General features: G+C 43.8%; 1 protein-coding gene across 1 annotated transcript; it reads right to left on the bottom strand.

The window, feature by feature from the left end:
* Window positions 1–4,107: 4,107 nt before the first annotated feature.
* LOC139534274 (5-hydroxytryptamine receptor 2C-like) lies at window positions 4,108–35,406 on the bottom strand. The gene is made up of 6 exons (XM_071333302.1): window positions 34,021–35,406; window positions 33,616–33,811; window positions 10,558–10,758; window positions 7,756–7,919; window positions 7,080–7,436; window positions 4,108–6,863 (listed from the first exon to the last, which is right to left on the bottom strand). The coding sequence occupies exons 1-6, from the start codon at window positions 34,240–34,242 to the stop codon at window positions 6,294–6,296; spliced, it is 1,710 nt and encodes a 569-aa protein (XP_071189403.1). The 5' UTR covers window positions 34,243–35,406; the 3' UTR covers window positions 4,108–6,293.
* Between the last annotated feature and the right edge of the window lie 25,542 nt (window positions 35,407–60,948).

Raw genomic sequence — 60,948 nt, 5'->3', positions numbered from 1 at the left:
ATTATCAGTTTCATTTAAATAATATTGTTTTCGTTTCTCAAAATCATTGTCATAGTTAATCATGAAAATCTGAATTAAAATGATAAAATCTAAAAGTAAAAATTCAGCTGACACAAGAGCACCAGCCTCTGCCATATGGACAAATTGATACACTGGGATCCATTGGCGGCTAAATAAATGAGTGCATGGAATTCAGTGATAGCCTATAGGCCAATGCAGCAGTAGGCCTATAACTTCCGTTGTCAACTAAGTAAAATGCATAGGCCTAAACAGGCAAATAAAAACAGGAGGCCTAGAAAATATCCTGATGAAAATGTAGATTCTTTCAATGGCATTCATCTCTCTACTCTGCCGGTCTGCCTCCCTTTCTACAGTATCTGTCATGAATTGAGCCATCACTAATGAAGTGCAATACTGTATCAAATCAATTAACTGGGTCTCACCTGAAGCTGTTGCTAGCTAACTTGCAACATTGTGTCAATTAGCCTATTCCAGGCCCTAAGTTTCCAGGCCAGTGGGCTCTGGACAGACAGCTGTTTTTGTGCAAGGGAGAAACGGTCAGGTATTTCACAACGTCTCCACAGGACATATGGAACAATCAGATAATTATATTTTGCTCTTTCACACAGGCTTGGTGATTATCGAGGCTGGGAGAGTGTTGGAAAGATTTTTTCAAATATTGTGAGGAACTATTTTAATTTTGTAATGGATGTTTCAAAAATACTTTGTTGACTTACTGTGTGAGGTGAAGAAAAAATGACTGAAAAGCTCAGCTTATTAGTGATAGATGTAGTGAGCTAACACAATCAGAAATCAGACATCCCCAAATAGGCACTTTCCTACATTTGCATGCAGCAGGCCAGGTAGGTAGGCCTACTTCTATGCGTGCTCAGGCGTTCGTGCACCCTCAACATTATCAGGATAGAGAAACCAGACACATGCTCATTGCTCACAGGGAGCACTCCAAACAAAAGACCATGAAAGAATTGACACATTTCATAAATTATGGTTATGAAATATAACAAAACTTGTTTCTCACAAGTGTAGCAGGTTGTGAACTCTGCAAACATCACTCGAATATAATTGCTTTAAATCAGCCTGCACATGAGGGCTCTCTCACAGTCTTTCTCTCTTAATCAATTCCATTCAAATTGTGACCAAAATTGATAGGCCTACTCCTGTTCAAGTATTCAGTCACCTTGACTTTCTTTACATTTTGTTACGTTACAGCCTTATTCTAAAATGGATTTTAAAAATTCCCTTATCAATCTACACACAATACCCAATAATCAATAATAATGTCAATAATAATGACAAAGCAAAACAATTTTTTTTTTAAACTACAAACAAAATATAACATTTACTTAAGTACTCAGACCCTTTACTCAGTACTTTGTTGAAGCATATTTGGCAGCGATAACAGCCTTGATTCTTCTTGGGTATGACACTACGAGCTTGGCACGCCTGTATTTGGGGAGTTTCTCCCATTCTTCTCTGCAGATCCTCTCAAGCTCTGTCAGGTTGGATGGGGAAAGTTGCTGCACAGCTATTTTCAGATCTCTCCAGAGATGTTCAACCGGGTTCAAGTCCGGGCTCTGGCTGGGCCATTCAAGGACATTCAGAGACTTGTCCCGAGCCTACTCCTGCGTTGTCTTGGCTGTGTGCTTAGGGTGGTTGTCCTGTTGGAAGGTGAACTTTCACCCCAGTCAGAGGTCCTGAGCGCTCTGGAGCAGATTTTCATTAAGGATCTCTCTGTACTTTGCGCCGTTCATCTTTGCCTCGATCCTGACTAGTCTCCCTGCCGCTGAAAAACATCCCCACAGCATGATGCTGCTGCCACCTTGCTTCACCGTAGGGATGGTGCCAGGTTTCCTCCAGACGTGATGCTTGGCATTCAGGCCAAAGAGTTCAATCTTGGTTTCATCAGACCAAAGAATCTTGTTTCTCATGGTCTGAGAGTCTTTAGGTGCCTTTTGGCAAACTCCAAACGGACTGTAATGTGCCTTTTACTGAGGAGTGGCTTCCGTCTGGCCACTCTACCATAACGGCCTGATTGGTGGAGTGCTGCAGAGATGGTTGTCCTTGTTGGAAGGTTCTCCCATCTCCAGAGGAACTCTGGAGCTCTGCCAGAGTGACCATCGGGTTTTGGTCACCTCCCTGACCAAGGCCCTTCTCCCCCGATTGCTCAGTTTGGCCGGGCAGCCAGCTCTAGGAAGAGTCTTGGTGGTTACAAACTTCTTCCATTTAAAAGTGATGGAGGCCACTGTGTTCTTGGGGGATCTTCAATGCTGCAGACATTTGTTGGTGCCCTTCCCCAGATCTGTGCCTCAACACAATTCTCTCTCAGAGCTCTACACACAATTCCTTCGACCTCATGGCTTTGTTTTTGCTCTGACATGCACTATCAACTGTGGGAACTTATATAGACAGGTGTGTGCCTTTCCAAATCATGTCCAATTAATTGAATTTACCACAGGTGGACTCCAATCAAGTTGTAGATACATCTCAAGGATGATCAATGGAAACAGGATGCACCTAAGCTCAATTTCGGGTCTCATAGCAAAGGGTCTGAATACTTATATAAAGATATTTATGTTAAATGTTTTTTTTTTTAAATAAATTTGCTAATATTTCATAAAACCTATTTTCGCTGTGTCATTGTGGGGTAGATTGCTGAGGATTTTAAAAAATTATGTAATCCATTTTAGAATAAGGCTGTAACGTAACAAAATTAGGAAAAAGTCAAGGGGTCTGAATAATTTCTGAAGGCACTGTATATCATAGGCTATGTAGGCCTATTGGATAACAGCACCATCATTTGGGATTTTTGGGGTTTGGGATCATAAAATGTCTTCAATGTAGGGCTCATTAGGCTCATGTAGCATCAGACTTGATTCTTCACGCTGATCAAAGCTCTAATCAAATCCAGTCATATTTATATGCTTTATATGCTTCAGAATGACAATCTGATTTTGGCGGGAAATACAGGGTTACCTGGGAGAAAAGTGATTTATTCTGGGGATCGAAGGTTTCTAAAATACTGGGAAAATATTGAACCCTATTACTCACACTCCCTCCCCTTCTTCTTGTCTCATCTTGTTAAATTATACTCGAGACTTATTATCTTCACACATATTTTAGATGCTTTTCACTGACAGATGCAACTCAATAATCACTAGGCCTATTGCCACATGCACTCCCCAAATTGTGGGCTTCCCGAATAGGGATAGGCCTATGTGCTTGTGATTTGAAACAATGTACAGCAATTTTTTTTAAAGAAGCTAATGATCCTCTGTGGCTAAGGCATTCTCTCTGGTGAAGTATTTTGAACAATTTTCTTTAGACATGAGTAATTAGTATGACAATCCATACTCTTATTTTTTCAAACAGTATCAGATACATGGTCTAAACATACTGAGAAATAGGGTTTCGCTCGCTTCTTTCTGTCGGGGCGCTTCTATGTCAAGTAAATCAATATTTCAATATTTTATTTGGAGGGGCAAGGAGGTAACGTAGGCGGGCCAGGCCCCCCTAAGTCCCGCCCGTAAATGCCTGCCCTTGCTTTATTACGCCGTTGTTCCTTTACATCGCCACAGAGTGGAGCTAATGCCTCATATTTGGAACATAGGGCTGGACTGTAAAGGATTGGAATTGGAACAATGCTGCTCTCTTCGGGCTCTTCAAGCGAAGTGCAGAGGCCTCCTCTGTTCCTAGCCCATTGTCACGTCGATAATGAATCATTGCATGAACCATTTTCTCCTATATGAGAACACGCACTGCCTATATTGTGGGACCCACATACAATAAACATACTGTAACTAACTTTCAAAGGCACTAACAAGTTTAGTCTGGCGTCAATCAAACAAACAATAATTCAAAAGGGAGACTTCACTCAATGACACTACACATTTTATAATAGCATACACATGGTCTATAATTATCCTTTAACTAATGTTCAAAAGCCACAAACAGTTGTTTAAGCATAGATTTATCTGAAATCTGTCTGTTGCTGTCTTTGATGCTGACAACAGGAAAGCTTAACAGTAGGCTCCATCCATCCATCCTTCATCTATCCATCCATCCATCAAGCAGAAGGGAGACTTTGTGCACAGATTAGAATTACGTTTTAATAAGAAATAAATAGCAGCATCACACAGAAGAAAACAACACTGTCTTGTGGATGATTGAAATTGTCAAAACATGAGAAGTGTCATTGACAAACATTCACAAGTAAATGGTATGAAAACCGGTGATTGATTGATTGATTGTAATGGAATGGAATAATAACACAAAATATCTTTAGCTATGGACCAGGGCATTATGCTGCGTTTATGACAAGTGGGAAACTTGGAAAATACTACTTGTACTGTAAACTGGGAGCAACAGGTTGTGTGCATTTTCATGCTTTGAACTCATTGAGAATGCCGATTGGCGAATGGTAAACAAGCTGCGTCAACCATAAACTAAAAGTACAGCTGTCATGCTCGTAAACAAACTACAGTGTTCAAAAACCATATAAATAGAACACATTACGTTTCCTATTTGCATTTAACTGCTACAAATGCTGTTATCAAGGGGATTTCTTTAGCAGGTGACAACAGAGCTCAGCATGTGGGAGATGTCGTGGGCACAGGGATGATAGATGACTATCCTACTAGTAATTACGAGTTGGAGGGGGGTTCAACTGGATTTTTCCCAGTTGTATGCTCATAGTTAAGAGATGTCATAAACCCAGCATTAGCGTGGCTTGCTAACGCTGAGAAGGGAAAGCTCAGTGCTAGCCAGAAGCACTAATGCCCTGGACCAGAAACAGCTATATTCTACACACACACACAGTTATGGCTAACATATACAGCTTAAAATAAATTGTTTAGGATACCTCTTGGCTTCGCTCTTCAATCGGAACGCAAACTGATTTCGGATCAGGCGCCCGTCCTCTCTGCAGTACTTTTCATTATTTTAGTTTAATGTTTTTGTCAGACTTTATGTCAAACATGTCAATGGGCCTGTAGCAACCCACCTTTTCAACCCAAAATTCTTATTTTCAACGTCTTTTCAACGTTATAATTTTGTCTGATAAAAGATCCAACATTACTAGCGATCGCTTAGGCCTTCTGTTCGATCTTCCTTATGGAAGAGAGAACTTGACATAGTGAGTGAGTTGATATGTTTTTGACCTTTGAACTTTGACCTGTGTAGAGCGGTCAGAGGTTGTCATATATACATTCATTCAGGTGCTCTGGTGTTTTGGTTGTGGTTGTTGCAGCGTTTGATTATGGGTTGTAGGAATAATATGGGTTGTAGGTCAGAGTGGGATATACTGTATAGGCCTGAAGGATTACTGTACATTTGGTTTGTTCTATGATAGGGTTATAGACTATGGTTATGGTTGAGTTATGGTCATACCTATGGTTGTAAAGATGTAAAGGGGGATTATCTTCTTGTGAAGTTAGGTTGGCTGTGTGAGACAAAAGCATGCACACAGTGCAGCCCTTCGGGACCTGCATTGCTGTTCATCCTTAACTTGACATTTTTCTGATCTTCTCAAAGAATGCTGTGTGAATCTGAGTGAGGTAATACATTATGATGTGTGAGAGAGATCCACTGTACACAGTGTTTCCAACCCCTTCATTGACCGACCCTCTTGAAAATGATTTATTTCATGCATTCATACAGGCACCACAAGGTGGAGCTGTGACACTATCACTGGGGCTATATTGTGTTCAGTTACATTCCTCTCTCCATTCAACATTACTAGTCTACCTATTAACTATTATTGGCCTTTTTATACACGCCTGCAGAGCTCGATTCAGACCTGTTGTATTCTTATGTAGTGTCCTAACCAGTTTTAACATGGTGCTGAACTGTTACTAAAATCCATAATACAGTTGAGTTTGGGTATATTTTAAGTCTTGAGTCTCTCTCTGTTCAGCCTTGTTCATGGCTTCTTCTTCTGTGGGTTTCTAGATTGAAGCAGTACTTTTCTATTACATCCAGGTCAAGATGAGTCCTTCCCATAGAGTTGGATAGAAGGCTCTTGTGCCACAATGCCACCTTTAACATGGACAGTGTCACTGAGGGCTTCCCATTATACAGATAAGAGATGGGCTTTCTAGTATCTCTATGGTTCTTCCTTGGCCCTGTGCTCTGTGGATGTGTCCACTGTCTCTCTATAAGACAAACCCAGTATTGTCCCCCTCTCTTGCACGCATCACAAAAGATGTCCATTCTGTCCATCCATCGTCACCCAATGAGACGCAGCGCTGGCGTAATTCAATTAACCAATCAACCAATCAGACGCTGCTGGTGCGCTCCACCTGGGCGTGGCAGAAGCTGCCGACCGAAAGCTTCAGCTCCGACATTCCGGGTTTTAATTCCGACATTATCCCGGGACATTCCATCTCCATCCCCATCCTGCCATCTGTGGGGTCGTCAGGTTCCATCCCTCTGATCATCCCATTCCCATCTACCCGGCCCCCTCCACCACCATTCCGACAGTTACTATTCCGGTCCACACTTCCCATCTTCCCATTCCCACCATTATGTCCAAATATGGGCACGATGGCATGTGACGTACACGGCATCGCCGTAACTGCAAGCGACTTACTACTAACTCTGGCGTTTGGCCCTGTGTTATACTGACAACGTATATAGCTGGAAAACGCCCTTCTATATGTCTTATTAAACAAGGTATACACTAAAGGGTTAACTCCGGAGGATATATATCCCACCCATACGAAGACGTTGAGGAGCTCGGCTAATAGCGGCTCATTGCATGTACCCTGGCAGAGGACGTATGTGACATTGGTGATGAAGAAAGGACACCACATGATCAGGAAGAGGAAGAACACAATCCCCAGCACCTAGAGAATAGGACAGATAATATAGAACACATTAGAACAAATTAGATTAGAGAACACAATCCTCAGAACCTAGAACAGAGTAGAATAGACAACATAGAACAAGATTAGTGTGGAGTATAAACGGTTATGGAATGCAATAGAACAGAATGGAAAATAATGAAATGGAAGAGACGAGAACAGAAAAGAAGATCATAGTTGTGTAAAGTTGGTCCTCACCTTGGAGGCCCGCCTCTCATTCTTGATGGCCTGCATCATCCCCCGTCTCCCGATACTGTCCCGTGGATCATGCCCCGTCGGCGAGCTCAGCTGGGATGCCACCTCGGAACTTGGAATTATGCTAATGTACTCTGAGGGGGAGGTGTTTAGGAGGCTGGTCTGCCGGACATGCTCTGCCCCTTTCTGGCAGCTCAGACTCCCTTGTCTGCTAGGAGGAGGAGCCTCAATGTTTATGGGTGGGACTTGGAAGTTTAGGGCCGGGGATCGGTGGTTTGAGGGAGTGGGCGGCGGGTGTAGTGGCTGATGGGAGGGAGTCTTCCCCTCGTAGAGGAAGACGGTTGCCTGGCGCTGGAGGACCTGGAGAAAGACAGACAGGATGTGATATTACAGCGGCCTAATTTTGTCCTACTGTTCTTATGTCTTATGTCTGTGTTTGCTGTGTGTATGAGCCACATGCCTTTTAAGGCAAAGACACATCTCCGATCCTATCAAAAAGGGAGCAAATGAAAACATGCCAACGCCATCTTAGTGGTTGTAGCCGGCAAAGTTGGGCCTGTGTTATATTTCCTCTCTGACAGACCAATGAGATTCAATCAGAGGCGGGACAAATACATGGCTAGCCAATCAAAAGACAGAACATCAAATGGCTATCCAATTAAAACATTCTCTGACAGACCTGTACGGTTAGGTAGTAAGACACCACCATGATGACCAATGGGATGAAGAAGGCCACGAACGAGCCAATCAGCATGAAGTGCTCCTCGTTGAGGACACAGCTTCCGTCAACAAACACCTTGTCCTTGTTATGGAGGCCGATGACCGGGATAGGCATTGACACTCCTAGTAGAAGGAGAGAGAGAAAGAGCGAGTGGTTAGAGAAGAAGAGAGAGAGATTAGAGAGAGACCGTTAAAGACATTGTCCTTGTAAAGGCTGATGACCGGGATAGGCTTGGACACTCCTAAGATAGAGGGAGAGAAAGAAAGAGAGGGATGAGATAGTAGGGAAGGAGGGAGGGGAGAGAAAGAAGATAGGGATAAGAGAAAGAAAAGGAGAGACAGATGAAGACGTTGTCCTTGTTGTGGATGCTGATTACTGTTATAGGCATGGACACTCCTGAGAGAAGGAGAGAGATAAATAGAAGGATGTGGCGAGGAGAGACATGAAGAAATTGTCCTTGTTGTGGAGGCCGATGACTAGGAAAGGTATGGATGAAAAAATAGAAAGAGAGAGAGAAAATAGGGATGATAGAAGGAAATAAAGAGAGTGGGACGGAGGAGAGGGATCAAGACTGTTTTTGTTGTGCAGACCTAATAAGCCTAATTAAATGTAGAGAGAAGGATGAAAGAAGAATACAGAGGGTTGAGAGAGAGAAGTGAGAGAAAGAGAGATAGAAAAAGGATAGAGAGAGAGACAAAAAGGTAAAGAGAGAGCGAGAGAGACAGAGAGACACATAGACAAAGACAGATAAAAGAGTAATTCCACGCATCCCTCTAATCCAGGGGTGTTAAACTTATTTTTCCCCCAGGGGCTGTATTCAGTCTTCAATGAGGTCTGCCAATATGTGCATTTCAGCTTTCATTTCTGTGATTATTAATGAGCTTGACACAGTCAAGAAACTGCATGAATTTGGAAAGTACTCAGACCCCTTGACTTTTTCTGCATTTTGTTCCGTTACAAAAACCAACCCAGGAGGTTGAAGGAATTGTCTGTAGAGCTCCGAGACAGGATTGGGTCGAGGCTCAGATCTGGGGAAGTGTACCAAACATGTTCTGCAGCATTGAAGGTCCCCAAGAACACAGTGACCTCATTCTTCAATGGAATAAGTTTGGAACCACCAAGACTCTTCCTAGAGCTGGCCGCCCTGCCAAACTGAGCAATCGGGCCTTGGTCAGGGAGGTGACCAAGAACCTGATGGTCACTCTGACAGAGCTCATGAGTTCCTCAGTGGACATGGGAGAACCTTCCAGAAGGACAACCATCTCTGCAGCACTCCAATCACAAATCAGGCCATTATGGTAGAGTGGCCAGATGGAAGCAACTCCTCAACATAAGGCGCATGACAGCCCGCTTGGAATTAACCAAAAGGCACCTAATGGACTCTCATACCATGAGAAACAAGATTCTCAGGTCTGATGAAACCAAGATTGAACTCTTTGGCCTGAATTCCAAGTGACACGTCTGGAAGAAACCTGGCACCATCCCTACGGTAAGGCATGGTGGTGGCAGCATCATGCTGTGGGGATGTTTTTCAGTAGCAGGGTCTGGGAAACTAGGTGTTCAAGAGAAATATGAATAGAGCAAAGTACAGAGAGATCCTTGATGAAAACCTGCTCCAGTGCACTCAGGACCCCAGACTGCCGCAAAGGGTCACCTTCCAACAGGACAATGACCCTAAGCACACAGCCAAGACAACGTAGGAGTGGCTTCGGAACAAGTCTCTGAATGTCCTTGAGTAGCCCAGCCAGAACCCGGACTTGAACCCGATTGAACTTCTCTGGAGAGACCTGAAAATAGCTGTGCAGCGACGCTCCCTATCCAAACTGACAGAGATTGAGTGGATCTGCAGAGAAGAATGGGAGAACCTTCCCAAATACAGGTGTGCCAAGCTTGTAGTATCATATCGAAGGAGATTCAAGGCTGTAATCGCTGCCAACCACAGTTCACAATACCCTGGCAAGCTGTGAGAATACTTGATGGATGATGGAAGCAGCGTGTTGTTGTTATTTATTTTGTTTTAAGCCTTGCCCAAACCATAGCTCTAACCTTAACCACTCTGAATTAATGCCTGAACTGTTAACCTTTGAATTGTTTCTGTTTTAAGCCTGTAACCACGCGGAATTAACCCCGTAACCACGCGAAATTATAGCATCCAAAAATAGACGTTCATCCATCATACTTCGAATTTCGCGATTGGTCTACCTCGGACCATGTCATCTGTTTAACACACACACACACACACACACACACACACACACACACACACACACACACACACACACACACACACACACACACACACACACACACACACACACACACACACACACACACACACACACACACACACACACACACACACACACACACACACAGAGGGACAGAGACACTGAGGCACACACACAACCTGACCTTTCACCCTGTCATCTGGCTGTCTACCAGACCCATTGACTTTACTTATCTATCCCATCCTCAAAGAGAGAAAGAGAGAGAGACAGATAGAGAGAGAGAGAAGGAGAGAGAATCATGTCTGTGTCAGTCTCACACAGTTTTGGAATACCACCACGCTTTACAACGAGAGAGGGAGGGAGAGAGAAATGGAGGGATAAACAGCTAAATAGCCAAGAGGTCTAGATGAGTAGGCAGAAAAAGAGGAAATAACAAAGTCTCCTTCTGCCTCTATTCATCAACATTTCCTAAAGGAGTACTCTGTGCGTGTGTGTGGGTGTGACGCATGCACCCATATATCCCCTTACCTACCTATAGATATGGTCCACACAGCTGCTATCTTCAACATAGCTTTAGTTCTGGAGTTGAAACGGCTGTGCTCTATAGGATTTCTTATGGCCACGTATCGATCCAGAGATATAGCACACAAGTGCATTATACTGGCTGTAGAGAAGAGAACATCCAGGTAGATCCAGATAGGACACAATGCACTGGGCAGGGGCCACGCATAGTCTGGAAGAGGAGGGGGGGTGGGGGGGGCGAGAAAGTCAGGTTAGATACAGTGCCTTCGGAAAATATTCAGACCCTTTGACTTTTTCCAATTTTTTTTAACTTTACGGCCTTATTCTGAAATGGATTAAAACAAAAACGAATTACTCAGCAATCTAAACACAATACCCGTTAATGACAAAGCCGAAAACAGGTTTTTAGAAATGTTTTCAAATTTATTAAAAATAAAAAACAGAAATACCTTATTTACATAATTATTCAGACACTTTGCTATGAGACTCAAAATTGAGCTCAGGTCCATCCTGTTTCCATTGATCATACTTGAGATATTTCTACAACTTGATTGGAGTCCACCTGTGGTAAATTCAATTGATTGAACATGATTTGAAAATAAATACACCTGTCTATATAAGGACCAACAGTTGACAGTGCATGTCAGAGCAAAAACCAAGCCATGAGGTCGAAGGAATTGTCCATAGAGCTCCGAGACAGGATTGGTATGAGGCACAGATCTGGGGAATGGTACGAAAACATTTCTGCAGCATTGAAGGTCCCCAAGAACACAGTGGACTCCATCATTCTTAAATGGAAGAAGTTTGGAACCAACAAGAATCTTCCTAGAGCTGGCTGTCCGGCCAAACTGAGCAATCGGAGAGAAGAGCCTTGGTCAGGGAGGTGACCAAGAACCCGATGGTCACTCTGACAGAGCTCTAGAGTTCCTCTGCGGAGATGGGAGAACCTTCCAGAAGGACAACCATCTCTGTAGCACTCCACCATTCAGGCCTTTATGGTAAAGTGACCAGATGGAAGGCACTCCTTAGTAAAAGGTACATGACAGCCCACTTGGAGTTTGCCAAAAGGCACATAAAGACTCTCAGAACATGAGAAACAAGATTCTCTGGTTTGATGAAACTCGTTGGCCTGAATGCCAAGTGTCACGTCTGGAGGAAACCTGGCACGGTGAAGCACGGTGGTGGCAGCATCATGCTGTGGGGATGTTATAAAGCAGCAGGGACTGGGAGACTAGTCAGGATCGAGGCAAAGATGAACAGAGCAAAGTACAGAGAGATCCTTGATGAAAACCTGCTCCAGAGCACTCAGGACCTCAGACTGGCACAAAGGTTCACCTTCCAACAGGACAACGACCCTAAGCTCACATCCAAGACAATGCAGGAGTGGCTTCGGGACAAGTCTCTGAATGTCCTTGAGTGGCCTAGCCAGAGCTGATCGAACATCTCTGGAGAGATTTGAAAATAGCTGTGCAGCAACACTCCCAATCCAACCTGACAGAGCTTGAGAGGATCTGCAGAGAAGAATGAGAGAAACTCCCCAAATACAGGTGTGCCAAGCTTATATACCCAAGAAGACTCAAGGCTGTAATTGCTGCCAAAGGTGCTTCAACAAAGTACTGAGTAAAGGGTTTGAATACTTTATATTAATTAGCCCAAAATTCTGAACCTGTTTCTGCTTTGTCATTATAGGTTATTGTGTGTAGATTGATGAGGGAAAAAAACGATGTAATCAATTTTAGAATAAGGCTGTAACCTAAAAAAATGTGGAAAAAGGGGTCTGAATACTTTCCGAAGGCACTGTAGTTATGACATTTTCAGGGCTAATGTGGAACACAGAGATTATTCAAATTAAAGCAGTATGAAATGAATATGCAATATTATGCAAAGTATGCACTTAATATGCAAATGAGGCAGTGCTGAAAACATAGTAACTTAAACCCATAATTTAAGGTAAGGTGATGTTATTAACACATCTTCATGTTTTATGTAAAACAGAGTTTGTAAAAATTTGAAACAAGTTATGAAATTAGAAAACAAGTTGTATACTACTTTATGCTAATTAAATACATAATAATATGCTAATTATTCTGTACAGCATGTTAAACCAATATATTTAAAATCAGAGGGTCATATTGTTAACATAATTGATGTTTTATGCAGAACTGGGAGCCACACACACACACCAGGGGTGGTAAGAATAATTGGGATTACATGATAATGAACAAAAAGCAGGGTTACTATTCAATAACCCAACTGATTAGGCCTAGAGTGCCAAATAATATGCCAAAGCCTGTGCACACACACTCACACACACACACACACACACACACACACACACACACACACACACACACACACACACACACACACACACACACACACACACACACACACACACACACACACACACACACACACACACACACACACACACACACACACACACAGCACCCCCACCAACACACACACACACCACATGACACACATAGAATGAGTATACCAAACATTAGGAACACCTTCTTAATCTTGAGTTTCACCCCCCTCTTTTGCCCTCAGAACAGCCTCAATTCGTTAAGGCATGAACTCTACAAGGTGTCGAAAGCATTTCACAGGACTCCTGCTTTTAGTGTCTGTGTGTCCTTGTGTGGTTTTACTGTGTATTTATTGTGATGCATGTATTGGCTGGTGCATTTCCCTTTTGGGGAGTAAATGGGCTATCAGGTTTTACTGTTTTACTAGCTATATTTTACATTAAGTGGTCACTTTCTGCGGTTTCTCCCCAGGTAGTAGTTTAGTAGTGGTGGGATTACTGTTCTTGGTTCATCCCAGATTGCCCGTTACGTGATAAAACATGCATCCTTACAGTTATCTATGAATGAATTCTGTCATCTTTCATTCTCGCTGTAACAGATGTTAAGGTTAGGCAATATTTTAAGAGCATTCTATTGCATTCGGATAGTAGTAATCAAGTTAATGTGCGTTACAATGTCTACTTCTACATTGTGTGTTTGCAAAGCATCTCTGCTAGTCATTTTATCTGAGCGTGACTCATATCTACCATCATCGTGCTTGGCCCAAATTCTATGGACCGCTTCATGTGCTGTCCAGCAGCCCGATATCTTTTTCTAAGCGGATGGCATTTGTCGTCGGCTAAACATTACTGGGTCTGTCCATTACTAAGTGTATATTCACAGAAGTGGGCATCCTGAGTGGCGCAGTGGTCTAAGGCACTGGGGATGTTCTTGTCCCATCGCGCTCTAGCAACTCCTGTGGCGGGCCAGGTGCAGTGCACGCTGACACAGTCGCCAGGTGCACGGTATTTCCTCTGACACATTGGTGCGGCTGGCTTCCGGGTTAAGCGGGCATTGTGTCAAGAAGCAGTGCGGCTTGGCTGGGTTGTGTTTTGGAGGACGCACGGCTCTCGACCTTCACCTCTCCCGAGTCCGTACGGGAGTTGCCGCGATGAGACAAGATTGTAGTTACTAGTTGGATACCATGAAATTGGGGAGAAAATGGGGTAAAAAAATAAATAATAATAACTAATATATATATTGTCACGAATCCCGTTTCCTGAGTCTGTTTTTTGCCTGTGTTCTGTCCTGGAGTGTTTTTTCCGGCGTCCTGGAACGCACCCTGTCTGGTTGCCGGGCAATGTAGCCAGTTGGGAGAGTTCTGATTACCCGCACCTGTATCCCATCAGCTATCTGCACACCTGGTCCTGATCATCATCTCTCCTCTTCTTAAGCCCGGACCTGACATCCATTTCCTGCCGGATCGTTAGCCATGAACAGTATGTTGTGCCCACGAACCAGCCTCCAGTTGATAGAGTTTGTTTTGTTTTGTTTTGTTGTTTTGTACGTCTTGCTTGCCTTTAACTTACCTCCGTTTGTTCTGTCTACAGCCATTCACCCGGAATCCATATCCCATCCCTGTCTGCTCGTCGCCAGTTTTTGTTTATCCCTTGGATCTGCCTATCCACTCCCATCAACACACCTCCGCTGCCCGCTCCGCCACCTGGAACTATCTACCTCCACGTTCTCATTTATTAATAAATACTCACCATCTTCATACTCACCTTGTCCTGGTCTGCTTCTGGGTCCAATTTTGGTAAACCCTGACAGAACGATCCGGCCAGCGATGAACCCAGCGGACCTGGACTCCGTTTACCATGCAATTACCCAGCAGGAGAAGATGTTGGGACAACACAACACGGCGCTACACGAGATAGCGGGTTCAATCCGGAACTTATCGGCTAGCTTAACGAGTATCCAGGATCAGCGCAGTTTGCCGGCGGATCATCCACCACCTGTTTCACCCATATCACCTGCCGATTCGGGAGCGGGTTCCTTCCGTGAGCCCAAGGTTCCGACACCGGATAAGTACGAGGGAGATTTGGGAGGATGCCGTTCATTTCTTTTGCAGTGTGGGTTAGTTTTTGATCTGCAGCCCTACTCTTACGCCACAGATAAGGCTAGGATAGCTTTTGTTATTGAGCTTCTGCGTGGTAGAGCTCTGGAATGGGCTTCAGCCGTTTGGGAACGACGGGACACCTGCATGACGTCATACCAGGGTTTCACGGCAGAGATGAGAAAGCTTTTTGACCATCCAGTCCGAGGTAAGGACGCAGCTAAACGTTTGTTCTCTCTTCGCCAAGGAGCTCGCAGTGTGGCAGACTTTGTGATTGAATTCAGGACATTGGCTGTGGAGAGTGGTTGGAATGAGGAATCACTACAAGCGGCTTTTTACCAGGGGTTGTCGGAGCAACTCAAGGACGAGCTGATCTCCTATCCAGAGCCTAGTGACCTAGACAGTTTGGTCACCTTAGCTATTCGGGTAGATAATAGAGTCCGAGAGAGAAGGAGGGAGAAGCAGTGGGGTCCGTCTAATCAATCTGAGACTCGGTTACCATTCGAGTCAGGAAGTGGACCAGAACGTGTTGATCATTATTCCCCACACAGGATTAGTGGAGGGGTCTTGCCGTCAGATCCTGAACCCATGCTTATAGGGCGACACGGGTTAACTAAGGTGGAGCGCCAACGTAGACGTGAGACCAACAGCTGCCTCTACTATGGTAGCTCGGGACATTACATCTCCGCTTGTACTCAGCGCCCGTTAAACTGCCCGGCTCGCTAGTTTTGGGAGGTCTTTTAGCGAGCCAGTTTCAACCTCTCAAGAACCCTGTCAGACCCTGTTTTCCTGCGACCCTCATGAATAAGAATCAGAGTTTAGCGATGAACGCTTTTATTGATTCAGGTGCCGATGGCAGCTTTATTGATGCCGATTTGGTGGAACAGCTGGGGCTTTCCAAGGAGCAATTGCCGAAAGCCATTGAAGCTACCACTCTGAACGGCAGTAGTCTGGCACGGATCACTATGAAGACTGAACCGGTTAAGATGTTGTTGTCGGGGAATCATTCAGAGGTTATCTCCTTCTTCATTTTGTCCTCGCCCCATGTTCCCCTGGTTCTTGGTTACCCCTGGCTGAGAGAACACAATCCCTCGGTTGATTGGGTGACGGGTAGGGTAACTAGTTGGAGCATTGAGTGTCATGCTAACTGCCTTAGGACTGCCTGTTCTCATGCTATCCCCAGTCAGGGCAGTGAGTCTGCTCCCCCTGATTTGTCCCTGGTTCCAGAAATATATCACGATTTGGGTGAAGTATTCAGTAAGCAGAAGGCTCTGTCACTTCCTCCCCACCGACCTTATGACTGTGCGATTAAGCTGTTCCCTGGAGCTGCCTTTCCCAAGGGACGATTATACAGTATCTCTCGACCTGAGCGTGAGGCCTTGGAGACCTACATCAAGGAGTCTCTAGCTGCAGGTCTCATTCGCCCCTCGTCATCACCCCTGGGAGCAGTATTCTTTTTTGTGAGCAAGAAGGATGGCTCACTTCGACCGTGTATTGATTATCAGGGTTTGAATGATATTACGGTCAAAAACAAGTATCCCCTGCCCTTGATGAGCTCTGCGTTCGACTCATTACAGGGTGCTACGGTGTTTACGAAGCTTGACCTACGCAATGCTTATCATTTGGTTCGGATCAAAGAGGGGGACGAGTGGTTGACTGGGTTCAATACACCTATGGGACATTTCGAGTACCAGGTGATGCCGTTTGGACTGACCAACGCTCCTGCTGTGTTCCAAAGTATGGTGAATGACGTGCTGAGAGATATGATTGGTATTTTTGTGTTCGTTTACCTGGATGATATCCTCATCTTCTCGAGGGAGCTTTCTAGCCACGTCCAGCATGTCAAGCAGGTCCTGCAGCGGTTATTGGAAAACCGTCTGTTCGTGAAGGCTGAGAAGTGTGATTTTCACGCCCACACTACGTCCTTCCTCGGGTACATCATCTCCAGGGGAGAGATCAAGATGGACCAAGAGAAGGTTCGGGCGGTTCGGGATTGGGGCCAGCCCGGTACGAGATTGCAGCTCCAGAGATTCCTGGGATCTGCGAACTTCTATCGGAGGTTTATCCGGGATTACAGCCGGGTGGCCGCTCCTCTTACTGCCTTGACGTCTTGTACCAGGAATTTCTGTTGGACTCCTGAGGCAGACCGAGCATTTCTGGACTTGAAGAGCCGATTCACCAACGCCCCGATTCTCTCTCAACCTGACACTTCCCGTCAGTTTGTTGTTGAGGTGGACGCGTCTGATGTGGGGGTGGGCGCCATCCTGTCCCAGCGTAGCTCCACTGACGGTAAACTCCATCCCTGCGCCTTCTACTCTTGTCGTCTTTCACCAGCTGAGAGAAACTACGATGTGGGTAACCGGGAGCTTCTCGCTGTGAAGCTTGCCTTGGAGGAGTGGCGTCACTGGTTGGAGGGAGCGGAGCAACCGTTTGTGGTCTGGACGGACCACAAGAATCTGGCTTACGTGCAATCGGCTAAACGTCTCAACTCCCGTCAGGCCAGGTGGGCGTTGTTTTTTGGACGTTTCAATTTTTCCCCTGACGTTCCGACCTGGGTCGAAGAACGGCAAAGCGGACGTCTTGTCCCGGATGTTCTCCAAGACGGATGAGAGTGGGGCCAAGACTGAGACGATTCTTCCCCAGAACCTTGTCGTGGGAGCCATTACATGGAGGATTGAGGAGGATGTGATGGCGGCCCTTCGGACGCAGCCCGGCCCCGGTAACGGTCCACCCGGTCGGTTGTTTGTGCCTGAGTCGGTCCGTTCTGCTGTCCTTCAGTGGTCCCACGCCAGCAAGATAGCTTGTCACCCTGGCGTTGCTCGGACTATGGCGCTACTGCGCAGACGATTTTGGTGGCCTGCCATGGGAGAAGATACCCGGAGGTTTGTTGCCGCATGTCCTGTTTGTGCGCAGAATAAGAGTACCAATCGGCCCAGCTCTGGGCTTCTTCACCCCCTACCTATTCCTCGGCGACCTTGGTCGCATCTGGCCCTGGATTTTGTCACGGGATTGCCCTCTTCTGTTGGGAACACGGTCATTCTGACCATTGTGGACAGGTTCAGCAAGTTTGCTCATTTTGTGCCTCTCTCCAAGCTTCCATCTGCCACGGAGACGCCCGAGATCCTTGTTAGGGAGGTTTTCAGGGTCCACGGATTGCCCAGTGACATTGTTTCTGACCGTGGTCCTCAGTTTACCTCTGCTGTCTGGAGATCCTTCTGTTTGGCCATTGGAGCTACAGTCAGTCTCAGTTCTGGATTTCACCCACAATCTAATGGTCAGGCGGAGAGAGCCAACCAGAAGATGGAGTCCACGCTGCGTTGTCTTGTCTCCTCTGATCCCACCTCTTGGTCATCTCAATTACCCTGGGTCGAGTATGCCCATAATACCCTTCCTTCATCTGCCACTGGGATGTCCCCCTTCCAATGCCTGTACAGATACCAACCTCCCTTGTTTCCTTCTCAGGAGAGGGATCTCTCGGTTCCTTCTGTCCAGGCCCACATTCGTCGTTGCCACCGGACCTGGCATCGGGCCAGGAAGGTCCTCCTTAGAGTTTCTGACCGGTATCAGATCCAGGCGAATCGTCGCCGTATTCCTGCTCCCGCTTATACCATCGGAGATAAGGTTTGGTTGGCTACACGGGATCTTCCTCTACGGACTGAGTCGAGGAAACTGTCACAAGTTCATTGGTCCGTTTGTGGTGGAGAGAATCATTAACCCTGTTGTGGTCCGACTCAAATTGCCGGCAACGCTTAGAGTACACCCCACCTTTCATGTCTCCTGCCTCAAGCCGGTTCTCCTCAGTCCTCTGTTGCCCCCTCCTCCTCGTCCTCCTCCTCCTCGGATGATCGGAGGTGGTCCTGCCTACACGGTGCGCCGCATCATGGACTCCAGACGGCGGGGTCGAGGGTTCCAGTATTTAGTGGATTGGGAAGGATATGGTCCAGAGGAGAGGAGTTGTATTCCTCGGCGTCAGATCCTTGACGATGACCTGCTTCGTGACTTTTACCGCCTCCACCCTGGCGCTCCGGGTAGTCCGCCCGGTGGCGTTCGTCGGAGGGGGGGTACTGTCACGAATCCCGTTTCCTGAGTCTGTTTTTTGCCTGTGTTCTGTCCTGGAGTGTTTTTTCCGGCGTCCTGGAACGCACCCTGTCTGGTTGCCGGGCAATGTAGCCAGTTGGTAGAGTTCTGATTACCCGCACCTGTATCCCATCAGCTATCTGCACACCTGGTCCTGATCATCATCTCTCCTCTTCTTAAGCCCGGACCTGACATCCATTCCCTGCCGGATCGTTAGCCATGAACAGTATGTTGTGCCCACGAACCAGCCTCCAGTTGATAGAGTTTGTTTTGTTTTGTACGTCTTGCTTGCCTTTAACTTACCTCCGTTTGTTCTGTCTACAGCCATTCACCCGGAACCCATATCCCATCCCTGTCTGCTCGTCGCCAGTTTTTGTTTATCCCTTGGATCTGCCTATCCACTCCCATCAACACACCTCCGCTGCCCGCTCCGCCACCTGGAACTATCTACCTCCACGTTCTCATTTATTAATAAATACTCACCATCTTCATACTCACCTTGTCCTGGTCTGCTTCTGGGTCCAATTTTGGTAAACCCTGACATATATATTCAGATGCATAGCCTCATTTTAAGTTGACCTTAACCTTTATTCCTCAGATTTAAAGTTATCACCTTGGACCTTAATCAAATCAAATCAAATGTTATTGGTTGCATACAAATACTATTTAGCAGATGTTATTGTGCAGTAATATCTAACAGTACACAGCAATACACAACAATCTAAAAAGTTAAAGAATGTAATTAAGAAATATAGAAATATTCGGATGAGCAATGTCGGAGTCTGGAGTGTATATATATATGTATACATATATATATATATATATAGTATGTCATGGCTGAGCTGCGCCGCTCTGTAGCAGTCTACTGTCTGCTCAATGTCTTATGTTATACTGTATAACCATGTATGCCTTTTTCAATTGTAGGACCTTTCCTCTCTTAGCACAAGTTTGAGTTCACATTAAGGCAATCATGTTGGTTTTTCATTATGCTTTTCCAGAGGTGGTCCGTATGATGGCTTTAATGGGTTTTTCAGTCTGAAATACACTAAATGTTCCTTCCTTTTAATATCGCATTATCTCTTAAGTTCTGTTTACATTATGCACACTCACATGTTAACCATACTCTCATACAACCTTAGATGAAAGCATTAGCATGGAACATCAGTCGTCATCACTAGATCTAACACTGCTTTTTCCTCTCTTTAATGTTATACTACCTGCATGCTGAGCATGGGCGGCACCTGGCGAACCTCTGTTCAACATTAATGCTGGCGATAAATGACAAGATACTGGAACTCATCATGGCTCTGGTTCCTTGGTCAGCGCTGTGGGCTACCTCTGAACTATCGACCACCCAATTCTGCATCGGCGCCACTACTGCTTCTCAATTGGTCTCGGCTTCACTCTCTAGATCATGAGCCCATAATTCTCTGCTGCTACGATGTTGCATTTGATTGATTCTGAGATTGTGGAGCCTACATGAGTTCTCGCAGTATTGCTAAAAACTGTAAAATCTTATGTTTCACAGAGTCGTGGCTGAACGATGACATGAACAACATATAGCTGGCGGCTTTTACACTGTATCGGCAGGATAGACAGCAGCCTCCGGTAAGACAGGGTGTGGTGGTATATGCATATTTGTAAACAACAGCTGGTGCAAGATATCTAAGGAAGTCTCAAGGTTTTGTTCGCGTGAGGTAGAGTAGCTCATGATAGGCTGTAGACCACACTACATATTTACCTAGAGAGTTTTCATCTGTATTTTTCATAGCTGTCTACATACCACCACAGACCGATGCTGAAACTAAGACTGCACTCAATGAGCTTTATTCCACCATAAGCAAACAGGAAAACGCTCATCCAGAGGAGGTGCTCCTAGTGGCCAGGGATTTTAATGCAGGGAAACTTAAATCCGTTTTACCAAATTTCCACCAGCATGTTAAATGTGCAACCAAAGGGAAAAAAACTCTAGACACTCTTTACTCTACACACAGAGATACGTACAAAGCTCGCCCTCCATTTGGCAAATCTGACCATAATTCTATCCTCCTGATTCCTGCGTACAAGCAAAAATTAAAGCAGGAAGCACCAGTGACTTGGTCTATAAAAAAGTGGTCAGATGAAGCAGAACTACAGAACTGTTTTGCTAGCACAGACTGGAATATTTCCCGGGATTCCTCCGATGGCATTGAGGAGTACACGACATCAGTCACTGGCTTCATCAATAAGTGTATCGATGACGTCGTCTCCACAGTGAGCGTACTTACATACCCCAACCAGAAGCCATAGATTACAGGCAAAGTCCGCACTGAGCTAAAGGGAAGAGCTGCCGCTTTCAAGGAGTGGGACTCTAACCCCGGAAGCTTATAAGAAATCCCGCTATGCCCTCCGACAAACCATCAAACAGGCAAAGCTTCAATACAGGAGGACTAAGATTGAATCGTACTACACCGGCTCCCATGCTCGTCGGATATGGCAGGGCTTGCAAACTATTACAGACTAAAAAAGGGAAGCACAGCTGAGAGCTGCCCAGTGACACAAATCTGCCAGATGAGCTAAATTACTTCTATACTTGCTTCGAGGCAAGTAACACTGAAATATGCATGAGAGCATTAGCTCTTCCGGGGGACTGTGTTATCACACTCTCCGCAGCCGATGTGAGTAAGAACTTTAAACAGGTCAACATTCACAAGGCCGCAGGGCCAGACGGATTAGCATGACGTGTACTCCGAGTATGCGCTAATCAACTGGCAAGTGTCTTCACTGACATTTTTAACCTCTCCCTGTCTGAGTCTGTTATACCAACATGTTTCAAGCCGGCCACCATAGTTGATGTGCCCAAGAACACTAAAGTAACCTGCCTAAATGACTTCCGACCCGTAGCACTCATGTCTGTAGCCATGAAGTGCTTCGAAAGGCTGGTCATGGCTCACATCAACACCATTATCCCATAAACTCTAGACCCACTCCAATTTGCATACCACCCCAACAAATCCACAGATGATGCAATCTCTATTGCACTCCACACTGCCCTTTCCCGCCTGGACAAAAGGAACACCTATGTGAGAATGCTATTCATTGACTACAGCTCATTGTTCAACACCATAGTGCCCTCAAAGCTCATCACTAAGCTAAGGACCCTGGGACTAAACACCTCCCTCTGCAACTGGATCCTGGACTTCCTGACGGGCCACCCCAGGTGGTAAGGGTAGGTAACAACACATCCGCCACACTGATCCTCAACACAGGGGCCCCTCAGGGGTGTGTGCTCAGTCCCCTCCTGTACTGCCTGTTCACTCATGACTGCACGGCCAGGCACGACTCCAACACCATCATTCAGTTTGCCGATGACACAACAGTGGTAGGCCTGATCACCGACAACGATGAGACTGCCTATAGGGGGGAGGTCAGAGACCTGAACGTGTGGTGCCAGGACAACAACCTCTGCCTCAATTTGATCAAGACAAAGGAGATGATTGTGGACTACAGGAAAAGGAGGACCGAGCACACCCCCATTCTCATCGACGGGGCTTTAGTGGAGCAGGTTGAGCGCTTCAAGTTCCTTGGTGTCCACATCACCAACAAACTTTCATGGTCCAAGCACACCAAAACAGTCGTGAAGAGGGCACGACAAAACCTACTCCCCCTCAGGAGACTGAAAAGATTCGGCATGAGTCCTCAGATCCTCAAAAGGTTCTACAACTGCACCATCGAGAGCATCCTTACTGGTTGCATCACTGTCTGGTATGGTAAATGCTCGGCCTCCGACCGCAAGGCACTACAGAGGGTAGTGTGTACGGCCCAGTACATCACTGGGACCAAGCTTCCTGCCATCCAGGACCTCTATACCAGGAGGTGTCAGAGGATGGCCGTAAAAATTGTCAAAGACTCCAGCCACCCTAGTCATAGACTGTTCTCTATGCTACCGCATAGCAAGCTGTACAAGAGCGCCAAGTCTAGGTCCAAGAGGTTTCTAAACAGCTTTTACCCCCAAGCCATAATATTCCTGAACATCTACTCATGGATACCCAGACTATTTGCATTGGCCCCCCCCCCCCCATATTTTACACTGCTGCTACTCTCTGTTATTATCAATGCATAGTCACTTTAATAACTCTACCTACATGTACATACTATTACCTCAATTACCACGACTAACCGGTGTCACCGTACATTGACTCTGTACCGGTAACCCCTGTATATATCCTCGCTATTGTTATTTTACTGCTGCTGCTTAATTATTTGTTACTTTTATTTCTTAATTCCTTTTTTTTATTTTTACATATGCTTTATTTTATAATTTTTTGTTAAACTGCATTGTTGGTTAGGGCTTATAAGTAAGCATTTCACTGTAAGATCTACACCTGTTGTATTTGGCGCATATGACAAATAAAAATCTTTTTTTTTTTTAATCATGACTGTGTCAGTCCTGCTGTCCTGTAGCTATGTTGCATAGGTAGAATATCCTCATAGACCAAGATGACAGCTCATCCTGTGTCAGCAAGGCCACCTGGCTGTGCTAATTAGATATGTTGCATATTTCCCATGTACCAAGATGACAGCTCATCTTGCCTCATCGAATGTACTTAGCGGTGCGTCATATGAGAAATAGACATAGTGCTACATTAGATCATGCTACACATAGTTAGTATTCCCACATAGGCCTAGAAGACAATAATTGAATGGTAAAATGACCTTAGCTGGTCTATTGAGAGCTACTAAACGGCAATGAGTTTCACTGCCAGTACCATGCCTCATTAAGTTGGCTTTGATGGACTCAGGCGTGGTCAATAGCATAGATGTTGCCGTCTTTGCTGGATACTTCATATAAAGTACATTGCATATACAGTGGGGTACAAAATTATTGACATCCCTAGTCAAAAGTTTAGTATTTGGTCCCGTCTTCCATGCATGCAATGACTACATCAAGCTTGTGCAGTTTTGTCACACAACCGAATGTCACAGATGTCTCTTCAGAGGGAGACGTCGCAAGTTCAGGACCTTCACATCTGAGGAGTATTTCTACTAAAGCCCTTTTTTTTATGTGAAAAACATATTCTGATTGGCTGGGCCTGGCTCCCAGTGGGTGGGCCTATGCCCTCCCAGGCCCACCCATGGCTGCGCCCCTGCCCGGTCATGTGAAGTCCATAGATTAGAGCCTAATTAATTAATTTAAATTGACTGATTTCCTTATACGAACTGTAACTCAGTTAAATCGTTGAAATTATTCCAGGTTGCGTTTATATTTTTGTTCAGTATAGTATGATATGTTATGTTTAGGATGGTTACATAAGAGATGGTTAATTAAGGCAAAAACAAAAGTAAGGTGGTTGGTCGGAGGCTTAACTTAAACTTCTAGCAAACCAAATGTTGCGAGTTTGAATCTCATCACGGACAACTTTAGCTAATTAGCAACTTTTCAACTACTTACTACTTTTTAACTACTTAGCATGTTAGCTAACCCTTCCCCCTAACCTTAACCCTAACCCCTAGCATAGCTAATGTTAGCAAGCACGCTAGCATTAGCCAACTAGCTAGAATTTGTAACATATTGTACATTTTACAATTTCATAACATATAATACGAATTGTAATTCGTAACATATCATATGAAATGGGTGATAGACATCCACAAATAAATACATACCATACGAAATGAGGTGACTCGGATTAAAGTATAGAATAATACGAATTGCCCTGTGACCAGGTTGAGTAGAATGGTTTGGATTTCTCCCTGAACACAATGGCTGCCATTTTCAGACCATTCTGGAACTTTGAGGGTTCATGACATAGCCCCTCTTGTAATTTAATAGGATCTCTCTGCAGAAGAGTATCTACAGTGGTTCTTCCTTTAAAAGTTGTCATACCTGCAGCACAGCTTTGCCAGGTGCTACGGAATGGTATGGCATGTTGGAGTGTATGAAGTCATAGTATTTTACTGTCAGCCATTGTTGCCATTAATGCTAGTTCGACCACCAGAGGGCATCTCTGTAGGCTAACTATTCTAGATACACTCTCTCTCTAACATAAACAGAGACCACAGAACACAAACTAACAGTGGAGGCTCCTTAGAGGAGGAAGTTGATCAGCATCCTACTCATTGAAATGTCATAAAATAAAAACATTTTAAAAAGTTATCCTTTTTAGATAAAACTATACTAAATATATACATTGTCACCAAATAATTGATTAAAACACACTGTTTTGCAATGAAGGTCTATAGTAACTTCAACAGCATTCTCTGGGGTAGCACCATGGTGTAACTGTAGGACAGCTAGCTTCCATTTTCCTCTGGCTACATTGACTTCAAAATAAAAACTAGGAGGCTCGTAGGCCTCTATGGAAGGCTCACCACCTTCCATAGATCTACATGGTAATTATGACCACTTCCGGAGGACGACCTCCAACCAATCAAAGCTTTTGCAGTATGAACTGACATGTTGTCCATCCAATCATAGGATTAGGATCAGAGAATGAAACTAGTGTGTTGTATTGGGATTGTGCCACACAGCATTGTGGGGGGGGGGGGGGGGGGGGGGGGGTGTTCTAATGTGTTGAGAAGCTTGGTAAGTTGGTAACATTACTGGATAGAGATTGAGAGTGAAAGTGATATTTTAGCATTTTGGGGAAATTATTCAATTCAAATTAATTTCCTCAAATTACAGGAGACGGAGGAGGTAGATAATTAGTTTTCTTGATTTTAGAACTTTATTTTTGTGTCCAGTTAGTGCAATTTATTTCAATTTCCCTTGCTAACTTCAGTAGCAGTAGCTAACTAGCTACCAGTGCGAGCATGCAGTTTCAGCACCAGAAGTGCAGAATGGCCAATGCTACCAAAAATGTTCTGGCCTTTTTGTTGAAGAACACCTTTCTCTGGGGTACATGGAAAAGATGTGAATTTAAACAGAGGGTTGACTTCTGCTTGAAATCAGTTTCATGAAGAAGGATGAAACATGTATTGCATTCAATACCAATTGGTATAGAAAAGTATATCTGGTTTATAGGGAGCCATTCATCAAGCTGCCTGTATAGCTGGCCTTGCCTGCTTTTTGGAAAGTCTGAGCCTTGGGCGAAAGGAAGGTAGGTATAGTGACCTGAAAAACATAAATCGTTCAGCTAAGCGGCATAAAAAAGCAGGGAGCATATCAGTGGAGGCTCCTCAGAGGAGGAAGTGGAGGACCATCCTCCTCAGTGAATTTCAGAACATGATTTTTTATAGTGAAACATGAAAGCTATTTTTAGATAAAACTATACTAAATAGATTCACATGTAACCAAATAATTGATTAAGACACACTGTTTTGCAATAAAGGAATACACTAGCGTCAGTGGCACTTTGTAGGGTAGCACCATGGTGTACCTGGAGGACAGCTAGCTTCCATCCTCCTCTGGGTACATTGACGTCAATATAAAACATAGGAGGTTAATGGTTCTCACCCACTTCCATAGACTTACACAGTAATTATGACAACTTCCGAAGGACGTCTTCCAACCTATCCGAGCTAGTACTGAAAGCATAGCTAGCTAGCTGTGTGCAGCGGGGGTTTTTCGCCTGGTGACAGACATTTGATTTGTTGTGAACTGAAATCCACAAGCGAAAGGAAAAGGTGAGAGGAGGAGAGCACATAGATAGATGCGAGAAGGAATTATACACAATATACAACGAGCTGTTTGTATGTGGCTGCTATGAAAGTAAACTGTGTTTGCTTGTGATCAGGGGTGTATTCATTGCGCCGATTCTGTTGAAAAACGTTTCTTGAACTGAAGCAAAGTAAACCGTATGAAACGGGGATAAACATACCTGAATTTGTCCAATAGAAACTCTTGTTTGCAACTGTTGGACTAATGATTACACCCTAGATCAGTTAGATGCAGGCAAGAGTGCAAAGCGGTATTGAATGTGTCACCTTGATTACAAAAAATTCTCTCGACCTGTACACCTACGTTTGAAACTTTCATTTACAGGCTATGTTGAACCAATCTCATAGTGAGTAGAGGGAAAATTTGAGTATCACGTAGTAGCCTAAACATATCGATGTTACATTGAGCTGGGTGAATGGAATATGAATGACAATCATCAAATGTCCAGTTATAGAAATAAGCCCATGTTAATGAAACAAAAACATCCTCCTTCCTCATTTTAAATGGCATTGACCGCCCCTGGAGCACATAAACTCATAAAAAAAAGAAACGTCCTCTCACTGTGATCTGCGTTTATTTTCAGAAAACTTAACATGTGTAAATATTTGTATGAACATAACAAGATGAAACAACTGAGACATTAACCTGAACAAGTTCCACAGACATGTGACTAACAGAAATTGAATAATGTGTCCCTGAACAAAGGGGGGGTCAAAATAAAAAGTAACAGTCAGTATCTGGTGTGGCCACCAGTTGCATTAAGTACTACAGTAGATCTCCTCCTCATGGACTGCACCAGATTTGCCAATTCTTCCTGTGAGATGTTACCCCACTCTTCCCACCAAGGCACCTGCAAGTTCCTGGACATTTCTGGGGGGAATGGCCCTATCCCTCACTCTCCGATTCAACTTTGTCCCAGACGTCCTCAATGGGATTGAGATCCGGGCTCTTTGCTGGCCATGGCAGAACACTGACATTCCTGTCTTGCAGGATATCACACACAGAACGAGCAGTATGCCTGGTGGCATTGTCATGCTGGAGGGTCATGTCAGGATGAGCCTGCAGGAAGGGTACCACATGAGGGAAGAGGATGTCTTCCCTGTAACACACAGCGTTGAGATTGCCTGCAATGACAACAAACTCAGTCCAATGATGCTGGGACACACCGCCCCAGGCCGTGACGGACCCTCCACCTCCAAATCGATCCCCGCTCCCGAGTACAGGCCTCGGTGTAACGCTCATTCTTTCGACGATAAACACGAATCTGACCATCACCCCTGGTGAGACAAAACCGCGACTCGTCAGTTAAGAGCACTTTTTGCCAGTCCTGTCTGGTCCAGCGCCGGTGGGTTTGTGCCCATAAGCGACGTTGTTGTCGGTGGTATCTGGTGAGGACCTGCCTTACAACAGGCCTACAAACCCTCAGTCTAGCCTCCCTCAGCCTATTGCGGACAGTCTGTGCACTGATGGAGGGATTGTGCGTTCCTGGTGTAACTCAGGCAGTTGTTATTGCCATCCTGTACCTGTCCCGCAGGTGTGATGTTCGGATGTACCGATCCTGTGCAGGTGTTTACACGTGGTCTGCCACTGCGAGGACGATCAGCTGTCCACCCTGTAGCGCTGTCTTAGGCGTCTCACAGTACAGACATTGCAATTTATTGCATTGGCCACATCTGCAGTCCTCATGCCTCCTTGCAGCATCCCTAAGGCACGTTCATGCAGATGTGCATGGACCCTGTGCATCTTTCTTTTGGTGTTTTTCAGAGTCAGTAGAAAGGCCTCTTTAATGTCCTACGTTTTTATAACTGTGACCTTAATTGCCTACCGTCTGTAAGCTGTTAGGGTCTTAACGACCGTTCCACAGGTGCATGTTCATTAATTGTTTATGGTTCATTGAACAAGCATGGGGAACAGTGTTTAAACCCTTTACAATGAAGATCTGTGAAGTTATTTGGATTTTTACAAATTATCGTTGAAAGACAGGTCATGAAAAAGGGGCATTTATTTTTTTGCTGAGTTTAAATGCCCACATCAGATTCAAGCTTCTTGGGAAAAGCCGCATCGATCATGTAATGGACGAATGTCTGTGAATTCAAGCCGCGCAACACAAAGAGAAAGTAAGACACAGGGATGTTCTCAAAACAGCTTATCGACACCACTGCATTTTTGAGTATGCACAACTTGGCTTTTAGAGGACACGATGAGAAGGAAAGTTCTGCTAACAAGGGAAACTACAAGGAGCTTGCAGAGGTAATTGCACTTTACGGTGCTTTACTTGATGAACATATGGAACTTTCGACTGTCTTTTCTGGAATGTAGAAATCAATTCAGAATGATTTTATAGCTTCCATCGCATTATACATTGAAAGTTAGATTAAAGAGAGAGGTTGACGCACCTTTTTTCAAGCGTGCTCAAGTATGCTTTCCACTTTCCGTCTGTATTGATTTAGCAAAGGAGATAACACATAATCACTTCGGACAGACACAAGCAAAAACTGATTACATGAATGTCGCAGCGGCCTAGCCTACACCCAAACATTAGAGATCGGACATGCTGTATGGGATGAAAACAAGACGATTTTTCAGTCTGATCAACTGTAGGCTACTAATAATAGCAGTTTCATACAGCCTATGCGCCCTGTCCATCTGGTCAGGGTAAACAAATTGGTAAAGTTATGTATTTATAGTACATTTTTGTGTCAGGAGAAAATGTGAATGTGATCAAATGTGGTTTATATTCAAACTTGGGCTGACTAAGCTGCCTATACTTCTAACTGGATTTAATCAATCAACATAATAGTGATGATAGATGTGAGTTAATGTTTTATTGGGCCTACAGTTGCATTGGCCTGCATGACCCAAATATGCATAAAGCAAGCTCAGCCCTGTGAGTTCTGTTTACATTTACATTTAAGTCATTTAGCAGACGCTCTTATCCAGAGCGACTTACAAATTGGTGCATTCACCTTATGATATCCAGTGGAACAACCACTTTACAATAGTGCATCTAACTCTTTTAAGGGGGGGGGGTTAGAAGGATTACTTTATCCTATCCTAGGTATTCCTTAAAGAGGTGGGGTTTCAGGTGTCTCCGGAAGGTGGTGATTGACTCCGCTGACCTGGCGTCGTGAGGGAGTTTGTTCCACCATTGGGGTGCCAGAGCAGCGAACAGTTTTGACTGGGCTGAGCGGGATCTGTACTTCCTCAGAGGTAGGGAGGCGAGCAGGCCAGAGGTGGATGAACGCAGTGCCCTTGTTTGGGTGTAGGGCCTGATCAGAGCCTGAAGGTACGGAGGTGCCGTTCCCCTCACAGCTCCGTAGGCAAGCACCATGGTCTTGTAGCGGATGCGAGCTTCAACTGGAAGCCAGTGGAGAGAGCGGAGGAGCGGGGTGACGTGAGAGAACTTGGGAAAGTTGAACACCAGACGGGCTGCGGCGTTCTGGATGAGTTGTAGGGGTTTAATGGCACAGGCAGGGAGCCCAGCCAACAGCGAGTTGCAGTAATCCAGACGGGAGATGACAAGTGCCTGGATTAGGACCTGCGCCGCTTCCTGCGTGAGGCAGGGTCGTACTCTGCGAATGTTGTAGAACATGAACCTACAGGAACGGGTCACCGCCTTGATGTTAGTTGAGAACGACAGGGTGTTGTCCAGGATCACGCCAAGGTTCTTAGCACTCTGGGAGGAGGACACAATGGAGTTGTCAACCGTGATGGCGAGATCATGGAACGGGCAGTCCTTCCCCGGGAGGAAGAGCAGCTCCGTCTTGCCGAGGTTCAGCTTGAGGTGGTAATCCGTCATCCACACTGATATGTCTGCCAGACATGCAGAGATGCGATTCACCACCTGGTTATCAGAGGGGGGAAAGGAGAAGATTAATTGTGTGTCGTCTGCATAGCAATGATAGGAGAGACCATGTGAGGATATGACAGAGCCAAGTGACTTGGTGTATAGCGAGAATAGGAGAGGGCCTAGAACAGAGCCCTGGGGGACACCAGTTGTGAGAGCACGTGGTGCGGAGACAGATTCTCGCCACGCCACCTGGTAGGAGCGACCTGTCAGGTAGGATGCAATCCAAGCGTGGGCCGCGCCGGAGATGCCCAGCTCGGAGAGGGTGGAGAGGAGGATCTGATGGTTCACAGTATCAAAGGCAGCCGATAGGTCTAGAAGGATGAGAGCAGAGGAGAGAGAGTTAGCTTTAGCAGTGCGGAGCGCCTCCGTGACACAGAGAAGAGCAGTCTCAGTTGAATGACTAGTCTTGAAACCTGACTGATTTGGATCAAGAAGGTCATTCTGAGAGAGATAGCAGGAGAGCTGGCCAAGGACGGCACGTTCAAGAGTTTTGGAGAGAAAAGAAAGAAGGGATACTGGTCTGTAGTTGTTGACATCGGAGGGATCGAGTGTAGGTTTTTTCAGAAGGGGTGCAACTCTCGCTCTCTTGAAGACGGAAGGGACGTAGCCAGCGGTCAAGGATGAGTTGATGAGCGAGGTGAGGTAAGGGAGAAGGTCTCCGGAAATGGTCTGGAGAAGAGAGGAGGGGATAGGGTCAAGCGGGCAGGTTGTTGGGCGGCCGGCCGTCACAAGACGCGAGATTTCATCTGGAGAGAGAGGGGAGAAAGAGGTCAAAGCACAGGGTAGGGCAGTGTGAGCAGAACCAGCGGTGTCGTTTGACTTAGCAAACGAGGATCGGATGTCGTCGACCTTCTTTTCAAAATGGTTGACGAAGTCATCAGCAGAGAGGGAGGAGGGGGGAGGAGGGGGAGGAGGATTCAGGAGGGAGGAGAAGGTGGCAAAGAGCTTCCTAGGGTTAGAGGCAGATGCTTGGAATTTAGAGTGGTAGAAATTGGCTTTAGCAGCAGAGACAGAAGAGGAGAATGTAGAGAGGAGGGAGTGAAAGGATGCCAGGTCCGCAGGGAGGCGAGTTTTCCTCCATTTCCGCTCGGCTGCCCGGAGCCCTGTTCTGTGAGCTCGCAATGAGTCGTCGAGCCACGGAGCAGGAGGGGAGGACCGAGCCGGCCTGGAGGATAGGGGACATAGAGAGTCAAAGGATGCAGAAAGGGAGGAGAGGAGGGTTGAGGAGGCAGAATCAGGAGATAGGTTGGAGAAGGTTTGAGCAGAGGGAAGAGATGATAGGATGGAAGAGGAGAGAGTAGCGGGGGAGAGAGAGCGAAGGTTGGGACGGCGCGATACCATCCGAGTAGGGGCAGTGTGGGAAGTGTTGGATGAGAGCGAGAGGGAAAAGGATACAAGGTAGTGGTCGGAGACTTGGAGGGGAGTTGCAATGAGATTAGTGGAAGAACAGCATCTAGTAAAGATGAGGTCAAGCGTATTGCCTGCCTTGTGAGTAGGGGGGGAAGGTGAGAGGGTGAGGTCAAAAGAGGAGAGGAGTGGAAAGAAGGAGGCAGAGAGGAATGAGTCAAAGGTAGACGTGGGGAGGTTAAAGTCACCCAGAACTGTGAGAGGTGAGCCATCCTCAGGAAAGGAACTTATCAGGGCATTATTATCAGTTGTCTATTAGTTGTTGTCTCTGGGTCTGGGTAGAGGAAATCCCCCTCTTAATCTAGTCTAAATATAATTCATATGAACAAGTATACGGTTGGGTTTTCTTTTTAAAAACATGTGACCTGATTAGGAAAAACTGGTCCCGTCATAGCCCATGTAAAACCTTTTTACAACGGATTAATCACTGTCATACCTTATATGGTCCAGAGTTTTCCTGGTCAGGTTAACAGATAAGGAAAAACTTGGCCCACCACTCTGGGACCTATGGTGCCACCAGTCTCCTTGCAGTTGTCAGTTATTGTCAGGTATGTGGATGATCAGGGCTTTATTCAGGAACGTTTCTTTGGCTACTTTGATGTGTCAAATGGGCGAGATGCTCAGACTGTATGACTTTGTGAATTCTGAGATGTCTGAGTTTAACTTACGATAGCGCAGCTGTTAAGGTATGCATCTGCTATTTGTATTTACGGCTACTGTAAGTCCCTTCCTATTCCCTGATTTAGAGGTGATAACCACTCCACTGAAGCCACGTCTCATGTGCCCACTCATCCACTGTTTCCTCTCCAAGCACTATGAGTACCCCTATCAATTTTCTCTCATTACTGTATGTAGAGTCAATCACACACACACAAACACAATCACATTATTGCACATAAATTGTTTTACTTCTTGCTTGGACTAACTCATTCTTAGCTCTTTTGTCTAGCTATGTAGTGTATTGTGTTGTTATTTTTTGTCTTCCCAGTCAAATCCTGTCTTTCCTTCAGTGGAAGAGTTGAGCTCTTCCCCAACACCATCCATCCATGATGAGCTTGTCCTGCACTGAAGCCTCTGAACACCTCAAATCATGCCTCATACCCCCATTCAATCACTGTTGTGATCCCTTCCCAACACTGTGTAAGTAGCCCTCTCATTCCCATTCCCTATAATATTGTACTATAAATGTCTTCATTAAATGCTTTAGGTTAAAATACTTAGTCTTTGCCGATTTTTGAAACATGCTTTGTCATCTCCGTGTGTTCCGCGCCTATACTGTGGGTCTCTCATCCTCCTAAAATGTTCAAGTCACCAGCCTCCACTTCTAACTAAGATACACTATTGTACTCTAAGACAGAGATTCAGTTTACACAGACCACTAACACAGCCCACGAACGGTTCTCAATGCACTCATAGTCTCACAGAGAAAGAGACAGAGCTAGAGACACACAGAGAGAGAGACAGATGCAGAGACCATTTACACAGACCACATAGCACCAACAATTCTAGATACACAGAGAAAGTTTAAACAGACCACACAGAGCACTAACCACAAAAAATACACTCCCTGTCTAAGAAACTGAGACCACAGAGCCAACCTCAAGACCGTTTACACATACCACACGGTATGGCCAGTATCCCCGCCAGCCACGGCCAGTGGCAGTTATGCACAGTGTAGTTCTACTCACCATAGAGTATGTTGATGAGGGATATAGGCATCACTAGTATCCCCACCAGAATGTCGGCCACGGCCAGAGACCTCAGGAAGAAGTTGGTGGCATTCTGAAGCTTTTTCTCCAATGAGACAGCTAGGATGACCAGGACGTTTCCACACACCGTCAGCACGATGATGACCAGGATGAGGAGTGCCGGCCAGTTCTTCTCCTTCAAATACAACCAAACTTTATTTGTATGGCACCATAGAAAGAGAATGGCTAGAACAGCCATAGAATATCTGAACCTCTGACCTTGGCAAATGACTGGTAAACTCATGGGTACACTCAAAATGGCTAACCTGGTATTGTAGTGATTGTTGCACTATATATAGCATAAAAAATAAATAATAATAATAGAGATAAATAAAACACACTAACCTTCATGGTCGGTGCTCGAATCACCGCCTCTGCCTGCGACGACCCCAACGACAGGTTAGCGTCTACTCCTCCAGCCCCGACTCCCCAGGGTAGACTCTGGTTGAGTCCAAGGTAGGTGGAGTTGTTCCCCCCTGGCAAGACCATCCAGCCCCCTACCTCCAGAGAGTCTGTGGCGGAGGATCCGAACCCGCTCAGTAGGGCTACCCCTCCTGGACTTCCCATACTGGGAGGCCTGGAGGTCCTGGCTGGACCTGCACTACTCCCCTGTCACCACTAGAGGGACCAACCCAGAGGACCATGCGACATCAACAGACTTGGGATTGGTTTGGTTAGGGATAAAAATGTGTTGTCTTGTAATGGGTAGTCCAAGTTCAGGTCCACTTAGAAAGTCTAGAGACTTGGAATTGATTTAATCTTGGTTCCGGGTGAAAATAGTGTTAGAGTGGGATCAAGTTACGGTTTAGTTAAGTTCACAAAATGGATAGTCAAGACTCCAGGTTTAGGTCCACTTGAAAGTAAAGGAAGAGTTGATTGGTGGTTATGTTTCCTCTTATACAGTGGAGAAGGAGAACGCCCCAGGATAAGCTCTTCTTCAGAAGTCACATGTGAAGGACAAGCTGAGCTGGTCAGTGTTGCCCATTGTTTCATGTTTTTGGTAACTTTAGAGTAGAAGACCCAATGTTTCTATGTTTAGAAAGCTCTAGAGAAAGGGAATACAAAAACATTGAGTTTTACTCTCTCTCTTTCAATCTCTCATTGTGTGTACATGAGTGTGTGCACAGATCTATGTGTATATGTGTGTATGTGTGTGTGTGTGTGTGTGTGTGTGTGTGTGTGTGTGTGTGTGTGTGTGTGTGTGTATCTACTTGTATATTGTTCATACTGTCTATATACACCACATATTTATATTCCGACATGACTCTTTCTGATATTGCACGTTGTGATATTTTTTAATCTCTAGTTTCTTCTTTTTTAAACTTTTTTTCCCTCTTGGGATGATTTGTGTATTATTATTGTACTGTTAGACATTTACTGAACTGCTGGTGCTAGAAACAAAAGCAATTCACTGCACCTGCTTTAACATCTACTAATCTGTGTACAAATAAACCTGGATTTGATTCGATTTTTTAAGATAAACAGCCTACAGCCTCGAACACTGTAATCCCACATATAAATCTAATGCAGTTTGTGAGGCTTAGAATAATGAAATGGCTACATTAATGGGATACAGTTTGTTTATATGACGCGGTTCAGATGATACATCCCAGACCAAGAGAGCGCTACAGGCAATGCAGTTAAACAGGGCTATAAAACAGCAATACATAAAACATAAAATAGATAAGATTTGGCATGCGTCCTCAGGTTCTCAAAAATTCTACAGCTGCACCGTAGAGAGCATCCTGACCAGTTGCATCACCGCCTGGTATGGCAACTGCTCGGCATCTGACCGTAAGGCACTATAGAGGGTAGTGCGTACGGCCCAGTACATCACTGGGGCCAAGCTTCCTGACATCCAGGATCTATATAATAGGCGGTGTCAGAGGAAGGCCCAAAAAAGTGTCAAAGACTCCAGTCACTCCAGTCAGTTGTTGTGTGTGGGATGAGACCAATGTACAGCACCAGTCAAAAGTTTGGACACACCTACTCATTCAAGGTTTATTTTTTATTTTTACTATTTTCTACATTGTAGAATAATAGAGAAGACATCAAAACTATTAAATAACACATATGGAATCATGTAGTAACCAAAAAAGTGTTAAAGAAATCAAAATATATTTTCTATTTTAGATTCTTCAAAGAAGCCACCCTTTGCCTTGATGACAGCTTTGTGGAATAGGGCCAAGAGTGTGCTTGTTCTCTCTCTTATCCTGTAGCCAGTCCATGAAGTAAGGTTGTATGATCAATTCTAATTTCTTAGGCTTCTAGGCCTCTGGCCTAGTAGGCATCTCTTTGTGTATGCTTTGTCCTGTAAGTTAACTTTAGGATCTATATGCCTAGAATAATACTTTGTTAATGTCAGCATTGCCTTGTAACTTAAGCTTTATGCCTTGTATGTGAATTCGTTCATTTTATTATGTAATTAAATACAATTAAATAAACATTTCTTGATTGCCTATTACTGTAAATCAACCATAGTCTCTTCCATATTGCTTTTTATCTTATGAGTCAGACAAACATTTTAATAGGCTAATTGCTTAGTCTTATTACAAGTCGCATGTTAGGTATGTTTATAATATGCATATGTAGCGTGGTTCATTCTCCGTTGTGTACTTTTAATTAGGACACTGCCACAACTGGAGGTCTGCTGGTTGGATTTAAAAAAAAATTGCCCTGCACACGAAGAGACAACACACAATATCTTAGCCCTTGGCGCAGTCACAGCTCTCAGGCACCTCGCTAGCTGAAGGCCAGGCAAAGGAGAACAATAAGGGTGTATGGAAATACAGATAGCCCGCGATGGACCAAACCAAAATATACAAAACCTTTACAATCACGTGTATGTACAGTATAGATATGAAAAAGTGTTTGTACACCAAAAAAATAACATTAGCTTTGCAGCTGTAATATAATTTAAAAAACACACTGAAATATTATTATTATTATCAAATTATTAACATCCCCTCTTGACCTGGCCTATTCGAACTGGTCCTTGTGTGCAATTTGGTGCATAATCTAGGGGAACAACATCACACTGCTATATTCATCCCCACTGTTTTACACTAGATTATAGGCACAAAACAAAACACATTACCTCGAAGGTAACAAAGCAAAGAAAGAAAAAAAACATTTCACACCCAAAGGGCGACAGAGTAACCCAGTGTAGTCCCTTAATTCTAGACCCACAAATGGTCGACCAGCTGAAAAGCTATCCCGTGAAGGATTAGGAAAAATAAGGGGTAGCTAATCCCTTATTCAACCGTATACGAAAATTGCCACATACATTTTATGTTGATAGACTACACACAAAGTTGTATGAATTGTCAAATATATTAGACAAACCCACAAATCATTCTAAGACACGCTTAGATTACTACATATACATAAAAAGAAAAGGTAGGCAATATCCTACCGTCACTGAGAAACCAAGAACTGTTTCATTTCCTGTGTAGACATAGTTTGGATTAGCCTATTCACGTGCTTAATAAGTCTACCTAGTCTAGTCCGAACACCCTCACCCAAAAACCTAGCAGGAATGTCACGGACAGTACTAACCGTGCTCAGAAGTCTAACCTCAGGATGGGCAGTATTACAGCTCGGCATATTCGGAGCCAGCACACTTTCAGTTACCGACTCAACACTAGTAGTGTCAGACAACTGATCAGAATCCTGGTAGATTGTCACAGACCACACTGACAAAGCATCTTCAACCAAGGTAACATCATCTGTCACAGCATCATCCACACTGAATGGAGTTTCGCTACCAGAACTCTTGTAGGCTTCGGGGATATCTCTCTGGTCCACTTCTGCTGAGCACACCTCACTTAAGGGGACTTCATACGGTTGTTCCACTTCACTTCCATCAGCTGAGACTTCACAATCCTCTTGGAGCATCCTCCCAGAAGACTCAGGAAGGCCTGCTACCCAGTGGACAGTCCTGGCGTCACTCCCATCCATTTGGCTGGACTCTGCAGACATCTCAGAGATCACGTCACCACTCGATAGAGATCCGTGACCCTCAGGTTCCTCCCACGAAGGCAAAGGCAGAAAGTTGACTGGCATAATCAGGTTCCTATGCACAGTTTTGATGCGTCCAGTGGTAGGGTGTTTGATATGATATGTGTTCAGTGAGCTGTTCTTCGCCACAACAATGTACACCACACCAGTGATCAGCCAGTTTCTTCTTGCCCCTCTCCCCCTTGTTAGCAAGTAGAACTCTGTCTCCCTTCTGCACCGTGTGACCCTTAGACCGTCTGTTGTAGACCTCAGCTGGTCTCTTTTGTTGCTCACTGGCATGCTGCTGGGCCAATGTCATGGCCTCTCTCAGATCCTCACCCAGAGACTGGATATACTTATCCACATCTACTGTGTCCCCATCCAATAGCACACTTTCAAACATAACATCTACCGGCAACCTAGGGGTGCGTCCAAACATCAAGAAGAAGGGCGGAAGTAGTCTCGTGAACAGTGCAGTTATAGGAGAATGTCAATGTGTCCAACATCTGAGGCCATTTAGCCTTGGACCTAGCTGGCAGAGCTCTAATCATTCCACCCAGTATGCGATTCAGACGTTCTGCTTGACCGTTACCCATGGGATGATATGGTGTGGTGTGGGACTTTTCAACACCAGATAACTGAAGTAATTCTGAAATAAGTGAACTCTCAAGGTTAGCACCCCTGTCAGAATGGATACAATCAGCGAACCCATAAATGCAGAAGAAATTATTCCAGAGAACACGAGCGACAGTCTAAGCAGACTAGTTTGGAGATGGATACACACAGGCCAGCTTAGTAAAGTGATCAGTCACTACTAACACATCAATAGACTTGTTATTTGAATCTTCTGCAGTCCAGAAATCAATACACACAAGTTCTAAAGGTGCCGTTGTCACAATGGAGACAAGTAGAGCTCTTGTTTCAGGCTCAGGTGCTTTACTCAACTCACATCTCTTACAGTGGGCCACGTATTCCTTGACATCCTTTTCCATAGAATCCCAGTAAAACCGCTGTCTCGTAAGCCACAATGTGCGCTGCTGACCGTGATGACCAGCATCATCATGAACTCCCTTCAACACAAGGCCTCTCAAAGACACAGGTACGATATACTGGAATATTTTCTTCTTACTCACTGGGTGTTTTGAGACACAATACAGAATCCCTAACCGTGTGGTGAGTTTTCCCCACTGTCTTAGAGTATAAACTGTCACGCCCTGACCTTAGAGATCCTTTTTATGTCTCTATTTTGGTTTGGTCAGGGCGTGAGTTGGGGTGGGCATTCTATGTTTTTGTTCTATGTTGTCCTTTTCTATGTGTTTGGCCGGGTGTGGTTCTCAATCAGAGGCAGCTGTCTATCGTTGTCTCTGATTGAGAACCTTACTTAGGTAGCCTTTTCCCACCTGTGTTTTGTGGGTAGTTGTTTTCTGTTTTGTGTTGCTGCACCTTACAGGACTATTTTGTTTCGTTCACTCTCTTTGTTGTTTTTTTGTTGTTTCAGTGTTCAGTTTATTTATTAATTTAAGATGAATACTTACCACACTGCGTTTTGGTCTCCTCCCTTAGACAATCGTTACATAAACTGTTTCTTTAGCTTCAAGGACTCGCTCTCTCCTAGATGGGCCCCGGCCTCTATCTACAAAGAACATGACTCGGTTGATGATAGGATCCAGTGACTGGTTATCATACAGCTCCTTGTGTGTAAGGACAGGTAAAGGGCTCTGACCCATGGACATCAACTTCTCAAGGTGCTGCACATGTGAAACGGCCCTCACTGTGGCACCATCATCCCATCGGCGGTGGGCATGGATGACAGCAGACACCTCTTCACAGGAAGCCAACCCACTGACATCGTCTCCAGCTCTACTCAACTCACTCCAAGGAGCCATAGACGTTCTACAGGCAGCCTCGGGCTGCTCACAGGAGAGGCGGAACATGTCTTGAACATCATCCACTCGAAGACCTCTGGCTTCCTCCAGCAAGACATCATATGGAATTCTTGTCAGTCGGTGCAGAACTTTGGAGCGGCTCTCTGCTCAAAGTATCAGCAACGACATTCTTGGGCCCTGGTATGCACTGGATATCAAATCAAAGGGTGCCAGCTTTGCAACCCATCTCTGCTCGCATGCATCAAGTCTCGGCTTTGTAAGAATATATTTGAGTGGATTGTTGTCGGTCCACACAGTAAACGTATGCCCTCGCAGCCAATGGCTGAATTTATCATGAATGGCCCATTTCATGGTTAGAAATTCCAGCCGGTGAGCAGGATACTTGGATTGCGCATGATTAAGAGATTTACTAGCAAAAGCTATTGGCCTGGCTATGGCCTTCCCATCTTGCACTTGGGATAGTACAGCTCCCAAACCACTAGCAGATGCATCAACAGAAAGTAAAAATGTCTGAGAAAAATCTGGATGAGCCAGCACTGCCTGTTCAACTAGTGCTGCTTTCAAAGCTTCAAAAGCGAGTTGACATTCGGCAGTCCAGTCTGCAGCAGTGAGCCTGCAAGAGGGACCAGGCCTCTTTCTACTCTTGCCTCTCCTAGGCTTCTTCTGACCTGTAGTCAGCTGTAACAATGGCCTAGCAGCCATGGAACAATTCTCAATGTAGTGTTGATAGTATACTACCATACCAAGGGAAGAACGGATTTTGCTAGGAGACGGAGTGACACCATCAGCTTCCATCATCTCACTCTCAGTCACATTTAAAATGGTTTGAACCTTAGCAGGGTCAGTGGCTTCGTCCTCCTGAGAAATAACGTGGCCCAAAAACTTAACAGACCTCCTCAAAAACTTGACAGTTTAAGATTGTGCTCCTGCAACCGCTGAAAAACCATCTCAAGTATCTGCAGACTCTTTTCCTCCATCTTAGCAATAACCATCAGATCATCCGTATAGCAAAGGAGACTTAGAAAGTTTTGGTCATCAATGATGGTCAGCATCATTCTCATAAAAGTAGCTGGGCTGTTGCAAAGGCTTTGAGGTAAACAAGTGTACTCGTGCAGACCTAAATTTGAGAGGAAAAGGCAGTGTATTTCTTATCCTCTTCATGCAGTGGCACATTGTAGTACCCTGATGTCAAGTCCATTGTGCTGAAGAAGGCATTACCTCCCAGCGCAGCAAGTACATCAGCCTGATGAGGCAGGGGATGAGCATCCTTGACTGTGCGGGCATTTAACCACCTAAAGTCAGTACATAGACGCAAGTCCCCAGTCTTTTTCCATACCAGCACCAATGGTGAGGCATACTCGCTGCTGGATTTTCTGACTATTTCCTTTTCTTCCATAGCATCCAGTGTTTCCCTGAGTTTTTGGTAATGAGCTGGGGAAAGCCTACGATAAGGTAATCGAAATGGGCGGTCATCAGTCAGCCGTATGCGATGGTACAACTCTTTTGCCTCACCACAATCCAGGCTATGTCTAGAGAACACTGTGTCATACTTCTCAATTAAACTGACAAGTTTGTTTTTCCAGAACTGTGAAACTGGACACTCCTCAACAGACAGGCCTTGAAGTCCAAGATTGCTCAGTGTACTGTTGCCATTAACTACACTGCCACCAACTGAACTCTTAGCTGTAAGACTAACATGTGAGCTGTCACATTGTACTTTTGCCACGTTCTGGTAAGCTGCTTGCTGCTTGACATCATCAAAATCCTCCAATGCAAGGGTACACATCCGCCACTTTAGCATTTCATCTCAGGGTAACTGGCAAAGTTGTTGGATTCACAATCTTCACAGGGAGCCATCCATCCCCCCACAGAGGTGTAACCACTCTCCCTACTAATATGTGTCGATTCACACAACGAGATGTGCTGGGCTCGACAACAACAGTACTGCCCACAGTGAGTTTTGTCTTTGGGGTAGGTGGCCCCACACCAGATGCTCACTCATGGGTTGGAGCGTTACTGCTATCTTCAACTTAATGGTGCCCACTTTATCTGGGATGAAGTCTCCTCTCCATCTCTCCAGATTTGATAGGAGATGCAGGAACTGGCTGTCATCACACTGGCCAGAAGGACCTGGCGTACCCACCACCCACCAGTAGCTGTCATTTGATTTGAACTGTCTAATCAGAGACTTCAACACGTTAGTGCCCACAATGAGTTCATCAACCTGCCCATCTACAATAAGCACTGGGACTACATAACTGAAGCCATAAAGCTGAATTTTTAAGTCGCACATGCCCACTGGGTTAGTTTGCATCCCACCACAACCCACCAGGATGATGTCTGAAGGAACTAGAAAGTTCCCCTCTACCACTCCTGCCTCCCTCAACCGAGGTACAATATCTGCTCGCAGAGTAGTAGCCATGGACCCACTATCTAACATCCCCTTCAGCTCGACGTTATCCTGTACTAGCGGTACTAACTGTCATTCTGAATAATTCTCATTGTGTTCTGAAAAATTACTGTGTTGTTCTTGGGTACTGACTCACAAAAATAAGAATAAACAGATTGGATATCATCATCATCATCAGTGGAGGAAAATTAGACTGCCCCACATTGCCCTCCTCAGAATGGAGGCTTTCTAGTTTTCCTGAGACCTGCCAGTCTGTCCACATCCAGGGCTCTGTCGCTGCCCAGTCTCACTACAGCCAAAGCTCATGTGGCCAGGAGAGAAGCACTTAAAACACAGCTGGTGCATCTGACAGTGAGCTTTGGTCCAGTGATTAGTGCTTCCACAGACAGCGCACTCACGCTGACGTTTGGGGAACTGTTTACGGGGCCCTCTGTTCACAGACTGAGTATTGTTGACAAGAGCCTTCTCTAACATACTCAAAACTTTCTCTAATGTCCCACCCTCCGATACAGGTGGGGCCTGTTCTGGTTCACAGCCACAACGAGAAAAAGATGACACATTAGGTCTGCTCATAGGATCCACTTCCTCCTGGGGGGAGTCAAAGACGGCAGCCACCTGCTGTGAAAGTTGTGTTCTACATGCTTTACGCTCCCTTAACTTCTCTGCGCTACGGATCCCTTTTACGGGATCACTTTCCTAAACAACCGCTAGAATTGCAGGGCGCCAAATGCAAAAATATTACAAAAAATATTTATAATCATGCAATCACAAGTGAAATACACCAAAACACAGCTTAACTTGTTGTTAATCCACCTATCGTGTCAGATTTTGAAATATACTTTACAGCGAAAGAAATCCAAGCTTTTGTGAGTGTAGCAATCAATGCTAGAACAGTTAGCCTTATATTAGCTTGGTTAGCTTGGTCACGAAAGTCAGAAAAGCAATACAATTAATTGCTTACCTTTGATAATCTTCGGATGTTTGCACTCACGAGACTCCCAGTTACACAACAAATGTTATTTTTGTTCGATAAATATTACTTTTATCACAAGAAAACGCCATTTGGGTTGCGCGTTATGTTCAGAAAACCAAAGCCTTGTTCCGTTCGACAAATTCCAAAAAGTATCTGTAATGGTCGTAGAAACATGTAAATGTTTTTTTATAATCAACCCTCAGGTTGTTTTTAACAAACATAATCGATAATATTTCAACCATAACCTATTCATTAAGAGAGAAAAGGAAAATGGAGAGCTCCTCTCTCGCGCGCAGGAACTATTCAGAGGACACCTGACTACTTTTGAAATATCTCGCTCATTTTTCAAAATAAAAGCCTGAAACTCTGTCTAAAGCCTGGTCACAGCCTGAGGAAGCCATTAGAAAAGGAATCTGGTTGATACTCCTTTAAATGGAATAAAGACGGTCCAGGAAACACAGATTATTATAATTTTTTCGTCTGCAGAATACGTTTTGTTATACTCACAGACAATATTTTGACAGTTTTGGAAACGTTGGAGTGTTTTCTATCCTAATCTGTAAATTATATGCATATTCTACGATCTGGGCCACAGAAAATCTCCGTTTACCTTGGGAACGTTATTTTAAGAAGAAAAAAAATCTGACCCCTAGCGCTAACAGTTCATCCAAACGATCCTGTACCTCACTGGCTGTCCAGTCACGAAGGGGTTTGCTTTTGAACACTTGGGCTAACTCTTTATCAGGACAGTTGCGTAAAAACATGACTGCCAACTCTGAGCACTGATTGGGCAAGGTTCTACCCTCGCTTACAAGGTACTGTTCAGCTGCATCTGCAGTTTTCTTAAACCTAATCCAGAAATCTAGTGGAACCTCATTAGCGTATGGTTTGATTGAGTAGAAATCAGCTAATGGCATACCTGAGCAGACAGTATCCCCAAAGTGTTGCTTGAGAACACTGAACACTGCCTTAACATCTGTGACAACAGGGTTGTTATGCATCCAGACTTTGGTCACATCCCGTGCCCTCCCCATGAGCCTAGACATGACCTCCCCAACATGCTCAGACCCAGTGTAACCCCTTTTCTCTAGGTAGACTCCCATTAGCTCCTCCCACTCCAGGACAGAGTACTTATCTGAGCCATCACCCCTAAAGATGATCGCCATCCTACAATCTAAGCTTGATGCCCTCAATCTCACTCAAATTACCAATGAACCTACCAGGTACAACTCCAAATCCGTAAACACGGGCACCCTCATAGATGTCATCCTAACAAACTCGCCCTCCAAATACACCTCTGCTGTTTTCAATCAAGATCTCAGCGATCACTGCCTCATTGCCTGCATCCGTAATGGGTCTGCGACCAAACGACCACCCCTCATCACTGTCAAACGCTCCCTAAAACACTTTCTAATCGACCTGGCCGGGGTATCCTGAAATGACATTGACCTCATCCCGTCAGTAGATGATGCCTGGCTATTCTTTAAAAGTGCCTTCCTCACCATCTTAAATAAGCATGCCCCATTCAAAAAATGTTGAACTAGGAATAGATATAGTCCTTGGTTCACTCCAGACCTGTCTGCCCTTGACCAGCACAAAAACATCCTGTGGTGTTCTGCATTAGCATTGAATAGCACCCGTGATATGCAACTTTTCAGGGAAGTTAGGAACAAATATACACAGGCAGTTAGGAAAGCTAAGGCTAGCTTTTTCAAACAGAAATTTGCATCCTGTAGTACTAACTCAAAAAAGTTCTGGGACACTGTAAAGTCCATGGAGAATAAGAGCACCTCCTCCCAGCTGCCCACTGCACTGAGGCTAGGAAACACTGTCACCACCGATAAATCCACTATAATTGAGAATTTCAATAAGCATTTCTCTATGGCTGGCCATGCTTTCCACCTGGCTACCCCTACCCCGGTCAACTGCCCGGCACCCTCCATAGCAACCCGCCAAAGCCCCCACCATTTCTCCTTCACCCAAATCCAGATAGCTGATGTTCTGAAAGAGCTGCAAAATCTGGACCCCTACAAATCAGTCGGGCTAGACAATCTGGACCCTCTCTTTCTAAAATGATCTGCCGAAATTGTTGCAACCCCTATTACTAGCCTGTTCAACCTCTCTTTCGTATCGTCTGAGATTCCCAAAGATTGGAAAGCTGCCGCGGTCATCCCCCTCTTCAAAGGGGGTGACACTCTAGACCCAAACTGCTACAGACCTATATCTATCCTACCCTGTCTTTCTAATGTCTTCGAAAGCCAAGTTAACCTCTTGACGCTAGGGGTCAGATATATATATATATTTTTAACGTTCCCAAGGTAAACTGACTATTTCTCAGGTCCAGATCGTAGAATATGCATATAATTTACAGATTAGGTTAGAAAACACTCCAAAGTTTCCAAAACTGTCAAAATATTGTCTGTGAGTATAACAAAACTGATTCTGCAGGCGAAAACCTGAGAAAATCTAACCCGGAAGTGATTTTTTATTTTTTATCTGTGTTTCCTGGCCCGTCTTTCTTCCATTTAAAGGGGTATCAACCAGATTCCTTTTCCAATGGCTTCCTCAGGCTGTGACCAGGCTTTAGACATAGTTTCAGGCTTTTATTTTGAAAAATTAGCGAGATTTTTCAAAAATAGTCAGGTGTCCTCTGAATAGTTCCTGCGCGTGAGAGGGTAGCTCTCCATTTTTCTTTTTCTGTCTTATTGAATAGGTTACGGTCCGGTTGAAATATTATCGATTATGTTTGTTAAAAATAACCTGAGGGTTGATTATAAAAAACATTTGACATGTTTCTACGACCATTACGGATACTTTTTGGAATTTTCGTCGAACAGAACGAGGCTTTGGTTTTCTGAACATAACGCGCAACCCAAATGGCGTTTTTTTGTTATGAAAGTAATATTTATCGAACAAAAAGAACATTTGTTGTGTAACTGGGAGTCTCGTGAGTGCAAACATCCGAAGATTATCAAAGGTAAGCGATTAATTTTATTGCTTTTCTGACTTTCGTGACCAAGCTAACCAAGCTAATATAAGGCTAACTGTTCTAGCATTGATTGATACACTCACAAAAGCTTGGATTTCTTTCTCTGTAAAGCATATTTTCAAAATCTGACACGATAGGTGGATTAACAACAAGCTAAGCTGTGTTTTGGTATATTTCACTTGTGATTGCATGATTATAAATATTTTTAGTAATATTTGCGCCCTGCAATTCAGCGGTTGTTTAGGAAAATGATCCCGTAAAAGGGATCCGTAGCGCAGAGAAGTTAACAAACAGATTTTCCGACCATTTCGAATCCCACCGTACATTCTCCGCTATGCAATTTGGTTTCAGATCTGGTCATGGGTGCACCTCAGCCACGCTGAAGGTCCTAAACGACATCATAACCGCCATCGATAAGAGACATTACTGCGCAGCCGTATTCATCGACCTGGCCAAGGCTTTCGACTCTGTCAATCACTACATTCTTATTGGCAGACTCGACAGCCTTGGTTTCTCAAATGATTGCCTCGCCTGGTTTACCAACTACTTCTCTGATAGAGTTCAGTGTGTCAAATCGGAGGGCCTTTTGTCCGGACCTCTGGCAGTCTCTATGGGGGTGCCACAGGGTACAATCCTCGGGCCGACTCTCTTCTCTGTATACATCAATGATGTTGCTATTGCTGCTGGTGATTCTCTGATACACCTCTACGCAGACGACACCATTCTGTATACTTCTGGCCCCTCTTTGGACACTGTTAACTAACCTCCAGACGAGCTTCAATGCTATACAACTCTCCTTCCGTGGCCTTCAACTGCTCTTAAACGCAAGTAAAACTAAATGCATGCTATTCAACTGATCACTGCCCACACCTGCTCGCCCGTCCAGCATCACTACTCTGGACGGCTCTGACTTAGAATACGTGGACAACTACAAATATCTGGTTAGACTGTAAACTCTCCTTCCAGACTCACATTAACCTCTAACGAGCCTCTACCCCGGGTCCGGGATCACCCCCCATCCCCCCACACACTGATTAGCATAGCTAGCATAGCTTCACAAGTAGATAGTAGCATCTAAATATCATTAAATCACAAGTCCAAGACACCAGATGAAAGATACAGATCTTGTGAATAAAGCCACCATTTCAGATTTTTAAAATGTTTTACAGGGAAGACAAAATATGTAAATCTATTAGCTAAACACGTTAGCAAAATACACAATTTCTTTGTCCACCATTTTTTCTCTCCACCAGTAGCTATCACCAATTCGGCTAAACTAAGATATTGATAGCCAATAACCTATAAAAAACCTCATCAGATGACAGTCTGATAACATATTTATGGTATAGGATAGGTTTTGTTAGAAAAAAGTGCATATTTCAGGTAGAAATCACAGTTTACAATTGCACCGACCATCACAAGACGACTAGAATTACTATAGAGAGCAACGTGTATGACCAATTTACTCTTAATAAAACATTTCATAAGAATAGACAAAGCATAGCAATGGAAAGACCCAGATCTTGTGATTCCAGACAATATTTCAGATTTTCTAAGCGTTTTACAGCGAAAACACAATAAATCGATAAGTTAGCATACCACATGTGAAAACGTTACCAGAGCATCGATTCCAGCCAAAGAGCGCTATAACGTAATCACCGCCAAAATATATTAATTTTTTCACTAACCTTCTCAGAATTCTTCCGATGACACTCCTGTAACATCATTTTACAACATACATATACAGTTTGTTCGAAAAGGTGCATATTTAGCCATACAAAACCGTGGTTACACAATGAAAATACTAGGAAATCAAGCCTCAAAATGTCTGACGTCATCTTTCAGAGTGATCTAGTTTAATTGAAAGCTAATCATATACTTGACTAAAAAATACAGGGTTGACAGGAATCGAAAGACAAATTAGTTCTTAATGCAACCGCTGACTTACATTTTTAAAATTATCCTTACTTTTCAATACAGGGTTCGCCAAGTGACGCGATAACAAACAAAATGGCGAAATATGCGTTTAAAATATTTCGACAGAACAACGATTTATCATATTAAATATTGCTTACTTTGAGCTGTTCTTCCATCAGATTCTTGGGCAATGTATCCTTTCTATGTTGTAATCTTCTTTTGGTCGATAGATGTCCTCTGTCCTTCGAAATGTCCACTAACAACGACCGAGACCCCGAAACGTTCCCAAAGCTAGAAAGTGCACGACAAAAAAATTCCTTAGAATCGCACTAAACGGATATAAATTGCTATAAAACGGTTCAAATTAACTACATTATGATGTTTTTAACAACTATAACGAGTAAAAACATGACCAGAGAAATATTGCTGGTTAGACAACGATTTGGAATGAGGCAAGTCCGATGTCCTTCACGCTTCAGGCGCGCGACGAGAAAGGGAGGTACCTCTACGTTTTGTTCTTTTATAGTGGCTGTGATTGTGCAATCGATTCCATTCAAAACGTGATGACGTACAGACACCCAGAGGAAGACGTAGGCAGTGTCGGTTTCTTCATAGCATTCACTGTCACCTTAAAAACAGACTCCAGATCAGGGGTAAAAATTTCTGAAATCTGACCCGTCATGAAAAGTGCTGTAGATATAGTTCTGTACCACTCAGAGACAAAATTCCAACGGCTATAGAAACTAGAAAGTGTTTTCTATCCAATAATAACAATAATATGCATATTGTACGATCAAGAATTTAGCACGAGGCAGTTTAATTTGGAGACCAAAATATGCTAATGCGGAACAGCACCCCCTATAGTTCCAAGAAGTTAAGCATCTCCAATCCAAAATTAAATCTAGAATCGGCTTCCTATATCGCAACAAAGCATCCTTCACTCATGCTGCCAAACATACCCTCGTAAAACTGACCATCCTACTGATCCTCGACTTTGGTGATGTCATCTATAAAATAGCCTCCAACACTCTACTCAACAAACTGGATGCAGTCTATCACAGTGCCATCCGCTTTGTCACCAAAGCCCCATACACTACCCACCATTGCGACCTGTACGCTCTCGTTGGTTGGCCCTCGCTTCATACTCGTTGCCAAACTCACTGGCTACAGGTAATCTACAAGTCTCTGCTAGGTAAATCCCCGCCTTATCTCAGCTCGCTGGTCACCATAGCAGCACCCACTCGTAGCACGCGCTCCAGCAGGTTTATCTCGCTGGTCACCCCCAAAGCCAATTCCTCCTTTGGTCGTCTTTCTGCAAAAATCTCTGAAGCTGGAAACTCTTATCTCCCTCACTAGCTTTAAGCACCAGCTGTCAGAGCAGCTCACAGATTACTGCACCTGTACATAGCCCATCTATAATTTAGCCCAAACAACTACCTCTTCCCCTACTGTATTTATTTATTTTGCTCCTTTGCACCCCATTATTTATATTTCTACTTTGCACATTCTTCCACTGCAAATCTACCATTCCAGTGTTTTACTTGCTATATTGTATTTACCTCGCCACCATGGCCTTTTTTTGCCTTTACCTCCCTTATCTCACCTCATTTGCTCACATTGTATATAGACGTATTTTTCTACTGTATTATTGACTGTATGTTTTGTTTATTCCATGTGTAACTCTATGTTGTTGTATGAGTCGAATTGCTATGCTTTATCTTGGCCAGGTCGCAGTTGCAAATGAGAACTTGTTCTCAACTAGCCTACCTGGTTAAATAAAGGTGAAATAGAAAAAGAAAAAGAAAGTGGAGCACTAACATCTGACTTGACAACCAGATTCAGCTTGGACGCATCAATAAAAGTTGACCCACATTGCTCAGGCAGGGGAAACTGCTGGGGTTGGTGAGGGGCATGGGCAGGAGAAAGACTTGAAGCCCCAGGCTGCAGTAAACTCACTCTGATAGATTCTCCTATCTCTGAACCAATCTGCTTAATAAGGTCACTAAGCTGACTCGGAGGTGTCCCATTATTCCTGAGGACTGGGGATGATGGTACATCAAAAGACAGACGTGGGATACCCTGGTTAGGTGGAGTAAATACCCCTCCCAGTGCTTGTAAATTCAGGACTAGCAAATACTCTACTACCAGGACCTGACTGTACAATTGGTGTAAATGCAAGGACACTCCTCCCTCTACCCACACTAGAAATCCCCAGCATAACTCATCTTATGCACTTGATAGTCTTCCATGGCTCAATAGATCACTAAAATACAATGTAAATGTAATTGTTGTTGCATTAAAAAAAATCCTTCAAAACATGCAAATAAACACAAATACCCTTATCTAGTGAATATGCTACATTCACCTTCACTATTTACAGCATATATTAATTTATAGCAAACCCTCAACAAGTGCACATGCGCAGATCGCGCACATCATCCACATGCACAGCTCCGGTGGTCCAGTCGGCAGGTCGCGGCACCAGTTTGTAGCGTAGTTCGTTCTGCTTTGTGTACTTTTAATTAGGACACTGCCACAACTGGAGGTCTGCTGGTTGGATTTTTTTTAATTTGCTCTGCACACGAAGAGAGAACACAATATTTTAGCCCTTGGGTCGGTAACAGCTCTCAGGCACCTCGCTAACTGAAGGCCAGGCAAAAGAGAACAATAAGGGTGTACGGAAATACAGATAGCCTGCGATGGACCAAACCAAAATATACAAAACTTTTACAATCACGTGTATGTACAATACAGATATGAAAAAGTGTTTGTACACCAAAAAATAACATTAGCTATGCAGCTGTAATTACATTTAAAAAACACACTGAATTATTATTATTATTAAATTATTAACATCCCCTCTTGACCTGGCCTATTCGAACTGGTCCTTGTGTGCAACTTGATGCATAATCTAGGGGAACAACATCACACTGCTACACATACATATAAAATATTACTTCACTACATGAGCACCTACAGTTGTGCTGTTGAGTAGACAAGCACGGCCAACAATAGAGGAAATAGGCTAGAAGAGTACTCTAACAGCCCCTCTCCCCCATGCCATTTGTCTTGTAGACAGTTCAGTTTAGTGTTTTGTGATTTTGTTTTCTCAAGAGGGTATTGTGCTTTTCGAAATACTTTTGGTTGTCCTGGCTTGTTTCAAAGTCAGATGATATTGAAATTGAGCACATTCCAGGCTGAAAGCTTTCATCCAATGGGTCTACAGGCTCTGTACTACTAAAGCTGCTGCCAAGGTCATCTTCATCAGCAGCAGGAATCGTCTGTAGAAGTAGTCAGTGATTAGCCAACATGTTACTACTTTGTCCCCATCAATACACACTCAAATAACGTACTATATCCACCCACTCACCCCCCTCATGTCAATAGATCATGCATACTAACCTTAACACACACTACCCACCCCCAACAGACACCAGTCAGTCACCCACACTATCCCCTCCTTACTAATAGCACCTTTTCTCCAATTTAGACTTTAAGCCTTGCATGACTAATCAACTAAGCCACCATAATACAGAGAAAACTACACTAGAAGTTGTAGCCTACTTGTAAACACACCAACTATGACAACAAGACACAGACCATGTTTATGCCTAGCTCCAGTATTTGCTCATCATGGAAAGATTTAGTCAATTTTAGAAGGTGACTTACATTAGTTCCTGGTGCTGAGCTTGATGTTGATGCCTCTGCAGATGTTAATGGGATCGGTCTCTAAATAGAACACTGTCAAGTCAGCCTCTGCGGTAGTTAGTTAGCTAGCAAAGGGTTAACTAGCATAACCTAACGAAGCTAATGTTGGCTTGCAAAGTTACAAATCACATCGCCAGATAGCAGCTGCGTAATTACACTGATATGCTTAGGAATGTCTAGCCAGCATAGTATGAAAGCTAGCTAACTAGATTTTGGTTTAGATAAACACATGTAGTTTGCTAGCTAGCTAGGTAGCTAGGTAGCATTAGCTACATAACCTCAGCTTGACTTGTTTTCTGCTGCGCTGATGTTGGCTGATCATTTAGCTCCCTTTTTGAATTGAAAAAAAAAATCGATAGAATAACATCATTTTCAACGTTCAACGACATGGAAACAGCATCAATTGAGACTTCAGTTCAGTTTCAAAATCCTCTGTCTGAAAGTGCTGGCTACAAACACAGACATTTTGATATTGATCACACTCCACGGGGTGGTCCTCCACGTCCTTAAACCGCTATGAATTCTGGATATTGGTGGTTTGCTTACAACCAGGAAATGTAGCTGGCCCGTTTCTACCGGTTAGATGCAGAAATGCTGGTATTTGTGTGTAGTGAGGAAATTATCAATTTTTATGACACATATGATACAGTATGTTAATAACATATTTCATGAGAATATATAGTGAAATCGAGCAGAGTCGAAATGTCCCTTTAAACCTTAATGGGCGTAAAGTTTTTAAGTAGAAGATCTGACAAAGTCATGTTAGGAGGTGTCAGCTTTTCCATGAGAGCTTTTGTCCCGAAACCATTACAGAGTTTTAGTTGCCAAGCTTATGATCATGTTGCAGCAGTGTGTCGGACGGAGATTCTTCGATGTGAGAAGTGTGCAGGAGTGCACGAGACAAAGGAATGTGTAGTATCGGTGGGAAAAGTTGTGTGTGTTAACTGCAGGTAACCATGGTGCAGGAGATCAGAAGTGTCCGATGAGAGAAAGGCAGGTTGAGGTTGCCAGAATCAAAGTAGTGCATAAGGTGTCACATGCTGAGGCAGCGAAGAAAGTAGTAGAGGAAGATTGGTACAGGGCAAGGGATCCTAAAAGGATCCCTGTGAGTAGGCCGAGGCCAATAGAGAGTGATAGGAATTAACGTTCTTCAGTAAGGTTGGCAAAATTGAACTTCAGAAGAGTTAGAAGTTGTGTTGAACAATAGTGTCCCCATACTCCCAGGCTGTCAGCCTGGTGTAGGATCAGATAGGGCCAAGTAGTAGAATAGTGGGGAAGTTGTATTGGGTGTAGGATTTTTCTTCCTTTTCCCCCATCCTTTCCCCTTCCGTTTTTGTGCCACAAAGTGCAATGAATTCACACTCCAGAACAGTCGGCGGAAACACAGGGCTATATAAGAGAAATAGATGAATAGTTCAGTAGGTGTTTGGAAGCAATACCCTTTCTTTGGTTCCCTCTATCGTAATCGCTCCTCTTTCACCCCAGCTGCCAAACTAACCCTGATTCAGATGACCATCCTACCCATGCTAGATTAGGGAGACATAATTTATAGATTGGCAGGTAAGGGTGCTCTCGAGAGACTAGATATTCTTTACCATTCGGCCATCAGATTTTCCACCAAAGCTCCTTATAGGACACATCACTGCACTCTACTGTATACTCCTCTGTAAACTGGTTATCTCTGTATACCCATCGGAAGACCCACTGGTTGATGCTTATTTATAAAACCCTATTAGGCCTCACTCCCCCGTATCTGAGATACCTACTGCAGCTGTCATCCTTCACATACAACAACCCGTTCTGCCAGTCACATTCTGTTAAAGGTCCCAAAAGCACACACATCCTTGGGTCACTCGTCTTTTCAGTTCGCTGTAGCTAGTGACTGGAACGAGCTGCAACAAACACTCAAACTGGACAGTTTTATCTCAATCTCTTCATTCAAAGACTCAATCGTGGACATTTACTAACAGTTGTGGCTGCTTTGCATGATATATTGTTGTCTCTACCTTCTTACCCTTTGTGCTGTTGTCTGTGCCCAATAATGTGTGTACCATGTTTTGTGCTGCTACCATGTTGTGCTGCTGCATGTTGTGTTGCTACCATGCTGTGTTGTCATGTGTTGCTGCCATCCTATGTTGATGTCTTAGGTCTCTCTTTGTGTAGTGTTGTGTTTTCTCTCTTGTTGTGATGTGTGTTTGGTCCTGTATTTTAATTACATTTATTTGTATTTTTAATCCCAGCCCCCTGTCCCCACAAGAGGCCTTTTGCTTTTTGGCAGGCCGTCATTGTAAATAACAATTTGTTCTTAACTGACAGCAACAGCCCCAAAACATCACTGCTCTAGAGGAGATCTGCATGGAGGAATGGGCCAAAATACCAGCAACAGTGTGTGAAAACCTTGTGAAGACTTGTAGAAAACATTTGACCTCTGTCATTGCCAACAAAGGGTATACAACAAAGTATTGAGATAAACTTTTGTTATTGACCAAATACTTATTTTCCACCATAATTTGCAAATAAATTCATTAAAAATCCTACAATGTGATTTTCTGGATTTTCCTTTCTCATTTTGTCTGTCATAGTTGAAGTGTACCTATGATGAAAATTACAGGCCTCTCTCATCTTTTTAAGTGGGAGAACTTGCACAATTGGTGGCTGACTAAATACTTTTTTGCCCCACTGTATATATATATATATATATATATATTACACTGAGTGCACAAAACATTAGGAACAGCTGCTTTCCATGAAATAGACCAGGTGAATCCAGGTGAAAGCTATGATCCCTTATTGATGTCAGCCATTAAATCGACTGCAATCAATGTAGATGAAAGGGAGGAGACATGTTAAATAATTATTTTTTAAGCCTTTGGCCATTCGAGACATGGATTGTGTGTATGCCAATCAGAGGGTGAATTGGCAAGAAAAAAGCTTTAAGTGCCTTTTAATGGGGTATGGTAGTAGGTGCCAGATGCACTGGTTTGTCAAGAACTGCAACGCTGCTGGGTTCTTCAAGCAAGAATGGTCCACCACCTAAAGGACATCTGGCCAACTTGACACCGGTGGTAAGTATGTGTCAACATGGGTCAGCATCCATGTCGAACACTTTCGACACCTTTCGAGTCCATGCCTCGGCGAATTGAGGCTGTTCTGAGGGCAAAAGAGGGTGCAATTCAATATTAGGAAGGTGTTCAGTTGAAAGAACAAAAATGTTCGATAGTCCGAAACTATGCTGTAATCAAGGTGGAAATAAAAACACTACAAACAGAAGACATAAAAAATTATGTGTATGTCGGGGAGTGTGCGGGTGTTGTAAAATGGGAGTGCCCATGTGTATGTGTTTAAATTAGATTAAATTAAGGGAGTTAGTGTCCACTTTTCCTTTTTTTTAACAAACATTTAAAATAAATAATTAAATAATATAGTAAATAGGCCTCCTGCAAGTAGCCTACGTAGCCAAGACAGAAAGTTGAACGCAGTCAGTGACCCACCAAAGCAGTACCACCCCCTCACGAATCTGAGCCTGCATGGCAGGTTTGCTATAACTAAGCCAAAGCCCCCGTATGGGTGAGCATAATATACAAAGAAATTCTCAAAGCTGCTTAGAGAACCTTGACGACCTCGTACCTAGCTGGTGGGAATTCCAGTGGAGTATCACCACCCAGGTAGTGGCACAGCTGGCAACACTGGCTGCAGTAACCCATGGGGGGAGGGTCGCACTCAGACAATCAGAGAGGGGCAGAATACTGTGGGGGGAAGGGGGGTACCTAATATCTGCTTGCCACAATGTTGATTTTCTACTGACGGTCCTTGTTAAAGGACCGTCAGTGTTAAAGGAGACAATCCTTCGTAGGAAGTGCCTACACTATTGCCCATATTATTTGTCAATTGTGGGAATTAATTAATGTATGCGGATAAAAAATAAATAATTATATATAGTACAACCGAGGCGAAAGGATTAATAATGCTTATGGCTACTTACCTGGTTGTGTCCTTTATTCATCATGATTAGAAGGGATTCTTAAAAGGAAGATATATTGGAGACAAGATCAGCCAACTACTAGAAATAATTGAAAACTACAAGAATGCAGGGAAACCAGGTTTAATCTTTACAGAAGATTTTTGGAGAAAGCCTTCTAGAATCTGTTTATGAGTGCCATTCGTTTATGTACAATAATACATTATGGTTTCTTCTCTGAGAGAGTAAAACAAGGTTACCTTCTGTCACCATACTGACTTATTATGGGCATTGAACTGTTAGATATAAAAATCTAATGATAACATTAAGGAACAAAACATTTATGGATTAAAGTATCAATGTAAGCCAGTAATTCAAGTTCTATCTTGAGTACTCAATCTTAAACCTTGAAGGGTCTTATTTAGGAACTGGATAATTTCTCTAGTTTATCTGGACTAAGGGCTCTATTCAATCTATATGTCACGCCCTGACCTTAGAGATCCTTTCTATGTCTCTATTTTGGTTGGTCAGGGCGTGAGTTGGGGTGGGCATTCTATGTATTGTGTTCTATGTTTTCTATTTCTTTGTGTTTGGCCGGGTGTGGTTCTCAATCAGAGGCAGCTGTCTATCGTTGTCTCTGATTGAGAACCATACTTAGGTAGCCTTTTCCCATCTGTGTTTTGTGGGTAGTTGTTTTCTGTTTTGTGTTGCTGCACCTTACAGGACTGTTTCGTTTTCGTTTCACTCTCTTTGTTATTTTGTTTAGTGTTTCTGTTCTAAATAAAAATAACATGAACACTTACCACGCTGCACTTTGGTCCGATGACTACTCTTCATCCGAAGACGAATATCGTTACACTGTAAAGCTAAAGCATTACAGATTCCGGAATAGAAATGTAATGGTTGTTTCCGACTGAGCCAACATAATATGCAGTGTTTACCATTAATTTAGTCTCTGCTAAAGCAGGAACATTGCCTTTACATTTAAATTATGTGATGTGGATTGAATATAGCCCTAAAACCCAACTATGATAAGTGTACTATATTATGGATTGGGTCTCTAAAAGATACATATCCTGGAAAAGTGTACATATCCTGGAAAAGTTGAGCGATCTTGCAACTATTAACTTTGATAGAAAATGTCAAAAAATAGATCGGATCTTGAAACCGTGGAGAGGGAAACACCTGTCCATCTATGGGAAAGTTACACGGATTAATTCTCTTGTGATATTGCAGTTTACACATGGCTAAACTCCAATGTACTGTCATTAACAAAGGTGCATGGAGATGTATGCTCAATACTAAAGTACAACTAACTCATCGCATCTCTGCCACAAAAATGGATAGGCAATGACCCAAAAGGGGAAGGAATGAATTGGTTTGTCTGCCTCCAATGAAAAACCACGCATGGCTTAAAATGACTAGTATAAATTGCAAAATATATCAGTTTCATTTGAGGTCGAGATGTTTGACAACTACAGTATGCACCATACAATTCCAAAAAACTGATTTTTTTATGCCACAATGACATCGGGATTATGAACTGATATACAAAACAACAATTGACGTATCAATCTGTTCTTTTCAATTGAAACGATATATACAATTCTTGCACAAAAAGAATGCTCAATATAATGGGGCATTGAACAGTCAGCCCTGTGCAGACTCTGCCACGAGGAAACAGAATCTACAGAGGATGTATTTTGGTATTGTCCAAGACCCTCGTAAGACATCGACAGTAACATAGTAAAATGGTAGTGTACTGGGAAAGATGGGTTAGTCTGTAGACATCTGAGGGTTTCAAATAAGATCAGAGTGTACTGTATACAGTATGTGAGTAAAAATAGCTTAGAAGTAGCAGTAGAAGACATATTGTTGTCCATTAGTTTACTCCAATCAGGAGAGGGTGGTAGGGTAAAAAAATAAAATAAATAGAGGGATTAGAAATTATACAAACAATTAGTTAGATGGAACCCCAAATCTATCTGAAATATTGACGCTGATCTTCACTGTACACACTGATGGCCAGTCCAGTGTGATTTTCTCCAGCCACGAACGTCCCAGTAGTGATGGATAGCCTCCTTTCATGACATAGAGTGGCAGCGTTTTAGATTGTCTGTTTAATTGAACTTTGACCTCAGTGATGCCTCTCATGGCGACAGATTCACCTGTGTAAGTCTTTAACAAAATGTGCACTGACTGACGTGGAAGGTATTTCGGTGTATTTTTGTAGACTGTGTCTGACACGAGATACAGCTGCCCCTTTCAGTCTTTGATGTTATCTCTGAGCTCTTTTTGTTTCTACAGGCTTGGTAGATGTGGCCCTTTTTAGCTCAGGCTCGGCAATCCATATCCTTACACCAGCATGTATATGCTTGATGTCCCGCTTTGGTGTAGTGGAAGCATGTGCCTTGATTTCTTTGCATCTGATTTCCAGTTGCAGCTCGTCCTGATGAACCCAACTGCTGAGCCTCTTTAGCAGCAAGTTCCATGGACACAATGACTTCAATGGCCTTTGCCATGGTCAGATTACTTTCAGTCAATAGTCTCTTTTGTGTAGCTTCACTCCGTAGCCCACATACTAGTCTGTCTCTCGTGGTGTTATGTAGAACATCATTCAACTAACAGTGCACTGATAGTTTCTTTAATGCAGCAGGAAACATTGTCACCGATTCTCCCTCTTCCTAATATGTTCCACTGTGGAACCTAAACCTTTCAGCAATAACTAGTGGTTTTGGTGAAACGTGCCTTTTCAGTATTTCCACAATATCCGTACATGTCTTATTACCTGGCTTGACTGGCAGGTTGCGTAGTAAATTGAATGTATTTGGCCCCATTACACAAAAAAATGTAGGTGGAATTTTGTCTTTATCAATGTCATTTGCAAGAACAAAATATTCAAACCGTTCTGTATATGAGCTCCACTGCTCAACACTTTCATCAAACTGTCCAATGTTTCCAACAATTCCAGCCATTTCTCATTTCTCAATAGGCACCTGATTGTCAATCACTTCAATATTTCCCTTTACCAATGCATCGTTCTCTTCAGCAACAGCAATATTTTTCTCAGTCACGTGACCTTCATTCACATCACTCACTGAAGTTACATTCTCAAGTTCGCTCATTTAGCAGTTCTTTTTATTTCATAGTTTGTCTTCACAGTTGAATACATTTCCTTTCTTTTTATTACTTTATTTTCCTCCCTTTTTAATCACGTTGTTTTTCTGCTCCGACTCTCAAATAATTTTCTGCAGTCCACTTGCACTTGCATAGTAGTCCTAGCTAAGAAAGAATGTTAGCCTGTACCACGGAAAACATTAGCCTGTACCACGGAAAATAACAGTTTTTCCAGACAGAATAGTTTCTGTAGGTTCAGACTTAATCATTGCCAACATTTTGTTACGTTTCATGGATTTAATAACCACGTCTTTATAACAATTCAATAATGATGAGACGGGAGACAAGAATTCAATTCAACCATTTATATGAACATGCTCATCTCAACACTCCCATGATACTCTGCGGCACAACCCCAATACACCTGTTATAGTATCTGTTTTTACGTCATTGATCACTGGATATCAATTATCCAGTGTTTAACGCAGCCCCCTCTCTCTCTCCAAGCATGACTCCAACACGATCATTAAGTTTGCTGACGACACAACAGTGACAACGATGCGACAGGCTATAGGGAGGAGGTCAGAGCCCTGGCAGTGTGGTGCTAGGACAACCACCTCTCCCTCGATGTGAGCAAGACAAAGGAGATGATGGTGGACTACAGGAAAAGGAGGGCCGAACAAGCCCCCATTAACATTGACAGGCTGAACTGGAGCGGGTCGAGTGTCAAGTTCTCTGGTGTCCACATCACCCCAAAAAATATCATGGTACAAACACACCAAGACAGTCGTAAAGAGGGCACGACAACACCTTTTCCCCCTCAGATCCTCAAAACATTCTACAGCTGCACCATCAAGAGCATCCTGACCGGTTGCATCACCACCTGGTACGGCAACTGCTTGGCAGTTGGTTAAAACTTCTTCTAACTAGGGGGCGCAGTTTTCACTTTTGGCTAAAAAGGCGTACCCATTTGAAACGGCCTATTTCTCAGCCCCCGAAACTAGAATATGCATATAATAGTCAGATTAGGATAGAAAACACTCTGAAGTTTCCAAAACTGTAAGAATTTCGTCTGTGAGTTAAACAGAACTGATATTGCAGGCAAAAACCTGAGAAAAATCCAACCAAGAAGTGGCCCCCTTTTTGAGACCTCTCTGTTCCAATGCATTCCTATTGCCCATGTAAAGGCATATCAATAAGACTTCTCTTTCTATGTCTTCCCTAAGGTGTCAACAGCCTTTAGACATAGTTTCAGGCTTTTATTTTGAAGAATGAGCGTGAAAGGACACATTGCGTAAGTGGATAGGTGGGGGCTCTCCGAGTGATTGTTGCGCAAAAGTGAAAGGCAGCCATTGTTTCTCTCGGTCCTAGTGAAAAGCCAACTGTCCCGGTTGATTTATTATCAAATAGATATTTGAAAAACACCCTGAAGTTGGATCAAAAACAAAGTTTGACATGTTTATGTGGACATTATGGATATAATTTGGATTTTTTTCCGGCGAACGCTTTTTCCGGTGGATTCCTGGGCATGACGCAGCAAACAAACGGAGGTATTTGGATATAAAAAATATCTTTATGGAACAAAAGGAACATTTGCTGTCTAACTGGGAGTCTCGTGAGTGAAACCATCCGAAGATCATCAAAGGTAAACGATTCATTTGATTGCTTTTCTGATTTTTGTTACCAAGTTACCTGACGCTAGCTGTTCTTATTGTTTTGTCAAGCGATCGATACATTTACACAAATGCAAGTATTGCTTGCGCTGTAAAGCATAATTTCAAAATCTGAGACGACAGATGGATTAACAAATCAAATCAAATCAAATTTTATTAGTCACATACACATGGTTAGCAGATGTTAATGCGAGTGTAGCGAAATGCTTGTGCTTCTAGTTCCGACAATGCAGTAATAACCAACAAGTAATCTAACCTAACAATTCCACAACTACTACCTTATACACACACACAAGTGTAAAGGGATAAAGAATATGTACATAAAGATATATGAATGAGTGGTGGTACAGAACGGCATGGCAAGATGCAGTAGATGGTATAGAGTACGGTATATACATATGAGATGAGTACTGTAGGGTATGTAAACATAAAGTGGCATAGTTTAAAGTGGCTAGTGGTACATGTATTACATAAAGATGGCAAGATGCAGTAGATGATATAGAGTACAGTATATACATATGAGATGGGTAATGTAGGGTATGTAAACATTATATTAAGTGGCATTGTTTAAAGTGGCTAGTGGTACATTTTTACATAATTTCCATCAATTCCCATTTTTAAAGTGGCTGGAGTTGAGTCAGTA

The sequence above is a fragment of the Salvelinus alpinus genome, chromosome 11, assembly GCF_045679555.1.
Source record: "Salvelinus alpinus chromosome 11, SLU_Salpinus.1, whole genome shotgun sequence".
Lineage (NCBI taxonomy): Eukaryota > Metazoa > Chordata > Actinopteri > Salmoniformes > Salmonidae > Salvelinus > Salvelinus alpinus.
This window is presented reverse-complemented; position numbering and strand designations above follow the sequence as displayed.

What these genes read in the sequence shown, in the direction of transcription:
- LOC139534274 (XM_071333302.1), bottom strand. Translation starts at nt 34,242, where the DNA reads ATGGGAAGTCCAGGAGGGGTAGCCCTACTGAGCGGGTTCGGATCCTCC. An exon ending in CCTCATCAACATACTCTATG is followed by an intron (nt 10,759 to 33,615) that starts GTGAGTAGAACT and finishes CTCCTCTTCCAG; the next exon opens with ACTATGCGTGGCCCCTGCCC. An exon ending in ATGAGAGGCGGGCCTCCAAG is followed by an intron (nt 6,864 to 7,079) that starts GTGAGGACCAAC and finishes CCTATTCTCTAG; the next exon opens with GTGCTGGGGATTGTGTTCTT.